Here is a 72089-nt window from a genome sequence, read left to right on the forward strand (position 1 = left end):
TTGCCCTCAAAAGTGGTAAATATCTCCTTATCAAAGGCTCCTTACTTTCGATCTATAAAATGAAGGCTGCCACTACATATAGGACAGACGACAGAGAACCTCAGAGGTCGAGTCCACTAACAGCTTTAAATGAGGCATAACACCCAAGTTTGATCTCAGAGGACTGACAGCCACAACTAATTCCATATATAGTGCTCTGTGTGCTTGACGTCCAGAAAGTCCAGGCTCTGCACATTTCAACAGGCTTTTTAAACTTAATAGGCAGCACGTGACATTTCATTAAGGTTTTGGTGCTACTGCCATTCTCATCTGTTAGGAGGTTTATGAGGTATTACAGAACAGAAGCACATACATACATTTTGAAACTCAGCAGACCTAATCTGAGCCATGAATATGGATTTTCTTCTGCCTTATCTCCCTCCCCCACCAAAGGAAGTGAAATCACAAAGTTAATGTCACTGATACAGTGAATTAAAAAAAAAAATCAAACAGAAAAAAACTAAAAAAGGGCTGCTAGTGAATGGTCTTATCTTAAAATTCAGACTGTGGAAATAATTTCTATTCTCTGAGCTGTTGTGTATTGCTTTGTTGGGTTTTTTTTTAATTAAAAAAGTATTTGGGTTATAGTAAAGAAACAATAATTCAAAATACTTATTTAGAGAGGATCTACGATAGTAGCAAACAAAGAGGTATTTCAAACCTTCAGGGAAGCAGGATGGCCAAACAACGGGCTAAACAGGAGAAAACAGGAGGCAGCATGCTCGTAAGGAAGCAGTGCAAAATGCTTCTTAAGCTTCTTGTTATAAAAGACAAAAGAAAGAACCCAAACCCAAAGAGGCCAGGCATCAGCACAGAAAATATCTGGGGTATTAAAAAAATCTTCATTTATCTAGGGCTCCAGACAACACTTTTTTCGATCCCAAAGGTTTGCTGGAGTGGCTGTGTGCTGGTTCTGCCTGGATGGCTGCTGAAAGACCTTCAGTGTTGCAATTCATTGTTTATCACAAAACCTCGCTACTTGCTGGTAACATTTTACAACTCTTATCACACTGTTCAGTCCAGCTACAACTGTCCAAATCTTGTCTTTCCTAAACCAGAGGAGGTCAGAAAGGGAAAGAACACTCTGTGTTTCTGTTGCAGTTAACCAGTTTTAGCAAACACAATCGTGAGGCTGGGTTGTATCAACCTGTAGGTTTAGCAAATACCTCAGCATTTCAGCACAGCAGGGAAATTTAAAAAAGTGATTAGAATTGAATTTATTTCCTCCTCATTTTTTAAAATCATCATTCCTAGGGTGATTTTTGGTGTGGGTTTGAACTGCAAGCTTTTTTTCTTTTTCACTGTGAGTTAAGAATTCTCAGCTATATGCAATGAGCAATTAAAACCAGGAGTTATGGAATACAGGTTTTTGCACTCATGTGCTTGAAAACAGCTGCCTTGGGGTATTGCAGTCTCTCCTAGTCAATATGCTTCCAAATTTAAAAAGAAAACCTTCCCCAAAGCAAAGCTTATTACTTCACATATTCTTTAAGAATCATGCACCCTAGCCAACTATGAAGAAACAAGTCCCTAAGGGAAAGTCCACCTCTATTCAGGAAAGTATTTAATCATGTGTGCCCGAATCCCTTCATCTTCCTTAGATTTAACGCTTTAGTGCTTTCTCAGCATATTTTCCTAAATCACATCTGAAATATTTCAACACATTCTGTAAGCAAAAAATCTTTTGAGAAACATCTACAACCATTATTCCAAATAATTTAAGCAAGAAATTATCCAGTTGCAGTTCAGTCAGCAAACTGGCCATGCTTGGGAACTGAGCTCCCTCCCCTTTATGCTCACATCCAGCCACACGTGCCTACACGCCGCTCAGAAAGCATCGTCTAAGACCCATCACTGCTCTTAAATTCCTCAGAGTGAGGTCACAGACTTTACAGTGACAACTGGAATTCAAACCATCTTGCAGGAGAAGGCTGTTTGAGATCTGGAGGCAGATCCAGAACTCTCTCAAGCAGATGGGAATCCCGGTGACTCAGACCTGGTCAGTACACACAGGCACTTGTTGGGCAATGCTTCCAAAGCAGATCATCACAGTGACACTACACAAACATCTTTTTTCAGTTCTCTAGACAGACAACTAAATAACCATCAGCATGAAACTACTCAGGTTTGTTACTTTATGTATTCCATCCTGAAAACCAAGCCAGACACCTTCAGACTCCTAACCTAATCCTACTGTTTCTTCTGAGTGCCATAGATGTACCAAAGAACCACTTCTTTACTTTTCAGCTTCTCAGACCCAATATTCAATAAATCTTGCCTTACCAACATTGCCAACATTGTAAACTTTGGTATTTATCCAGCTTTGGTACATTCAGTCAACACACATGTAAACAAAACAAGTTTTTATTTCAAACAATGTGACCCATCTGCACACAAAGAGAACTCAAGACTTTGCTTTTTTATTCCTGTTCAGCTTGTGTCTGAGTCCTGAGCTTCACTGATGATTCAGCACTGTAAAAATTTCTGCACACCCATCAAGTTTTTCAGTTACATGTAAAACTGCTTTTTTGAAATAGGCAGCTTCTCAGCTCAAAGGTGTTGAAGGAAATGCAAGATCTGCACTTTCACAGCCATACTCGAGATATAATTTGACAGAAATGACATATGCAGGCCACTGCAAAACATGCCCAGTGGTTGTATTTTTACATATACAGATCTCACTTTCCAGGCTACTGTCTAATTGTTTGCTCATTTTCAGGTGTCCTTCTCCTTCACTCTTTCAAACCAGTTCAGGCCAAGTCTACGTGTTGACTTTAAAGCTTTAAGCAGCTCTGTTTTGAAAGACCTCTACTTGAAATTACAGGCCTCTGATAAAACTAAAAGCCCAGGCATGTGGCTATTCCCTTTTAGGTGGACATCCCAGCCTGGAGACACAGAACAATGACATGGCTCCTCACCTGAACCCCTGAGATGACGTTACCTGTAGAGCCGCAGAGTTAGTTTGAGGGGACAGCTCAGAGGAGGTGGACAACTCATCCCACAGGAAATCCAGGTAGCCATACCTAGGTTCCATGCTACCAAGCTACTTCACCCCAGCACCATAAACTACACAATCTTCATGAGATGTAAGAGCCTGAGGCCCTTTTAGTTGTCCTCTTGGCTTCTCTCTACTACATGTGAGAGTGTGCAGTGCACACAGCCCAGCCACCAACAAGCATGAAAATTCCTCCCTGTGCTCAAGTGTGTAGGGGTTCCACGAGTCCCCATTTCATCCTCATGCTTAGGTGCCTCAATAGATGAGAGAGAACAATAGATCTGTAGATCTGAAGAGGACTGTGGGTTGGATACTGGGGGTCAGGGAATATTTTCCTCTGGCTGTGGATGTTAGCTAATCCTTCAGAAATACCTCTGATGTTTAGGAACATTCTTAGCACAAAAATTACAGGAATCATTCAGAACAAAATAAATTATATAGAAATAAAAACATATTAAAGCACAAGAAAATGCTTGAAAAATGTATTTTCCAAACATTTATTAAGCATTATATTTCACTGAACCTGAAAGGTAATTTTTTCCATTAGAGATGCCCAGGACAACTTAAGAAATGCCTGTAAAATCGTTCAACTTGAGGATGAAACAAGCGGCTTTGCTTGAGACACAGGCATGCAAGAGGTGAAGTGACAATGTACAGCCCCAGAAAGGTCACCAACGTGCTGTGAATACGTTGCATCATTTCCAGACAATCTTGTCCTACTGAAGCTCTTGCACAAAAACCTTTGCCTTCAGGGCTAGCAGATCCTTCCACAGCCTCCAAGACAATACCGAGACTCCGTTTGTTACCGTGTACCTTCTTCCCTCCCTCCTCCTCCCATCCACCCATAGAAAAGGTCTGGAAAAAACAAATCTGAAGGCACACTTTTTTTGCAACTAGGATAAGGAAGCTTTTCAACCCCAACATTTATTTGAGACATGTTCACTCTGTGCCTCTCACCAGCAGGCCACATTCTCTGAGGGCAGTTTAGCTGTGGATGGTGGGTACAGCCCCTTTCATAAAATCATTACAGTTGCAAAAGAGCTTTAAGATCGTCGAGTCCAACCACTAACCTCACACTGCCAGACCCATCACTAATTGGCAGGAAGAAACATCCTCCTCTACCTGGCCTTTCTGTGAAAAGATCCAAGGAACATTAAGGCTTGGACCAGTTTATGTAGTAGGCTGGTGACTGGAGCTTTTGGTACCAGGAGCTCAAATCATTTATGAACTGTTTGGTTTTGGTTTCACCCTGTTGTGAGTGTAACAAAATCAGTGCAATATCAGCCATCTCTACACCAGAAAAGCATTTGCAGTATTAGGAAGGTTGGCTGTCCAAGGTTCCAGCAATATTAATGTGAATGGGAAGGGAGGCTCAGGTGGAAGGGGAAGCCAGTGTGACAGTCTGCACAATACATGCTTAAGTCAAGGCCAGTAATCTCACTTCCATAAGTTTTAAGTAAACATTTTCCTTACCTGATTAAAACAAACAAATAAGAGACAGAAAATGTTGTGTGGCTCAGCAGTCATCAGTTCTAATTCTGTATTCCAAGGCAACAAAATAAAATATAAACAACCTTTTACTATTTACCACCATCCACACTCAACACTTTGCCTTAAAACAGTCAACTTTCAGCCACTCCCCCAGAAAATACGGAGCAATTTTGCCAAATTCCCTTCCATGCTCTTCATTTGATGGCAAAGTAAGAGAGATACCACCAGTTCACTTGACAGCATTCTGTTCCCGCTAATGTTTTTATTCAGACCGAGCTTCATTAATAAAGATGAAACTTTGGACTCATGACTGCTCCATGTTTACAAAACATCCAGGCTCCTTTACATCTTGGTTAAGCATGAACAATCACTGAACGCACAATTTCCTAAAAAAATCCCGCATACCAAAATTGCATATTTTGAATTTTTAAAATTCACTAAACAAAATTTCACAGAGTGAACCCTAAAGTTTGTTTGCCAGGAAAGCACAAGCCAAAAATGGAATTGGGACCCTCCAGGAAAAAAAAAATCAACCAACCAAATAAGCTGAACCCCAACACACACACCCTTCCCATTAAACAAGCAAATAAATACACATTCATACGGAATAATTTCCTCTAAAAATGCAGGTGCTTGAGTAACTACCCACAAGTTGTAACATAAATTTTGGTTGCTCAAACAGTACTGTGTCACAGTAAGGTTTTTTTTGGTGGAACTGGGCAGTGATTTCTTACTGGACAACAGAGAACGAAAACTAGCCCAGAATCTGATGACTTTGATGCAAGTCCAAATTTCTTGGCAAAGGAAAATTACAAAGAGATGTGTCTGTTTAACACAATAAAAAGATTAAATTGAAGTCAGGTGTATATATAGCAGTATCACTTTTCAATGCCAGGTATTGAACCAAGGAATGGGACAGACTGCACTGCATTTTTAAAGTAGTATGACTATCAACGTACTCGAGAAACATTTAAACGCTGTACATTACAACAAACTATTTAGTTCACTTCTACACAAGTCAGCAAAAAGAGAAAAAAAGCCAGGTGATCCAACATGATATGTTGGCTGCAAATTTAAAATCATTGTCACAGTCTAAAGCCAGAAGAAAAAAACCAGACATTTTCCAGAACATGTATTTATAAAAAGGAATGAACGTACACACCATGCGCGCACACGCAGGCAAAAACCTTGAGGTTTTACTTATTGCTCTTACACCAGGCTGTGAGCAGGCAAATGTCTGGATCAGAAATTAGGTCAAACATGCATTTTGGCAGGCACAAAAAGTACAGGAAGTTCGTATTAACGAAACAATGCACCGTGTTCCGTAACACAGGATGGTATTCTGCTAATGCAACACGTCATTAATACCGAATAAACTCCATGGTCTGCCTGTTGCACAGTGTGTTATGCAGGGTGGTATTTTAACCTAATTTCTGATTTCCCTTTCATCCTGCAAAGGGGACAAAGAGGGCGGTTTTCAAGCCAGCCGTTCTTTGCAACACCAGTGAAATCTCAGCCTCGAGAGCTTCGGTCGGGCAGGTATGGCTGGAAGAAGATTGAAGTTATCAGCACTGTATCTCCAGGGCCTGCTCTTTGACTGCCTTGTGGTTTTGAGCAGCCATTGACAACTCAGATAAACACAGAAGCTGGTGCGAAACACATCAGCGCTCTTCTGGGAGCATCTTCCAGCTATGCTACACGCTCCTGGGACATCCAGCAATTGCTACAGGGAATAAGGCAGTAGAGGGTCGAGTCCTGTATCTGGTCACTTCCTCAAGAGTCTTATAAAGGCAAGATATTTATATTTTTTTTGTGTGAACTGGCTTTCCTTGACACAACAAGCAGCGTAGCATGGATGTCAGTAGAAATCTGGCTACCTACTGGCAACAAGAGACTAGCACGTTCACAAGACACGTTTTGGAATACCTGCTGTTCCCTACTGCAGCCCAATTAAAACATGCTGTGGAGAGGCGTCCATGTAATTACAACACTCATAAGCCAGGTTCAAGGCATACTGCACACAGGCCTTGCACAAAAAAAGGCATTTAATGTGTTATGTGAGCATTTTTTACTTTTTTTTTCCTTTTTTTGCTGTGCTATGCATACATGTGACAGTAGATAAAAATCAGCACAATGGTTCCTCTCTGTACGTGACCCAAAACACATAACAATTAAGCACCATATAGGCTATTCTTCAGTTAACTGGAATCAGGGAAGGGAAAGGTGGCTTGGGAACAGGGAGAGGAAGAAATCCAGCATGAAGTTAGAGGTATGTTCCCAACTGAGCAGAGAATGTCAGTTGTGAACCAGCAACTGGATTTTGTGACACAACCAGAAGAAACAATGGTATCTACAGGGCCAATGTGGGCACCACCTAGCCAAAATTATGTTCTCTGGACTTGTAATATGGCATAGAGCATCTCTAATTAATTATCAGAAAGAGTAGCAGATAGATGACAAGAAGTCACACTTCAGGGAGGTTGCACTTTGTATGTGCAAGAAGAAACAGCGCAATCAGTAAATGTTACTGTCTCGTTAAGTGTGTCATGTGCCCTCAAACCAATCCTTAAACCTCACACAAATTTCAGCTGCAACTTGCCAAGCATCCTCTGAGCTCTGTTTCAATTACGAGCAGTACTACTAAAGCCCGTGGGACTGCTCAGAGCAAGGTACTACTGCAGCAAAGGCTCAGGAATTTGGCTTTCCAAGAAGTGAACTGTAAATGACTGGGGTTTGATGGCACTCAGATGTGGAGGGGGACACTTCTTGAGGGTTTGTTGTTTTTTCAAATCTGTTCTTACAAACACCAGCATTTATAAGCCTGAAACGCAGGAAAAGGCTCGGTTATGCTCCCACACACATTTTGACACAAGGACCACCACAGTGGATTAGGAGGGGTATCCCACTCAGAATAGTATGAAGGTTGGCCTGGGTTCTCCTCCCAGCTACATCACTACCTTTTACTAGATGATTGCATATTAAGGTATCAGGATGGCAAGGCTTCCTTAGAGCAACTCCTCAATAACAGCACCCATGGGTGCCCAGGTGCATCTCCTAAGAAGATGGAGGCAAAATAGGTCTAAACCTTTTAAAAACAATTTAATAAAACACAGTCTCTAGAAAAAAAAAAGAGCAATTTGCCATCACATCCTCGCAGGAGTCATCCTAGGACTCCTGAATGACCCATTTCTTCAGTATTGCCTATGAAGGACAAGTCATTGGGAAGCCCTCGTGCTAGATTGGAGGCAAAACAGTATGTCCAATGTTTACCATTCAAAGCCATCCTTTGTGTGAAGCCAGTTATGCAGAAGTGTTTTGGGTGCACTTTTAGGTATTCCTCCTAGCCCATTTTGCTTCCCTGCATGGAAGCTCCTTCAACCAAAAGATGTTTGAAGTGCCACTTCCCTGTAGTAAAAAAAAGACAAATGAGGGAAAACAGAGAGGCAAGACATACATCACAGAACGAAACGTTTGTAAAACATTTCCTTTTAAAAACTATTGTACAACTGCCTAAATTGGTTTAATTGATGCACAGTTTAAAACATATAAAATGCCTTACCAGCTAAATGATTTCTTGGTTTTATAAGTCTCCCTCCCCCCAGTAAAAAATAATGCATGTGTGGACTGGTATTCAACACCTTGTACAGAGTTGCACGCCAATTCTCCTTTAATTCTACATGGAGCACGGATTGATTTTAGTCTACTGTGTTTAGAGAAGAGCTCATACCCTACACTTTACAGTATAACCAGCTACATAGATGTCTTTAATCTCGTAACACGATAAAAAAAAGGAAAAAAAAATCACTCTAAGTTGCAGTCTTTCTGATAAATGATTATGGTGATGGATGCATGCAGTCCTCCTCAGTGTCCTTGCTGCCAGACGCGGGACGTGGTTTTCTCCTCGCGCTGCCAAGAGGCCCGACGTCACAGCGCCGGGGGCTGCGGCCGGGCCGGCACACACACCCCACTGCAGCCCTGCACAGCATTCTGCAGTCATTGGGCAAAGCTGAGGTGAATTGTCTCGCTCCATACCACTACCTCCAGCACCGACCCAACCCAAGCAACCCCCAGGGAGGCACACTCCCTCTCCCCGCCTCAGCCGCAGGAGATCACCGTGAAGCGCTTGGAAATGCACGACATGTTGTGGAGAACAATGCCCAAGAGAAAGACCAGGACGCAAGCCACCAGGATCACAGTGCAAACCCCCGACCAAGTGGAACTTTTCACAACGCCTCTCCGGTCCGGCTCCTCCGCTCCTGCCTCGGCGGGCAGGCCACCCTGCAGCGGCTGCTGCTCTGCCGGGATCGTCACCACTGCCAGGGACTTCTGCTGGCCACCTGGCAGGAGGCGGCAGCCAATGTCTCCCGGCAGTAGCGCCCGCTCCTTGGAGAGAGGCAAGGGCAGCATATAGCACCCATTGCTGGGGAGTTTGATGAAGACAGGAGTGTGCTCCGAGGTGTGGGGGATTGCGATGACAGCGATCACCTCGGGGTCATCGGGCAGCTGTGACACAGAGTACCCCGGCGGCAGCTTGGTGATTCCACGGCACCAGGGGCAGCGCAGGTCCTTCTGGCTGGTCCTCATCTGCTGCAGGCACACCGAGCAGCACGTGTGCTTGCAGTCCAGGAGCTTCGGCCGCCGGCGGGGGCTGTAGTAGTTGAAGCAAATTTGGCACTCCAGCAGAGAGTCCTGGGATAGGGTCTCCATGGCGGCCAGTGCAGGGAGGCACGGTCAGCCTCACGATGAGCTGCAGGCTGGCACCCCACAGCAAAGAGGCAGCACCTGCCTTTCCAACACTTCTCAGGGTAGCACTTACTTCACTGCTTCTTCTCCTCAGGGCAGAGCCCACCTTCCCACCGCTGTTTCTCCTCAGGGCAGCACCCGCCTTCCCACTGCTGCTTCTCCTCAGGGCAGTGCCCACCTTCCCAATGCTGCTTCTCCTCAGGGCAGTGCCTGCCTTCCCGCCGCTGCTTCTCCTCCTCAAGGCAACACCAGGCAGTAGCTATGGAGAGCACAGGGAAACCACCGGCCTGAACCTTTCAGTACCTGAGACAAACAGAAAAATGTGAAGGAACAGGTTACTACAGGAACCCTGGGAACAAAAAAGTCCAGCTAAAGAGAACAAAAGCTAGTGTTGGCCTTGTAATCTGCAGGAGAAACAAATCTGTGACCCTTAACACAAAAGCATCTTCCCACTGGCTTCACCAAACTTCCCAGAGACAAATCTTCAGGTCAGCCACCACTAGATGTCTTTTTTAACTAATTTCTGCAGCTATAAAATCCTTACCAATCCACCAGTCCACAACCTAGCTATACCCATAACAGGAGAGGCTGTAGTTCACTAAGCAGGTCCCTCAGCATCCACCTCTTGTTATATTTTTAGGACTTTTCAGCCCTTCCTGCACCTTAACAATTGTTCACAGTTAATCCTTTAACCTCCTGAGGATTTTGAGCTATTTGGCTCAAACTACTAAGTCTGCCTGAAAGGTGAGGGGTAAAAAATATGTTTAAACGGATGCACTTCCACAGGCTCATGAACTCATGTTTGTGCATGAATGAGCAAGTACACCCACATTTGCCCACAACAAAAAAAAATGCCATTGTTTTCAGTCAAATTAACTGTCTGCAGCTTGTTGAATGTGGTCCTCTGAAACACAAGCCTTCTCATTTATGAAACCTCCACCTGAGACAAGAGGTTCTGTTTAGACCCAGGACCACCAAATGACATGGAGAACAATCCGTTACTGCACTGAATTAAAGGAAAACTGTTACTTATCTTGTTCTAAACTACTCATTATAAAGCGATTCTTTGCATTTCCCCCCTTATTTCTTATCTCTATGTAAAAAAAAAAAAGGCCAGCTGTGTTTACTTTCACAGCAAGCTGTTTAGCTTTCCTTAATTTTGGTCACTCCAACACATGATAAATAGGAAGGGTGACATTTAACAACTTTTTACATTCCCTTCCTTGTTGTATTTGAGGAAGTATCAGCCTCAATTTGCATCCAAAGAACACAATAAAAAATAACCCCAAATATTTGCATGGTGACCTTTGATTTTTCTCTTACTGCAATGTTATTCCCAAAATATGAGTTAACATTTGAAGGCCACAGCTGTCGGAGGATTTGTTCCTTTCCGTTTCTTGCTCTGCCCTCCAGAACTGAGCAACTTAGGTTGCAACATGCTAGTTGATGGGTGACCTCAGTAAAACCAAAATAATGTGGTTGAAGAGAAAGCAGGCAGGGATGTGGGGTTTGCAATGCAGGACAGCCCTCTGGACCACCCTGCACCTGGCAGTTACTAGTATTTGGACAGGGAAAACAAAATACACGTAATCTCTTCAGATGCTAAGGACTGATATCACCAACATTAGCCAGAACTGACCCTACTGCTGATTTTGTAACAGCAACGGATTTTGGCTCACAAGGCACTTCAACAAACACGTAGTGACAATCCTGACTCAGGAGGGGCTGCAGTTATGAAAGGCAGGTGCTTGTGAAACACAGCCAAGGGCTGTGGGGGCAATGGCATACGTCAGCCACTCAAACAGAACTTTTGGGACGCTTTGCCTGAACTGAGGCACCGAGGCCAGCGCTAGGAGAGACTAGCATGAAGCCAGCACAGGTATTCCATGTGGCATTAACAGATAACTTCATGTGCAGAGGGAGCCTAATGCTGCTGCAGAAGGGGCTGGGCATTCACCACTCGCAAACAGGTCACACCGAGGGAAAGTAAAAGAAAATGAGTAGAGGTTTTATCTTCTTTATCCTCTGCTTCCCATTACTATCTCCACATCCCGACAGTAGAGGCAGGCACAGAGGAAGACTGTCAGAAAAGGTCATTAAAAGGCTAGTACGGAGCTGAGAGAGAAAAATGGAAGAGAGCTGTCCAACTGCTAGGCAATCACTGGCTGAAAAACATTACCAGCTGAAAAACATTAAGAGACAAAGGACAGATTAGAAATTAGTTAGAGGAACTCAGGAAGGAATCACTGAAGCCATCAGGTCCAGTTTTAAGCCACAAGCAAGCCAGTAGTTTTACATTTTGCACAGAAGTACCCATACAAAATCTTCAGTTACCCACTGCCCCAGCCAAACTTGAGCTTGGACACTACAAGACCCAACTCTGCAGTTTATCTGCAAATGCTAAGAGAATGAGATGTGGTATTCAGAACTGAAGAATAATAAAACAAGAGTCACCTCCAGGCAAAAAGAGCCCTAAAGAAAAAGAAGAAAATCCATCCCAAAAAGATATATCTCAGCTGGTTTGAATGCTCAGTAATGCTGTGAACTTCAGGAGGCCAAAGTTTATAGATTGTAAATATAGTGACAACCCCACTTTGACCTAGTGCAGAATCAAAGCAATGTCACTTCCAACTGTGTCTCTTAAAGTCACACTTTTTTCCTTTCCTTCCCCCTGAAAGAACAACTACAAACATTATTTCAAGTAACACAGCTGCATCATGCAAATACCTATACCAAATTATGAGATTTCTTATTTTCCCCAAAATGTCTCAAATAACGGGTGCATTTTGACAGAACAGTGGTAACAACCAGTAAGCAGAGAGGTTAGTATGATTCAAGTATGTCTTGTAAGACAAGTTAATGAGTAGCCACAGCCTCCTTGGCCTTTGCTGATGCTGCCTTGTTCCAAGGTTGGACATGTAGTTTCATGGGTACAATGTAACTTTATTCTCAACCACCAACCAACCAGCTTAAAGCCCCACAACCCTCCTGCATTCTGTCACAGCTCAGTTTGGAGATAAGAGAGTCAAGTCATCATCTACAGTTAGAATTAAACTGCATATCTCTTTGATTCACTTTGCAGTATGCAGTTAGGACCGGGGAGAAGAAAACAGGGGCTGAGGGGGAACCAGAAAAGGCTTTGGGAATATCTGTAGGTCTCCACAAAAGAGACAGCATCTATGTATGTGTAGACAGGGACACATATGGAAGAGAGGCCTGGAGACTATGACAGTGAAACCATACACACAGACAGAAGTAACTGCAAGTAGTAACTCTGCCTGGTATAAACCTGACAGCAATTGGAAGCTCTTCAGGGCTGAGATCTAACTAGTAACACAAATAAACACCAACTGGGTATGAAAATCCACAAGCTCCAAAATGTCAGAAGGGTGCAGCAGAAGCAAGGGAAGCAAGAAGAGACAGGCTCTGCAAAGAAGTATCAGGAAAACTCTCTGCTTCCCCTGTATCCTCTTCCCCTTGCTGTGGGTCTGCCCAGCATCCACGGGGCTGGTGAGATGAGAGATTCTCAAGCAGTTACAGAGGCCCAGGGAGGAACCAGCAAAGCTGGTGACCCCTGCAGCAAAGCACAGTCAGGTGTCAGAGGGCACAGCACAAAGGACCTCTGTGCAGATTTGGGCTGACCTCTGCACAAGCCAAGAGTTTTTAAGATTTGAGAAATGATTGTGTGACTCAAGAACAATAAAGGCTGGAGAACAAAACAGGTATTTCAGCTGTTTGTCAGTCACGCTATCTGTTCTGCTGGTAACTTGTCAGAGGCCACAGCAGAGCCCAAATCTTAGTGGCTGAGCAGGAGGCCAGGAATGCCAAGGCATCAGCTTCCTGCTCCCTGAGGAAGAAAAGGGGAAAGGGGCATTTGTTGCTGCCCTTGCAACGCTACCTTCCCAGCACAATGGAAGGAGGTGCTGCAGGAGGTGAACAGATGAAGGTTGCTGCAGCTTGTAACAGCACAGCTACAGCCAGCAACGGGAAGAAGAAAGCACAGGTCTGCCGCAGAGAAAGCTCTGCACAATCCCCAGCTATAAAGGGATCCCCAACTGGCCAGGTCAGAAAAGACAGCTCTTTTTTAAGCAAAGAAAGACGTGGAATATCAGTGATGAAAGTTGGACAAGTCAGAGAACAGAGTAATGGCAAATCCTTGCCTAATGACCTCATTCTTTTTTTCTGTGGAGAGACAGTGATACTAAGCAAACGAAACCACAGCCTTGAAGGAGTGTTGCCTCCACTGGAGATCAGAATTCTCTTGACACATACTTAGGGCCCAAAATTATGTTAACTTGAAAGCCTCAAAAAAATACCCAATTAACAGAGAATTAAACACATCACATTTAAAGGACTGGCTTCAGAGCATGCTGATGTAGTTAGCTGATCACTGAAAAAAGGCCTCAAAAACTTTGCAGAGACTTTTGTATTTAGGCATGCTCTACTTGCTGTATGGCAAGGTTAATAACAGACTCTCAGCAAGGCAGTGCATTGATGATATTTCACCTTTCTCAAGGAAAGTTCATTACATAAACTCCCCAAACACATTAAGAATTCTTTGACAGTCTTACTGAGTATGTATGATTTATGATGAAGAAAGATCCATTCATTTCAAGTGTCCTTAGGCTGGAAAGGAGATGAGGGCGAGATGGGAGTACTGTTCTCAATAGGTGAAATAATGCAAGCATCATCTGCCCACAGATATGGAAGGAAATGTGTGCTAGAGTAGCTTCAAACGGGTAGTGAGGAGGAAGGAACATTTGCAGTATTTGGAAGTATTTCTGCTACAAAATTCAAGTTTTCAACAAATTCATGTTTGGACAAAACACACTGGGGCTGTTGCAATGCTCAGGATGTACTACCTGATTTCCCTTGAATATCCTTCACTAAATGATCCTATTTATTTTTAGGCTGTTCTGTAGCACTAATTACCATAGTAACTGAGACCAGCACAACGATTAATTAATTTATTCATCACAACACCCTTGTTAAGAGAGTATTATCATCATTATATCTTTTCATCATCTAAGAAAGGTAAGCGCTGCGAGGCAAAGCAGTTCTCCAAGGTCATGCAAGCACCATTCAGATTGCCTCAAAAGTTCCTGCACAACTTCATCACAGTTCCACTTTTCACTTCATGAGCCATTGGGCAGATGTAGGAGACTCCAGACATATTCTTTTTTGCAACAGAGAATCAACAAAGCTCAGAAAACTGCCCATTTCCCCCCACCTCTTCCAGCTGTTGGCATCTCCATGGTATGCCCAATATTATTTTTGTGGCTTTCATGAAACATATCAGCTTTTTCACGGATCGTGAAAATCATGAGAGCCTGTTATCTGGAAGTTAAAATGTCTCTATGGACACAGTTCATCCACCATATAGATTACAACACAGAGACTACGTACATGTTGAGGGACATATAACTAAAAACAAGATGACAAAGTTAATACATTTTTCTCTCCAGAATTCCCCATTTTCCAGATATCTTCCTCTAAGACATACAGTCTACACCTTTCCATTTAGTTATTCACAACTGCACAGAAATATTGCAGAACAAAAGTGTTTTTAACTTGGCCAAATCCTTAGCCAGCACAATCTGGCACTATTCCTTCAGCTTTAGTCCAGCCCTTGCCAAGATGAAAATCAGGCATACACACTCTCAGATGCATAAAGACAGAAAACATAAAGCTGAGTGAAACTGTGATAGATGAGCCTACAACATCCTATGAACCAGTGCCAGGTGATCCATGCTGATGGAGACAGAATCTGCTCTGGATGATTGTGGTGGCACAGATCATACAGGCCAGCAGTTGTCCTGCCCTTCTGGCAGATGAGCAATCGGAGGTGGATCACGAAAAAGAAGCCTAGTTGCAAAGTATCATCCCACAGCATTTACCTTAGAAATTTCACCAGCCAGCCATAGGAACAGGAGAGAGAGGCAGAGAGGTCACCCCGCAGGAATGTAACTAGATGTAGAACTTTACAGTTCTGGGGCAAAAGCAGATCAGGTGAAAACACCAGCCTTTGGTGTTCACAGAAAACAGAGAGAGACTCACATGCTGCTCGTGGTTCCATCTCACGTCAACAGCTGCGCTGCTCCCTCCTTTTATCTGCAAACTTTGACACATCCCCATTCCCCGGCTCCAAAGACCTTCTTTTGGTCAAATATGACCAGGATAAACTGCACTTTGTTCCAACAGCAAATACTACTAATCACCGGCAACATGCTAGGTCAGCAAATGACAGGTACAGTTCCTTACTCCTGAGTCAAAACAGCACAGCTACATTCACCAGACAGTTTCACGAGAGCTGCTTTACCAATGAGAAACACTATTTGAAATCAAAACACTCCCCAGAAGTGTGCCCATTTCAGGCAGGCAGAGACAGAAGGCAGACAGTTTTCCTGATCACCCAGCCCCTCAGCAGCCCTCCACATCAGTGGTCCTGAAGCACAGGCAGTGTGAGCCTGACCTGCTCCTCACCAGCCCAACTCTGACACAGATGCAGGTTTTTATCATGTCACTTGCCAAGCTACTCCAGAACCGTGGTTCTCTAAATCCCTCAGGCTCCCACCAGCCTGGCAGAGCACAAAGGATCCCCAGCTCTGTCCTGATAGAAGGAATGAGCAGCTTCTCCTCACCATTTCCATTGTCCCTACATTCTAGTGTTTCTCTTCCTCCCTGAGGGGTGCACTAATAGGAGGAAAGACCTCACTATGGTTCTAAGACATCCCAGCACTGAACATTTCCCAGCACAGTATATTAAAAGGTTCCTCCCAATTTGCAAATAAACAGAATCTCCAGCATGCACAGGATCCCAAGGGAGAGAGCTCATTTCTACAGCCCACAACACTTGCAGGGCTATTAGTACTTCTTCAGTTTTGTTGGCTGCTCTTAATCAAGCCTGACTCACTCCTAAACCCCAGGGTGAGAGGAATTAAAAGCCAGGTTTTTCCAATACCAAGTGAGAGGACCATTTGCCATTCAGACTCCTATCAAGAGGAATGGGGGTGGGCAGGGTGGCATGAAAATAAATCTACCCCTCACCCACTGAATAAAAGCATCACCAGTAATTATTTGTCACTGGGACATAAGGAGCAAGTACCTGGCAAAAAGAGATTTAGAAGTTGTTTCCCTAACTTAAAGTAAGGTCACAATTAAAGTTGCTATGGCCAAAATCCCACAACCTTACAGGAGAATCTATGGATGTTAAACTCACTCTCGTTAACAGCTTCTAAAAGCAGTGCAACTTCTTCTTTCTAAAAGACCTTCATTAATGGCAAAATGACCAAATTCTGTGGCATTCAAAATGCTGAGTAAGGTGTGAAGCACCTGATCACTTAAATGACAACTTTTCCTCTCCCATCACATTTGCCATTGATAGAACTTATCCAATACCTGAACAGAAATTTAATGAAGAGATCCTTCCTTCCCTCCTCTGAGGATCTGGTATTAAGACTTACAAGATATATCATCCTCCCCCAAAAAAGAGTAATTTTAAAATAAAGCTCAAATGCAGATATTCCTCCCTGATACAGGCGACTGAGTAGGGATCAGTTTGAATTAGTGTATTAAAACACCAATCTATAATTACAGAAGAGTGCTACAGCTCCCTGAGGTCACTGAGTGAGTTTTGATAAAATTAGGTCAAAATCCACCTGCCTGTGGGCCCAACAGAGGAGGAGAGAAAGGAATCAATACTCGCACGTTCCTACACTGTCCATACAATGCAACAACTGAAAACTCAATTTCACACTTACCTCAGGAAACAAAAGTCCTTCAAATGAGAGTTTTAATTGTTGCAACTCTGCTCTGAGCTCCCTTCCCCATACACCCCACCTGCTTCACACGCCCCGCACTCCCCCAGCATGGCCTCCTAAGGACTGGATTCTGCGATGGTGTGGGGTTTGTTTTGTTTGCACGTGGGAAGGAGTTGTTTCTTTTCTTGCTTCAGAAAAACGAGGAAAAAGCAAGAAGTGTAACAGACCTAGGGGAATCAAAAGAATACATCTTTTTACATTGAAACAGATGAGAATAAGAAATTGGAAAATAATTTCTTAGATGCCACACAGCAAGTAAGGAAATTCCTTTCTTTCATAGACCATAAAGAAGTAGCATAAGGTTTGAAGGATGGGATGGGGGGAGCTTTTTCAATCTTTTTACCCTTTTAAGTGGGAAGACAAGGGAGTAAAGCCCCCTCTTTATCAAGAGTGTAACAGATGTCCTAACACAGAAAAACCATTTCCAAGAGCTTATCTTCACAAGACAGTGGAAGATGGCCAACTAATATGCCTCCTCAAGGTCAACTGCTATGTCATTTGCTAATGCAGACAGATCGTGATCTTCATACATTTTTGGTCTCCGATAAGCACTACAGCTACTCCAGGTCATGGCACCGGTCATTCTGGTTTGGAGACTACACCAAAAGGAACTGGAAATGATCCAAAAGCTCCTTTCTTATTGGAAACTAATCATTCACCCTGTAACGTTCTGTCAGCTAGTAATATTAATACCACACTCACTTCCTGAATTTTGGGAACAGTCCAACTCTCACTGCAAATATGGATCACAAGCAGAGTTAGACCAAGCCTGAACTGCATACATATTGATGATTTCTGTCTTTACACCAGTAAAATCCTCCACAACAGATTTAGCAGCCTATCACACAGAATCACAGACAAATAATTCCTTCAGTACTCCTCCAAACCACGTTTCTACCCATGACCATAAACACTCCCCAGGCTCCAATTCAGATAAGTTATGAAGCTGGGGTGACACACACTCTTAAGGTTAGTGGCACCTTTACATACTTGCACACTATCAATCAATACAGCTGATACATAATCTGGTGTCAGCAGCCAGAAGTAGGTCAAAGTAATCTTGATGTGCAGATTGCTTCCCTTCCCGGGTGTTGCCCTGAAAACATGTGACCCAAAGAAAACCAACACAATCTTCCCCAACCAAATGGTTGCACATCACCTAACCCGACCAGCTCTACATCATGACCCGAAGCCCCTGTACCACCAGGGAAAATTTCAGACTCATGGTGAGACAACAAACTAGACTCCAGGAAAGGCTCTCAGCTCTCTCCTTCCTCCCCATGGACATGGGAATGCCCATGACAGAAACGAGAAGACTCCCATGGATGGACTTCTGGAATGAAGTCTAAAACAGCATGAGGGGATTTGCTTGAGTCTCTCCCTCATACCAGCACTGTTTGCAGACAAAAGTAGTGTTGCGGTTAAGCAATGCAGTGTTCTGGAGGGCAATGACCAGTCAGATTAGTACCACCACAGCTTTATCTGGTGGGCTGAGCTAAATTAAAGCTCCAGGAGACTTGAGTTCTAAGCTGCAGAGCTGCCAGCCTCTCTGCTTTGGCAGCCACGCTGGGATGGGGGCTGGCAAGTGGCTGCTCACGTGCTCAGGCACAAGACGATAAAACCATTCTGGCCCATATTATGTAAAATCTACTGTTGCTTTCCTTCACTGAGATCGTATTCAGTTCCAAAAGCCATGCACCTTCTGTAGCTGCAAGAAGTTTATTAGACCTGCCAAGCTTTGTCAGGTTTTATTTCATTCTTCACAATGAGTTTCAAAGTTTGGGCCAGACGTCACCCATCATACTTCTGCCAGTCAAAGTCTGGCTGCTTTTGAAACATCCTGGTGTAAAAATAACCTCCATTTAGCAGCACTTAACTAATAGTATACAGTATTTTTGTCACATGAAGGAGTGCAAATGCTCAGAAAAGACTGTCATGCTACCTTAGAGCAAAACAATCAAAATGAAGCACACTGCTTTACCTCTTATTTTTGCTCCTAGTTCTGCAGTCCTTGCAATGGAATAGCAAAACAAACATGGAAAGAGTAACTTGGATATTTTTGCTAATGCACAATCCTGATAGTATACGGCCATGGTAAATCCTAGGCTCACAGGACTATGGATGATCAATTCAGTACTCAGTAAAAGGAAAGCTGCTAGCCCCATTTTTCTGAAGAAAAACCTGAAAACATGACCTTCAGAAGCTCGAAATCACACTTAGGGAGAATCTGCAAACTTCACTCTCTGTCTTGCATGCCAGCCTCATGATTTCTGCATGTCAGTTAGAGCTAGGTAAAGGAATGCAGTCTTGAGGTGAACAAATTAATTGGCAGTTTCAGATCAAATTAAGCAAATACTTTCTCCTCAGGCAAAAATGGTAATTTCCATTAAAATGTCAGCTCATTTCAACTTGACTGTTTTCTTTCAGAAGAAGAAATGTGTAAAAAAAGTAACACAAAGGAAAAACAAAGCTTTTTGTCCTGATTCTGGAACATTTTTTTATTCTGATGTGGTCAGCCACTGAGTGAGCCCAAAGTATCTCTCACTCCCATCACTCTACTGCTGAATGTGGAATGCTGAAGTCTAACAATACTCCATGATTTCTTCTTCTTCCTTCCCAGTCTAACAAAAGCAAATGAGACAAACACACTACAGCTATCAGCAGTTTTACAGCAGCATGTTTTCAAAGACATTGAGGTTCTCTTGGTTGATCAGAACATGGGGCACTTTCAACAGACACGTCATGTTCCACCATGTGATCAATGCCTGAAGGGGAATACATAGTTGATAGGACTGCTGGTTTTCACAGCTGTTTCTTGCTAAGGATCTAAAGGATCTTTTTGAAAGGGCAGATGTTTCAGGGCTTTCTAAAAAAAGTTACACTCATACCAATAGTCTCAAGAATACATTCCAAGATCATTGTTGCTTTTGAAGACTTACATCAAATAAGCTTTACTGCTTACTTCCAGGATGTACTTCGCCTGTGTTCAGTCTTGGGCCTCTCACTACAAGAGGGATGATGAGCCTGTCCAGAGAATGGCAATGAAGCTGGTGAAGGGTCTAGTGCTCCTATGAGAAGCAGCTGAAGGAACTGGGGTTGTCTAGCCTAGGGAAAAGGTGGCTGAGGCAAGACCTTATAACTCTCCATAACTACCTGAAAAAACATTGAAAGGTGAAGGCTGGTTTCTTCTCTTAAGAAACAAGTAATAGGGCAAGAGGAAACATCCTTAGACTGTGCCAGAGGAGGTTTAGATTGGATATTAGGAAAAATTTATTCACTGAAAGAGTTGCCAAGCGTTAGAACAGGCTACTCCAGGAAGTGTTTGAGTCACCTTCCCTGGAGGTATTCAAAAGACATGATGTAGTACTTGTAGTACAGTTGGACTCGATGTTAATGGTCTTTTCCAACCTAAATGATTCTATGGTTTTATTTAATGTGGCATCACACAGAATGGCAGTTGGGAACCAAAGAGGTGACTTTAGGGACTCCTAAAAGAAAGGGGGGAAAGCCCAAAGTCCGTGTTGCTACTCTAGAAAGAGTTGCATTGGAAAAGATGACCTAAGAAGATACGGTGTGGATGTGCACAGCTTTATGCATCTATGCAAGATTCAACAAGACTGCACTCAGTTGAGGTCCTTGTTCCACTCTTGTACTCTGTGTGCCCTATGGTGGTGCACTGAACGCTGGACACGTCACAATGCACACAACCAAACCCATGCCAAAGGAACCACACTGACTCACACCCACTGAGGATTTGGCCCATAGACAAAATCAATGTAACAAAACAGATTCCAAAACCACCTCTTTTCTACTGCCAAAAGAAGTTTTCATCCAAAAGGATGAAAAAAAAAAAAAAAAGCCAGTTCTGGACGCAGATTTGCATCATGCCACCAACGACAACACCCCCTGCTTTCCAGCCAAAATGTTTGCAGAATTTTTTAGCTTACTGACATCATCTTTTTAGAGTTGAGTCAGTGTTTTCCTAACTTTTGCTTAAGTGACTTCACTGTCAGGTGTCTTTCACTTTAATGATTATGTGGTTTTGCCAACCACAAAAACTAGCAAAAACATTTTACTAAATTAAGACCTAAGTAAAAAAAGTACTTCCCATTTTGATTGATAACAGCACGGAATGCAAAAGCTGTTTTCCATGCTTTTAGTCACAGCTTCATGCTGTGCTCTGTGGTTTTTAGGCACTGAAGCCTCTGCCAGCTTCTTTCACACTGGATTTGCAAAACACCTGCCAGAGAGAGGTCTTGGCCAATATCCTTAATTGCTACAATGATTTAAGAACTAATGATCAATACAAATAATTAGTATGAATATTACTACTATCATCCAAGCTCTTTGGTCTGAGCTATCATCTTTCTAGAGCAGCTGCCTCTAGAAAAGGTCGAGCAAAGAGAGCAAGTGCCAGCAGGTGGCACTCCAGAATATAAAGCATTAAGCAGAAAGGCTTGCAGGACCACAAAAAAGGAAAGGCAGTTCTGCTTGACGACCCCACTACCTTGCCTTTTCACTCTTCAGAAGGTGTGGTTTAGGATGACTATCTCTACTTTCCCACTCTCAAAGAGTAGCAACAAATGCTGCCAGTCCCAGCTTTTAGCACCATAAGAGTATCTTGGTGCTGGATGGGATGCATCAGCAAGGTGAGAGAGATGCACCTTGTTCAGTAATTTCTAAAAGAATAGAGTACCAGCACATCCAAAGCACTGAGCTCATTACTTGCATCCCAACTGAGGGGGGGTGCCTGCCCACAAGGCAGGTAGAGTTGCTTTCCCATGTTGTGCATGGAAAGGTTGCAGCATCTTACTGCCTCTCACCACTCTCCCACACTCCTCCAAACAAGCAGCAAGCTGGGATACAGCTGCAATAATGCTGGCTTTTATTGCTTTAAGACAGCATCATCAACAAAAAACAGATCCCAATGATTAGGAAACCACTTTCCTTTCTGTTTATTTTAGCTATGCCCTTCACATCCTGCTACAGTGTTTACCTGTGTGATTCTGCAGCGTCACTACAGATGGTTGCTCCAGGCTCAGTGAGGAGTCCCACCCTTCTTCAAGCCTTCTGCTTTGCCTCAATGCTCACACTCCTCCCGCAGCAAAGTCAGTCAAACCAGCGCTCCTTCCAACCAAATACTGTCAGAAAAGCCTCCTACTAGTAGTCTTGTCAGCCAGAGAAATAAATCCACCTCAAAGAGCCATGGCTCACCTGGTTTTTGGAACTCTGACCCAATTTTAAGAGTAATTGCTTGTTTTGCTCTCTTGCTGGTAACCCTCCCAGTCCTTAAAAATGAGGCCCATTAAAACACGGTGCAGTTTGGGGGAGACAGGAGAAGGTACTCTTAAACCTATGAAGGTTGTGCTGTTCTCTCAGAAGATGAATTTTTGAAAGAAAAACTGTGGAAGCCAATTGTTTTGTTCAATTCCAGGCGCCAATATTTAGAGAGGTAATGAATCCCCTCAGATGACAAAGATGCAATTCCCACATCATTCTTCCCTGAAGAGTTTAGAGTTTAAAACACTGAATGGATGAAACACAACTGGATGAAAAAAAATTAAAGCCTGCATTTTTTTGAAAAGTCTTTATGAATTACCTAAAAGCTATACAAACACACAAAATAGCCAGCCTTCTTGCAAAGAGCTTAAACTTTCCTTAAAGGCAAACCTGTACCATGGGATCCATCTGCTCATGTGAAATAGCAGAAAAGATCTGTCAGAGAGTAATTTCCTTTCCGATCTTGTATATGTCAGTGGATCACTGGCATTCCCCCCCCTTCAAAAAAAAAACCTGACCCAAATATAGATACAAAACTGGAAATGTTTATGGTCATCTCTGTGGTTATGAGCAAGACACAAACCAAACAAAACCAGGCAAAACCTTCCCTTGAAGAAGTGGATCCACAATCAACGCTGCATGGTATCCACTGCATTTCAGGCTAGTCATTTCAATCTAGAATTCCAAACTCATTTCCTCACAAGCAACAAGCACATACCTTTTTTTTCGTGATGGTTCATAAACTTAATCCACTGAAAGAGGTACAATTCAGCTGAAGGTTTATGTACTGTATGCACTACACAAAAGTTTGCTCAACATGTGTTTTTAGAGCAAATGTCTTGTAATACACAAAGATGGGCTGATGGCATGGACAGAAGAGTTGGACAACTGCTTTTGCTTACTCATCCTTCCTAGCTGCTATCCTGATGTGGATTTGGTTCATAAAATATTCACCTGTGGAAAAGCAAGTCATGAAGCGTAACTGCAACCCAAATCAACCCACCAAGCAGCAATGAAGTATGTAACTGTCTGGTGATTATCATGAGACGTCAGAAATATTTCCAACTTAGCAAGCAGAGCAGTTGCTGCTGTAAAAACTTATTTGGATCTCTTGTTTCCACAGATCTCCCTGAACAGATGCATGGACAGTCTCCTTGATATTCCACTCACCTGATCAGGAAGCAGAACTAGGGGTGCCCAGGCTTTGGTTTTCTCACTATCAGGTACAACAAAGTGCCTTCTCTAACGAGCAACCTCTCATCACAGAGGAGACTACAATTAATGGGGAACGTCAGGAGCTTGAATGTTCCCAAGCTGCAAAATGTCAGCAAGGGCACTGTAGGCAGGTTCAGAAAGGCACTCAAAATTCTCCAGTGCTGACTAGTCAATAGTTATCAACAGGATCAATCCCTCTGCAAGCTCTGAATTCAAATTTAGCAGAAAATATCATATAGAGGTGGGAGACCAAAGAGGGAAGAAACTCTTTGCAACTACCTGAAAGGGGGTTGTAGTTAGGTGGGGGCTGGTCTCTACTCTACAGTAATGAGTGATAGGACAAGAGCAAATGGCCTCAAGTTGTGCCAGGGAAGGTCTAGATAAGAGATGAGGGAAAACTTCACTAAGAGGACTGTTAAAACACTGGCACAGGCTGAGCAGGGAGGTGGTGGAGTCCCCATCCCTGGAGATATTTAAAAGAGACGTAGCTCAAGTGCTGAGGGACGTAGTTTAGCATTGGGCTTGCCAGTGTCAGGTGAGTGAGTGGACCTGATGATCTTTAAGGTCTTTTCCAACTGAAATGATTCTATGATTCTATGAATATTAGACCAATGTTTTCTTGCTTTAAAGACCTATCCACCTATATTCCTTTTTTAGCTTGATTTTTGCAAATGAGCTCAGATTTTGCAAGTAGACTTTCAGGCTCCTCAAAATAAGTGTGCAGGTGCAAAACACAGATGCCTAAGATCTTTTTTAAAGTGGAAAAACCATTAAATATTTTCACTCTCTTATGTCTGATTGCACTATCTCTCTTCTTTACAGAAGAAATCAGTAAAGGTCATTGAAATCCATAGGCCTTTCTTTGCTCATGGAAAAATGCTGTTGTATATTGATTAGAATTATACAAAGGAATGAACGTAAGTGCTAGAAAATTAGACCTTTAAAGTGGTGAACTGAGAAATTCCAACTCAGCAGCTTACAGCCACCTCCATATCTTTCTCCATTTGATAAAGCAACAGTTTTTTAATCTTATTAGAGGACAAACTTGTAGATTCATATCACTGCATTAAATTGCTAGTGCATGATCTTTAATATTTTTGTTCTTGCTCTACAACCACCCATTAACATAAGAAGATAAAGAGTTTCTCCAGCTGACCACAGAGAAGAGTTTCAGCCAGCAGAGGAAGGAGTAGCACAGGAATGTAACCCTGTAACATTAAAAAAAAAAAGAGTCAGGTTCCTGAAAATATGAAGGGGTTTTGGGTTTGTTTTTTTTGCTGTAGCTTCTCCATGAGTTACGACAGCAAAGTTGTTATAGTTGTGGGGTCTTGTTTCCATTGCCCTTCACCAAAAACCACCACTCATTTTTGGCTCACACTGACTCCAAACAAGTTGACACAAGGAAGAAAGTAAACATGACACAAAACTGTAATCTCTCTTTAAGCAACTCATGACCAAAGTGAGACCACAAGCAGTCCTCTAGCTCATGCCTTCTTATGTCAGGGATGTGGCTGCATCAGGAGACAACCTGGACTGTAAACCAGGACTCCAAGCCAGTGTGAGGTTTCTTTCCTTAACTATTTTTGAAAAAGGGCATAGTATCCTCTTAAAACACACATTTCCTTAGCAGCTTACATCTTGCTCTTTTGCAAGGATGTTGAGGAGCACCACTATGAGAGCACAAATTCATTTACTTTATGTAGAGAATTACACATTTTTATGCGAGTTAAAAAAAATTATCTATCACAAGGGCTTTGCAAGTGGATAAACAATTTCTTTAAAACTACAAAAACCAGCCTGGGTCCAGTCCTGCTAGGATTCCTTTGTGATAGTCAACCCACCACAAGAAGTAGTTCCACTGCACTGGGTGAAGCTTCTTTCACAATGACTGTTGTCAAGGGCAGATTTGGGCCAGACTTGCCCAGAAATCCTTTCAGTGGAGAACAGGTCATCCATCCCACAAGCAGTCCTGCTTCCCCCAAACGCCAATGTACATGACATACTCTGTTGGACAAAAGCCTCACTCTTCCTGACCTGTAGATAAAGAAAAGGGAGGCTAAATCTCATTCAGCAAAAGCTTCCAAAAAGGCGATTGCTGGATTTTTAAGACCACCACAGAATCATCCTGACATGCCCTAGATTTCCTGATCTATTTTAAAATTCCCTTTCAACTGCTATTACTTGTGTTTTCCATGGAAGTCCCACAAACAGGGAGAGTGGCAGCTTGCAAGAGAAGCTGAAAGCTGAAAGGCAGAAGACAATGTGAAATTGAGAGAATAAGAACAAGTTTCTGTTTTCTTGAAGACTTTCAGTAGGGTCAGGTTGTTTTTTCTGATGTGGGCTGTCAATTAGCCAACTCTAACAGTAGCAACAGCGTCCTTGTAAAAAACAGCTCACTGCTTATTAACAGTAAATTTGGGAGCAATACAATCTCACTGAATTCTCACCAGTTTGCCATTACTGACCAGCTTCTGTCTTCTAGACATGCTTATACTTCATACAATGGCACATCTCTTACTCCACAGAATGACTATATATCAGCCTGTTCAGTCAACACAACTCCAGTATTTCTGTTGATTTCTATTTTGAAGATGGGAATTTACTTGAGAATGTAAAATCTGAAGACTGAGGAGTACTTTATTCCTGTTCCCAGTCTAGCTCCACTCTGCCCTTCAGAAATATTTATGCTAGACCAGCAAAAGAAGCCTCCTCAGGCAAATCAAATCACCATCTGCTACCTGCTGTACTTTGATCTTACAACAAATTCCAGTATCTTAGTACCACACTTATTACTGCAGGGCAAGCCCCTAAAAAAAATTGGTATTTTCACTTGCAAATTAAGCCAAGATGCTGATTTAAAATAAAATTAGAGAAGAGTGAGTTTTAATGGAAATTTGAGGTTTCAAATGAATACCTTAGGAATGAAGTGAAATGAACAGCTATTGTCACCTGTACTAAGGGAAGTGTTGCATTTCTGTTGGTAATTTGGCAACCCATTTTCAGTCCCATGAAATGCTGATCTGAGGTACATATGGGATGACCCATGTTCCCATTCTCAAAAGATATTAGGTTTTCCAGTTAGATTACATCTCCCATAACCACAATGGGAACTCAACATGAAAGCCCTGAGGGAAGAATGGGAAAACAAAGTATGCTCATTACAATTCCCATGGGAGGTGGTGCTAGCATTCCTAAACCTAACCCTTCAGTCCTGGGGCTTTTTTCAATGAAATGAGATTTGGGGCTTTTTTTCCCCCTCAATAAAATAAACCAATGAAGTTTTACAAAAATAGGATGCAGACAAAACTTTCAGAAGGCAATGCAGGTCGAATCTTCAAACCAGCTGTAAAACCAACTGAAGAGGCAAACAGCTTTGGGCTTTTACTGCTTGGGAGAGGGCCTCTTCAGCTCCAGGAACACTCTTGAGGCTTTGCAGCAAAATATATCCCCAACTCAATCCTTTGCCACACAATTCCTCCCATTTTTAGTTTAAAAGAAAACTATTACACAGGAACGGATCTCTAAACCCTTATTCAACAACACCCCCCAAGGGTTTAGCTAGGTTGCACCAGCCTGATAGAAAGACCTTGACCTACAGCCTTCACAGTGATGCCCCCATGCTTGATACTGAAGTGAAAAGGAATTAGAGGGGCTTCTGCATGCTGTAAGCAACCATTTCCTCAGGCTGCTAACATCTCCTCCTCAAACCAGAATATAAACAGATCTGGGCATAGCAATGGCACAAGAGAGACAGAACCCAGTATCCTGTTAAAGATGAGGAGAAGCAATCCCCTTCATAAGCTACATATCCCTGTAAAAGCTACTGCCACAAAAAAAAAAAGGATTCAGAGAATGAGGTACAAACAATATAGACTGGTGGGAAAAAACCTCCTTATTTCAACACAGTTCAATAATCTGGAATATCAGTAGTGCTGATTACCTGCTCTCTTCAATGGCCCCTTGTTCTGCTCCTCACTTTGAAAAAAAAAAGGTATTCTGAGCTGCAATACAACTGAAAGAGCAATGAATGTGTTGAGAATGGGTGTATCACAGGGCTGTAACAGGGCCAGGACTTCCCCAAACTACATGTCAGTGTCAGAGTCAGTGAATCCACACAAGAACCACAACCTCAGTATGCTCACGACAGAAGGAAACTTTCAATCACCATGGGCAAATCTGACAAAATGATAATATTCTTTCCCCTTCTCCCAGATGGAAGTTTTCAGTACCAGCTATTTCAGTAGCTCTGCAAGCTCCAACAATACCTCCTGCTGACCCCATTCCACTTTAAAGTGCATAATTCAATTATTCAGGTCAGAAAGGAAAAGTGAGTATGAGGGGAAGGCAGAGACCTGGGTTCCTGTCCCTGCTCCAATGAATGTTTAATTATTTTATATCAAAAATTCATTTGAAGAAGCGCTAGAATCCAGGCAGTCTAATGGGTTTACCTATGAAGAGAAAAAGATGCACAATCAAATGCTGCCATGACACAGGTGGGAGCTTCAGGCTGAGTATCAAACCTAACTTACAGAGAGCTACCACTAGCTCATTCACTGCTTACATCTCAACAGAACGTACCTAACTCCAGAAAGGAATAAAACAGTGTAGTTCAGTGTGTTTTCCTGGAACATTAAGAGGCCTGCAGGCTTAAAAGACCTCCTTTTGACTCTCCCTTGCTGTAACCAGCTCATGTGCCTCATTATTTGTGATGCCAGATTTTGCAAGCCCCACTCTTGGGCCAAATTTTCTCTCAGCATTGCACAAGAAGCCTCGTTGTGTCCATTCCATAGAATATGGTGCCTGGAAGTCTGATACTTAAGTATTTAAGGTCTTTTGTGGATCCACTCCATTGAAAAAGTTCTTGAGTTGCTTTGATGCTTTGAAAACTTTGAGCTGTGTGACTTTCGTTGCAAATGACAGCCAATCCAACGCTGAACATCAAATGCTGCATCCTCCCATTCACTTTTTCCCATCACAGAATCACAGAATGGTTGGGGTTGGGAGGGACCTCTAGAGATCATCCAGTCCAACCCCCTGCTAGACCAGATTCACCCAGATCAGGTCACACAGGAACACATCCAGACGGGTTTGGAAACCTCCAGAGAAAGAGATTCCACACCTTCTCTGCGCAGCCTGTGCCAGGGCTCCCTCACCCTTACAGTACAATAGTTTTTCCTCATGTTGAGTGGAACTTTTGTGTTCCAGCTTTTGTCAATTACCCTTTGTTCTGTCACCTGAGACTACAGGAAAAAAGTGCCACCCATCCTCTTGACGTACACCTTTTAAATACTTTTAAGTATTAACGAGACCCCCCCCCCCTCAATCCTCCTTCAATATTCTCTTCTCCAGGCTGAACAGTCAACTCGACTGAAAAAAGGCAAGGGCATGCAAGGGTTCAAATACTCAACAGTCACATCAGAAGAGTCAGTCAATATAAAGAAAAATATCGAGCTATTCCAAGGCATTTCACAAGCAGAAGAAAAAAGTCAGCAAGTAAATTACCTGTAGCAAACAGCTCACATGCAGGTAGTTTTTTATTTAATACCTCTCAAAACCAGAGCAACCGAGCAAATTTTGTTGCCAGTGACATTATGCCCTCCGAAGAATCACAACACCATTCAAAAGTTTAAAAGGGTGGGTAGAAAGAAGCGTTTTCTTTGCAGAAATCAGGAGCTACATCTCCTGTACTAACAGGCAGCCACCACCTGGGCTGGGGAGGCGGGATGGGGACTTGCCCGTCCAGCCAGGCATCACATCAGTCAGTGGCAAGTGAGATGCTGCAAAACTCTGCTAAAAAACTGCCCTAAATGAGGATGTCTGTGTGACACTGGAGCAGGGCTTTTAAAATCAAAGCATTTGTGACCGTACCTTCATCTCAATCACAAACACGTGTCTGTCCATAGCGGACTTAACAAAAATTCATTTCAAAACAAGATGTGCGACTTCATGGGTTTTGTTATTTTTTTCCATAATGCCTCGTTCAGCAACTGGCACCAGCCCTGACTTCAGCAAAAGTCACATGTAAAGGACAACATCCCCGGAAGCTTTTTGCTGCGTGACATAAGAGTAGAAAGGAGGGGCATTTGCTTGACTTTCTTGAAGCAGATGAACTCTCATTGAATATTTAACTCAGCCCCCAAGCTGTCACCAGTCACCTGAAAGTTAAATAATTATCCCGTTTAAAGAAACCTGGCAATTATATCTTGCATCCCTCCCCCTTCAAGCAGCTATTGCTGTTGTGACAATATTCATCTTGTCCATGATGACTATTATCTGCTGTATAAATATTGATGATCTGAGTAATTGCTGTTCTGTACATATGCTTCTCACAGATATAAATTTGTCTGTCTGAAGTAGGCTGCTGACAAAGTGCCTTCCTCCTCTTACTAGTCAATGAAACATTACTGGAGGTGCCACTGAGAGCTGTTAGTCCCGGGGAGAAGGAAAAAAAAAAGGAACAAGTTACAACAGCCTTTGGAGAAGGGAAATGCCTGGACTGGGAAGAGTGACTAGTCCCAGTGAACAATAAGTTAGCTCAGCTGGTATTCAGGCAGCTTAAGTTTAGCTTAGGCTGTGCCAACACAAGACTGATGGCAGACGTCATCAATGCTTACAAATACTTAAAGGCCAGATGTCGAGAGGATGGGCCCAGTCTTTTTTCTGTAGCTCACAGTGACAGGACAAGGGGTAATGGGCACAAGCTGGAACACAAAAAGTTCCACTTAAACGTGAGGTAAAACTTATTTCCTGTTCAGGTGAGGGAGCCCTGGCACAGGCTGCCCAGAGAGGCTGTGAAATCTCTTTCTCTGGAGGTCTCCAAACCCACCTGGACACATTCTGGTGTGACCTGATCTGGGTGAACCTGCTTTAGCAGGGGGTTGGACTGGATGGTTTCTAGAGGTCCCTTCCAACCCCAACCTTTCTGTGATGGGAAAAAATGAATGAGCTCTAAGGGAAAGAGCTGCTCTGGACTCAGTGCTGGCCAGCACTGCCCAGATGGGCATGCCGTGCTTGAGACACGTCATGTATGACGTGCACACTGTACCCACCCAGTCGTTCACTGACCACAGAGGTTACCTTTTCTGCATCAAAACCCAACCAGAAAAACAAGTCAATCTTGTACTGGAGGAAGAACACCAATCTGAATGTTATGTTAGGCCAGACTCCCAATGCTGCTCTGTAGCCTTTGCCAACACGTGGTCAACGTGTCACAAAAGCAAATCTAGTGTTGAGGCATCTGACGTCCATTCATAGATACAACATAGCATCACTTCAAATTCTTTTTGCTGGTTCAATGCATTTGCCCAGCCGACTTCATGATCCATCAGGCAGTTCTCTGTCTTCCTGCAACTGGCAAAAATCAATGAAAATGCCCCATTGCAGATCCTGGCTAACTAGATCATATTGCCCTACAGTCTGGCAGTACAAAGACTTGGTTTTGATAAACAGAGCCCTCCCACAGGCACATGGCTTCACATTTCCAGACTTGAATTTTGTCTCTGGACTTTGAACAGTGAAAAGTAAATGGGAGAGAAAGGATTTTCTTTAGTGGACACACACTTTCTACAATAGAAAAGCAAAGAGTCTGGACTCTGATAAAATTACCCCTCTGGAATTACAGGTCAAGAGATGAAGATTTTTTCAGCCATGGAAAGTTTGGCAACATTTATAATGAGACAGTTTCCTTGTATAAAGACTCATTTTCTAAGCTATGCACCCACCTATCACAGTATCTGGAAATAAACAGTGGACAAAGACCTTAATTTAAAGAAGACATTTCCTGTTAACTTCCTACAGAAATTACAAGGAAACTAAATATCTGCCTGATACACATCTGTGTTGCTGAAGATTAAGGAAGGTACTGAGAGGATGCAGAAAGCAGCAGCAGAAAAGACACCAGAGTCCCTCCAGGTGCTGGAGGCCAAGGGACAGAGAGTAAGCAGGAAGCAAGGGCAAATACAGGCAAGGGAAAGCCACACTTTTGGAGTACCCTGAGGTGGAAAGGGAGGAACTGAACATTTGTAATGAGCAAAAGAAATTAAAAGTCTGGAAGTCTTGCTTTCTCTGTTGCCTTGTTCAAACAACTACATAATAAGCACTAATTTTATATATATATAAATTATATGGACATGAACAGTGAAAGCAGTTACTAAACACTAATAGGGCAAATCTTCTCCCTGCGACACTGAGTGTTAAGCCATCCGCTTGGCTCTCATCATAATTAACTCCCCTCCTACTTTCTACAGCTTCTTTCCTTCCCCCATATTATACAGTGCTTAGGGGTTTAATATGTTACAATCTCTAATGACAACTGCTGAACATCTTTGAATCTTGAAGGGAAATTGCTTCCAGCAGAAAATTAAAGGTTGAACTCTTACCAGTAACTCTGGACATGCTTAACTAAAACTAAGCCACATAACATATCCTAATTAGTCCAACAGGTCCTTTAAAAAAAACAATCCACATGACCTTGCTGTCAGTTCTTACCCTGAGTCATTTTGGAGACCAGTTGAAACAGAGCCCTGCATAATTCTCAGATATTAAGAGCATGCTGCACTGATTAAAGCAGATTGGACCCTAACTATAATAACCAGGTAACCCCCACCCCCTCCATTCCCATTTGTTTTATCCCCTTCTGTTTTTAAGACAAGGCACAAATTTGCAGCCTCCAGCAAGTGTAGAGTCTTACCTCCATGGCCTCCTACATCTCCCAGACTTGCTTTGTCTGCATACGGATTGGTTATAACACATGCTATATGCACATGGAATGCTCTATGCCTACTGCAAATTATTTTGCATGTAAAAACAAAAATACAGGTGGCCAAGCCTCCAAATGCCCCTTTCACAAGCACAGGCTTGGTGCTGTCAAGCTTTTACATGAATGTTAATCTGAATGCAGTGAAATGTACCCATAACTTTGAAAGTCTTGTTAAAACACCTTTAAAAAATATGACTCAAATCTTCAGTGTTCACTTTTCTGAGTCACTAAACAGTGCAACAAAATTTCCATCAAATATTACTGTATTTTCTAGGCAGCTATTAATCCTGTGCTTTACTCTGAAATCACAGTCACATAACTTGACTAAAGCTACGCCTGACTGTCCTATCTTTTCCTGCACAGCAGTGTAATTCTGGAGAGTAAAAAGAAATGACCTCCACCCACTGCATCGACGAATTTCCTTAGAAAGGATGCAAGAAAGGATGTATTACCCACTGAGTGTATTTTCATCAAGAGCAGCTAGCTTCATCACATCTGTGCCAAAATCACTGTCCACAAAAATAAATGCTTTGCTGGGTTTGCATGTCACTGAAGTATCTCTCGCTGAGATGTGAAAATGCAATTTCACTATAAAAATACATACAGTGTAGTTGATTTATTGCGCTAGGCCCATGGCCATCTGTTTTCACTGCTTCCCAACATCCATCGCATTCTTAAGACCTAAGGAGCTGACAATGGGTGGACTGCAGTACTCTGCTTCTCTGGCTCTGATTTGCATCAGCTTTCCTGGGGAAAGCAAGGGTTGTTTGTGACTTCCAGATGCCAAGAACTCTTTCTTAAGGGGTAAGGGTAGGTAGATCCAACATTTGCCACTTTCTACTGGTGCAAGATCTGTAGGCTGACCACACAGTTGCATACTGAAACAGGGACTCTTGTACTGTGACAAAGGAATGGCTAAATCACGTGCCTGCAATCCCCAAAGTGACACAAAGACCTGTAGGGATCTGAGAGGTGCAGCACACCCTACTAGGCTTTCTTTTTGCTAGAACAGTTGCACCAGCTTTTAACAATAAAGGTGTTCAGAGAAAGAGATTTTGCCAATATCTGGAGTTTTGTGCTTTGCCAAGCCAGAAAATCCAGCCAAAAGACTGATGGAAAGTGTAGGAGCACTATTCTAATAACATTTATTTACATTATGTATTTGTGAAACAAAATACCAGGTACCAAACACATCACTCAATAATTCAAAGAAACCTAACAAGCAGTTTGAGATTCCAAGCAATCTCCTGAAATTGCTACTCCCACAAACCTCTTTCTTCCAGCTTTTTAGTTGCAAGAGGTAAGGTGCCAGCAATCTATCTTAGAACTGGAGCTGATGAAGTGGGGACATTTATAAAAAAAAAGTAATGAAATACAGTTCACAAACTGGTTTGCTTACCAAGGAAACATGTTTAGCAGTTTCTTTTCATGTAGCACAAAAAGAACTGCAACTTGTATTTCTTCTGTTCATGATTTCTGCAGTGGCCTAAGACACTTTCAGCTAATGACTAAGTGACTCAGTTTTCACTTCAAGCATATTCCAAGAATATTCAAGCTTCACAGAGTCTACAGGCATGTATTCTGACACATGACAATAACCCCCATTTCTTAGGTGCACTACAACCAAATCATGATTCTCTTTTCAGAGGAAGTTGAACATGTAAAATGTCTTAAGGCCAGCAATCAATGCAGGAGCATCCCAAGGAAGAACAGAAGTGTTCAATTCTCTTTGCAGTCATCTCCAAGCACTGAAAGTTTGGTGGTGTTTGGTTTGGTTTGTTGGGTTTTTTTTTCTTTTGCAGGAAAGCTCAGCTGGTTTATACAATTCCCCTCAATGTTTACCAACATGGGAGAAAAGATGAAGAGCTGATGCAAGATGTTATTCCTTTTTGGCAGTTCAGGGCTTTCAGCACTTTGGCTTGTAGGTTTCTGCCTGCTTGGGGGTTCCAAATGGAGAACACTGATGGGAACTACTGAAGGTCACAATTACTGTCAGGAATCAGATGCAGGCAAGAAAGATGCACTAAAGAAGTAAAACAAACAAAACCCCACTGTTCCCTTACTTTTTTATTTTTATTTTTTCCATCTTGCCTGCAATCATAAAAGTAGGAAGAAAAGGTTAATGTGGTCACAGAGGTAGTTATTTAACCCACAAAATCCCCTATTAGCTTCTAAAGGATTTTCCTCTCTTGGAAAAGGCACGTTTATTTCACAAAGAATTTCTATCATGTATGACATTACTGAAACACTCAAAGATGTTTTTTTCATCCACCTAGATAACTGCACGTGTTTCTCGCATCCTCTCTACTAAGTGAGACATTCTGAAATAAAACAGCATCTGCGTATCACCCTCTTTGATTTGATTTGCAAAAGGGGGAAGCTGATACATCTCAAGAGTCTGCAGCACGTCACACCAGCAACTTCAGACCCTCTAAAAGCAGTTGCTGGCTTTTGCTCAGACCCATGTGTCAGGTACAAAACGGAGAAGAGAGGTTCCCAAACTGCAACACAGGGACAAGCTAAGCAGCAAGCAGGTCAGGAAACTCAAAGAAACTTGAGAGCTAGGAGTTGCGACCTTGTAACTGGTATTTTAAAAAACAAAACAAAACAACAAAGTCTACTGAACTAACAGAAAAACAATTGCCATTGGACATGGCTATTGAATGCCTTTGAATAGTTTCAAATCAATGCAACCATGCTGTAGATATAAAAGGATAAGCAAGAAAGTGGAGACTCAAATCTATGTTTATGTGCAATCAGAACACAAAGTGCAATCACTTGCAGAGTTACTGCAAGTTGCTAAATGCATCTTTGTCATAACAGTAAATTGACACAAATCACTGATTTTCACTTTTTTTGGTAAGTGAAAAATACCCATAGCTTTTGGGATTTCCTCTATGCACACCTATGTGAGTGTCCATACAAAACTTTCCTCAACCTTTCACTTTTCCAATTTTGCCACTAAGAGAAACATAGTAGGAAGAGGGTAAGATAAGGCAGCAGAGAAGAGAGATCTTTTTGTATTTTGCCTCTAAATTAAAACATAGGGGGAATACCATTTTTGGTGGAAGTTTCTTGGTTTGAGAAAAAGACATTTTCCACTTGAACTAATTCAGTCAGCTGAGCGTGCAACAAGTACTCAAGAATTAACAGCTTTGGTCCAAAGATTTAAGCTCTAAAATTAAGGATATTTCTGTGAAAATGAAGTCAGTTGTCATTTCTAAAATGACATTCAGTGGATGTGAAAATCAGATCTCCCCCTGAACTCTTCCTACGCTGGCCCCGCAGTACGCTACTGATCCACAGTGGCACCAGCACCAAGGTGCATCCCAGCCTCTGTGGAAAGCCTGCAACTGCCACTTTTGTTTCCATTTGAGAGCACACAACACAATTAGCATTTTCCAGCTCTCCTTCCCCACCATCAGTGTGGAAGGCACCAAATGAAAGAGTATTAATGGAGGTTTGAGCAGCAGGCCTCATAAATTACACACACGTATAAATCCTTTGTTTGATTCCAATCTTCCACAAGTCTCTCACGAGAACCATGAACACCATCTACTAATCATCTCATTAGTAATGCAAATAACCATCTCAGCCTCTCACTGAGTGTCTCCAGCTTAAATAATGTGCCCTTAAGAGCGAAGAGGCCTGGGTGCAAAAGCTGCTGTGCCCCTCTGAAATAACCTCAGCGTGACATCACTAGGTACGTGGCACATGGCAGCAGCGGGCAGCAGCCTGCTGAGCATGGCCTAAGTGATCCTTCAGCTACACTGAGCACAGAAGCCTAAGTGATCCTTCAGCTACTCTAACAGCTCATGAGCACTTCTGCCCCTAGCTCTGCACACACCAAACAGACAGATATTGCAGATGCAGAGATCTCACAGAGGTGGTGGTGTTCAGCTACAGCAATATACCTTCAGGCCTCCTAAAATGAAATGCTGGGTAAGCAACACAGCAGCATGGCTACACCACTGGATTGGCACTTAAAAAAATAGAAACAAGACCTTGTTTTAGTTCCCCCAAGGCCATCACTGCCTGCTCCAGGAAGGCCACAGCAGTGCTGTTCTCCAGTTCTGTCTCTGGATGTGCCTCAGGCTCACACTTTGCAGCCATGTCCCTAGTCTTGTCTCTGTCCCTGTGTCCTGCTGCTGGATGGACCCTTGTTCCCTGGTTCAACCCCTTCCATGCCTTGGGCTGTGGACAGACCCTATTAGAGCACTTGGAAATGAAATTATGAGAAAGGTATTCTTCTGTGAAACAACATTACAGCCCTGCTTGCGAAGTATACTCACAAGAGTTCACAAAATAAAAAGAAATTTATATGTATTAGCCCCTTACCCTTGGCATCAAGACCATACTGCCATTTACAGTGAAATTGGCATACAGAACAGTGCAGCAAACAGAAGGAAATCCTGTGAGAATCACATAAAAAAAAAATACTGAACAGGCCTTGATCCTACAAAAGCAAAGACAAGTGCCACCTGGACAACCAACTTGTAGCTGCAGTCACTGATGTTAACAGATCTATGGTGGTGGAAGGAAGAAAACATGCTCCCAAGCACCTGCAAGATATTGTAACTCAGGTTTACTTTTAAGTAATTATATTTAGAAAGTATTGCTAGGCAAGAAAAAGCTGAAGGAATTGAAATATTCAAAACAACCAAGCCAGCACTTCAGCACCCCTGGTCCTGCTGTGGCCACACATGCGTGCACTGCCGAGCACAGCTCGGCTGCCAGCACTTCCCTTCCTTGCTAAAGGGAGAATTGGTGGGCTTCCAGTGCCACGCTCAGCAAATTTCCACCTTCTAAGCAGCAAGTGTTTGTACACTAGAAATCCTCCTATCAGCATTAACAGCTGTGCCCAAAGCACAAAAAACACAGCACGTACACTGCAAAACCTCAACGCTTGTGCCTGTGTAAACAGTGCACTCTGGAAAGGCAGACAGAATACTTTCAGAGTAAACACCACAAAGACTGCGGGTCCTTTAGGATGTCAGAAAGCTGTCATGATCTGCTGCCCACCTTCATTATTTACTGCCTGCTCAGTCAAGGGGGCTCTGTAACTCACAGGGATTGCAACCACATCTCTCAAGCCTGTTCTACCACCTGTGAGGACACCAGCTTTGAGAATGGAAAAAACTTTTCCCCTCGCAATGGTTCAGGTTTTTGGTGCATTACCCTCTTTAATATTAGCTTCAAGCCTTTAACATACCAGCCAACACCACCGCAGGAAAAGCAGCAAGAGGAACTAATTTCTAAACCTCACCACTCAGACTGCAGCCGCTGCCCCAGGAAAATGGGGGAGCTCCTCATAGCCCAGTTGGACACCAGAAATCCTTCCCGAGGTATGACAGGTGAAAAAAACTGGCATACTAAAGCATTCAGGCAGAAGACCACCTCCACCCCAAATTACTCACCTTTAGAAACAGAGCAGCCCCTCAAGCCTCTGAGCATTACATGACTTCACCTGCAGTTGATGTGAGCAGAAGGCTCATCTGCTGAAGATGCCAGGACTTCGTAAGACTGGGGCTTTAATTAAAAGCCTACTCCTGAAAAGGAAAATCTTGAAAAGCATCTCCTTCTCAGCTTTTGACTTGGGAGAAAGAAAGAGGAGGCAAGAGAAAAGGCTGACTCTCCTCTTAACTAAACCACCTACACATGTACTTTTCCAAACTGCACAATTAGGGCAAGTTATGTTTGGGTTAAGGAAACTGAAAGAAAGAGGAAAGGAAGGCTTGGGAAAAATACTACAAAGAAAACTGCTTTTGTTAAAGCCTGAAGAAAACCTAAAATGGATGGAGAGTGTTTTGGTCCAATCCTGGATGAAGCATATTCAAGGAAAACAGCTGTCCAGGAGAAAACATCATGCAGCATGCAAGCATTTGGGCCACATTTTCAAGCAAGCACTCATTACAAGCTAGCTATCCACTGCTTCCAGTTCCCCAACATTCATTATGCCCAAAAGCATGATAATTATTTTCCTGCTGTCACAGCCTTCCCTTTTTCTTTGCAGACCACCTAAATATATTACTTCTGCTTAGAGGAAAGCGTTTGACCACAGTGGATTGCACAAAGTATGGTACAAAGACACTCTAGTCATGCAAGGCAGCCTACCAAAATTATTCAATGACATTCGGCAAAAGACATCAATTATAAAATTAACTGTTGTCTCGTGAAGAGCCTACAAGCACACACCACTGCATTTTTGCCAGACCTTCTCTGCAAACGTGGGGTTCAAAAGCCAGACCCATGAGGCAAAGGGAGCTGCAACAGTGTCAACAGCCCAGCCATGGACATAACTAGGGCAGGAGAAGCCTCCATGAGTACAGCATACATGCGGTCTCCATCCCTGCTCATGATCCACCTTGTGTCTGCACCTCCCCAGGACCAGAAGGCATTCCTCCTAGCAGTAACAGGAGTGACAACAAGGAAAATGAGAAGCATGTAGACTGAAGTGCAATAATCCTTCCATTGTAAGGGTGGCCACCCATTTAGGAGTGCTACTTGCAGACTGAGCAGGAGAGGCTTCATCAGCTGAAAAAGGATCTCCCTTTTTAGATCCTTAAACCTAAAGGTTAGATCAGAGGTTAGAGGCAAGTGGGTGTCAGTGCCAGAAGGCTGACGCGTAGTGTGGAGAAAACATGATCCCACACTGCTGATCAGCACAAGTCACACAGCTCCAGCATCCTCACCGCTGTCCCTGGGGATGAAGGGCATACAGGGGAAATTACAAGTCCAAAACCTAGGTATCCCTCACAGACCTGGGCACCTCAATGCCCCAAGTGCTTGCAATAGACTTTTTTTTTCCCCTCTAGCTGCATTGGGACAGTATTTCAGATGTGATGCACTGTCTAGACACAGCACGCTACCACACAGTACAACCGAAGAAGACCGAGAGCACCAGAGTGTGGAAAACAAACTGACCCAAGCGTTTTCTTTTTCCTTCTTTAAAAACATTACCTTGTGCAGTCTACATCAACATCCTCACAAAAATGCTTGATCTGTCCTGTGCCTCAGAAGCTGGCTGCTGAAAAAAATCCAGAATGCAATTAAAACATGGATTTCGTTAAGTTTCACTTCCCTCTGCAATTTTATAATCGTCTCATCCATCAATTTTGAAAGAATATTAATACTGGCATCAGCTGGCTCTCCACCTCCTCTGCTGAGACAGCCTTTTCAAAGCTCTGTCCCTGACTCTCAGCATCTGACCACTGATACTGTGAGGATGAGGAGAGGCAGAAGTAAATCAGGGATGGAGAGGCAGCAGCGTAGGGGCCACCCCATAGCAGAGACAATTCTTTCCCAGGGCACCTACGGCAACTTCTGGTGCCTGAAGATCTGCCCACACACGCCTACCTCAAAAGAAAAACACACACACAAAATACCAAGAACAAGATTGTATCGGAGATGAACTGAAGCTTACCCAGATCCTTGGCACGCAGGCCCACTGCCACCTTCCAGGTTAGAGATGGCTAAGCCAGTGATGTGCAGGTTCTCATTTGCAAAACCTTTTTTCTCTCCTTCAAAAGCTGTGTAGATCTCAGTTGATACAGACCACCTGCCTTTCACAGACTAGACAACCTCCTTGGCCCCCATGTACCTTCAAACCAGACCTGAAAACAAGTTCCATGCTCCTTTTACTAGTCTCTCCTTTTTGAATAGGTAAAGTTCAGTTCTCAGTACTGTCTCTTGGACTAGCTACACAGTGGAAAGGCAGGGAGAGTTGGCTGATGCCAGCTTCCAGCATATGGCTTATTAATTATTTTGTAAAGGTGTACAATCCTTTGAGTCATCCAAAACTTTTTAAGACACTCTGTTCTGTCATTAATTTATGAATCTAGGTTGTCGTGGCCATGATTTATATCACAAACCCTCAAGAACACAAGTCTGACTTGAAAATCATGCCCATCCCAACTGTTCCACTGCAGGTCAGCCTGGTCTGTTCCAAGACCAGATTTTGTTGGCAAACGTGTTTTCTTTGCTGGTATCACCCACTTCTCCTCATCTAGGTTAATGAAACAAAAAGGCCCAAAGTACATAAAGAAATCAAAGAAAGCCAATTGTTATGCTCCTTTGCACAAAATCAGAAATTTCTGCTTCATTCTCTCTTACTCCAGCATGACGTTTATGTTAACTGTCCTCTCCTCCTCTGAACAAAGCTATAGGAAGAAATTCACTGTAAATTGGTCAGAACACTGACATGTGGGCCAAAAGCACCTAATGGCTTGCTGGGGCTACAGACATCACTTCTCTGGGAAGTAGCTGAGTTGCACCAACTTGCATTTCAAGTGCGAAGCCCAGCCCCTAGAACCTGCACACTCTTGCTTGCACCATCATGTTTCTGTTCATTCCCAGCAAACAAAACAGCACAAGTGGTCAGTCTTCCTCACACCACACTTACATAACAGAAATCTCACGTTTAACCCCATAAAATGGTACATCCACCTAGGCTTAACTGTAGGTGGGATGAAGCAGGGCTGCATACAATGAAACACTGAGGAAAAAAGGGCAGAAGGCAGCATATTCTTTAGATGTAAACTATTTTCATACACTTGGCCTAAAGCAGCTCTTCACCCATCACCTCATCTCAGAGGATGTCCAGAGTAATGGCTCTGGACTAAAAGTAAGGAAGATGAAACCCTTCAAATGCTTCCTTCAAAGGTATTGGGCTGGCCCTTATCTACAGTTTTGAAGCAAAAAATGAATAGATTTAACTGTAATCAGGACTGCACACAACCCTATCAGGGTATCTAGATCTGGGACCATCTGTTATAGATGGCCCTGGTAGTAACAATGGGCACAGGCTAGAGCAATGGTACTGGAAAGCAAGGAGAGAAGTAGGTGGCATTTGTTAGGGACACAGAGGAACAGAGGGGCAGTAGGAGGAATTGGGAAGGGTGAGTTTAAGGGGAGGAGAAACTTGGCTGCCACTGAAGGAAGAGCAGGACAGACACAAGCAAGTCAGTGAGAACTTGGGAAGCACCAGAGCTCTGCCCACCCCATCCTTATATGGGATATGAGGGTATCCTGTTCTAGGTTGCAAACACCAGCAGACAACCTGTTGAACATGTCACCCCTCTCTGGCAACTACCACTATCCTCAGTCAAACAGTGCTCTTAAGCATGTCGTTCTCTCATGAGTTAGAAATTAATGCTACGGCCCAAAGGTCTATGCCCCCTGGATGACCTGGGTCACTGCAGATCCATGTGAAAGGACTAATTTTTATTCATCTCCCACTTTGCCTTTTGTATGGTCATAAAATTACATTTAAACCCAACTGTGTTACATTTTTAACACAGAGACTGTAAACCTGAGCACCCCAAAACAAAGAAGTATCATCATAATGAAAGACTGCTCACACAGCCTTCACCCAGCTCCTGTATCCATCTGCAAAGGTTCTGCCTCCAGTTCAATGACCACAAATCATCTGAGCCCTGGAAATCGACTGCTTTGGAAAGAAACCATAAGGTTGTGTGATAAAAGCCACAGCCCTGCCTCACTCAGTAGGGGTCAGCAAGATGAAAGAACAAGGCCAGGCAGGAAGAAGAGACACCCACCTTGCTTGAGGATGTGGGACATACCACCTGCAGGCAGGAATTATCCCTTTCTTGGCTCCACAGTTTTTGTAAGGTGCTCAGTAAGTCTGTGAAACCAGGGAGGTTTTTGGGTGACTGCCCTCACCCTCTGCAAAGCCAAGACATCTCTGGATAACCTGAAAGCCTGCCGAGACTTAAGGCTGAGGTCAGTCGTCTTTGTGCTTCCAGCAAATGAACTGCTACATCCTGCCAGATATTTTGGGATGAGTGAAAAATAAAATCACCCCATAGTATCATTTTGAGGCAGCCAAAATTGAAGGCATTTCAGACATTCAAACTTTATTTGCCCCCATTCCTGAGCTACAAAGAGGAAGACAATACCTGTACCTGAGATGCTGCAAGAACAACTTCCCCACCTGCAAAGCCCCCGGGAAGGAATTAGCAGCACCGCTCAGTTCAAGGTTTGGGTGGGGTGTTAAAATAAATGGATGCAGAGACACACACAGAAAGTAAATGTGGGGAAGAGAAAATAAATTATGCAGTAATTACCTATCCGCTGAAAGAAGGGACTCTGTGAAAGGGAAAAAATGATGCAATTATAGAATTAAAGATTGTATCATAATGCAGATGCAAAGGGGAGCTATGCAATGTTAGTCCTGGCACTTCCTTGCTTTTGTCCGCCCCATTTTGTAACCCTGTTCTTCTCCTAATGTCATTATTTTGTAAGTAATTTAAATGCAACATAATTATGAGCTCATAAGTTTGTATCTTTTCATCATTAATAACGTGTGGAACAACTGGCAGACTCTGCTCCCAGCGTGACCGATGCCTCCAGTAGACGGCTGCGAACAACTGTCTGCCACCTCTACCATAGGTAAAGAGCAGGGAGGAGAGAGGGAGATATCATCTTTAAGAAACTTCAATTCCATAACCAACATTTAGGTATTTGGGGGTTGTTTCAGAGGAGGAAATCGGGACCAGTATCAATCAATTGCTGTGAAACGAATGGTAATGGATCAGATTTAAAGAGCGGAGGCAGTGAGAAACTGATGTTCTTTTCCCAAGGTCAGAAGGAAAGCTCCCAAGGCCTGGATCCCAAATGACCCTGCTGACAGCTTTCTGCCCAAGCTGACGAATCCCTCTTACCTCCCACATTAAAACTTGTTTAAGTGTAATTATTGCTGTTAACTGCAGGTCAGGGAAGAAGCCGATCAGCTCCAGGCTGTGTGTGCTGGTGAAGGCAGCTGACGAGCAACTGCTGAGAGTGTGTCACAGAAGATACAACCGCAAGCAAACCTTATGGTTGGATGTGTTCATCCTGGATGATAATTGTTATATTGGGTTTTTTAAGTAAATTACCCCGTGTGTCTCGGACTTGAGGCAAATTGCCAAGGCGTTTCTCAGAGTCAGAGGAGTCTGGTTCACCCTGCTTCGTGAGGGAAAGCAGCTGCAATAGCAACAGCCTAACTTGTTTTATTTGCGGATGATATTAGCTGGCAAGAGGCACTGTGTCTGACAGCAGGCTCACTGTGGAAGCTTCATGATTTTTAAGAAGTCTGATTTCTCTTTGTACGCCCCATTTGTAAACACACACCCTCCCTTTCTTTCAAATACTATTTTTACCTTATCTAACGGGTGCTGGCACCTACTACCACAAGCTTTACACACTCTTCTGTTCCTAATGAAGCAAGCTTCGCTTCCATCTTTGCCCATCCTCAGAGAGCTGAGCCTGCAGAACACAGAGCTGCCGAATCCCTGAGGTGCAGCCAGTCAGAGCCTGCAGTGTCCCAGGCACTCGAGCCACACCAGCTCTCTCCAGTGCACAGCCTTTGTCAGAGCTACACAAATGTCCATCACAGTGGTGGAAGCATTGCAATCCTTCCTTCTTGGTGTGCAACCCGCTCAGTTTGATTTAAAACCTCATGAAGAAAGCACTACATTGTCACTGAATTTATGTAGTTAGCACAATAGTTAATAAGAAGAGGCAGAAATGGTACAGCAGCAATGTTATACCCACAACTGCCTCTTTTGGGATTTGTCATACCAAAGCTTGGGTGGCCAGTACTGTCAGAGGAAGGACCTGCACAGGATGTGGTACGAGCCTGAGTCTGTTCTCAGCTGCCTCAGTCATCTACTGTGCCATGCTGCCCACGGTATGAGCTGGTGCCCATGGAGGGGAAAGGAAGAGAAGTAAGAGTAGCTCTCCTTCACCGAGTGTTACATCTCCAGTACTGCAGGCAAGGTTTGTGTGGGAGCACAAGGAAGAGCATCCCCCTTGGGCCCTGACACATGGTTTGATGCTCCACATCCTCTGGAACCCCTGATAGGAAGCCAACTGCACGGTTCCTCCGTCTCACCTTGAAAGGTGCTTCTGATCTTAGCTGCATCACAGCCTGTCTGAAAAGGAGCAGTATGGGGGTTTAAGATCCAGCCTGGGCACCTGGAGTGACAATATTCTGACATCAGAGAGTGACACTGATGATCCCTGAAGAGCCACGCTCTCTGTTGCAGGACAACAAGCACATATGGTCTGAAAACCTGCAGCAACAGAAAGGGTAGTAAAACCCTTTGCACTGGCTGAAGAATTGCACGTGCATCCTATATATGCTCCTTGACACCCTGACGCTCCTATTTCTTATGCCACTGCCTCAACAGATGCCTGTGTTTTCCTTCAGCCCAAGTCTGGAAGTAATGCACCCACTGTGCTCCACATAGCTATATACTGAAAAGCTGCCTAGCACAGGCATGGCCTGGGTGAGGGTAGGACTGCTTTCCTAGCACAGTTTTGCCCAGATTTCCGAGGCAGATCACCCAAGACACCCACACCAGGCCAGAGTGCTTAGTGATACAGAAGCATGTCCCTGATACACCATAGACCAACTACACACCTGCCCAAAGAAGCTGTGGGGATGGGGCTGAGTGGCAACAAGAGGCTGTGTTCACTCACAGAAGCTATTTTGGCAGAAATGTACAGCTCTGAATGTCATCTTTTCATCAGTGTCAAGTTATTGACTTCAATGGGATGAGGCTGGTGAACGCCCAGATAATCACACGCTGCCACTGCACATGTGAAGCTTTGTGTGCACACACACCCCCCCTTCTGCATAAGTCCTGCCCAGGCTGCTCTGATGCTCACCTCCATTCAACCCAAGGTGTCCTGGAGGTCAAGGAAAGCAGACTCCAAGCTATGGCTGTCAGCCTGCCTAAATCTCCAGTGGCTTTAGCTTGATAAACACAAGGGTAACCACACTGAGAGGAGGTGTAACACACACAAACAGCCCTATCTGCTGGGGATCTGTGTCCTCTACCCTCTTGCCCCTCTGTTGCAGCCACTGCAGCTCCTTCCAGCATTACCTCACACCCACTCCTGCCCTGGAGACCATTCACACCTCAACAAGGTGGACAGGGCTACAAAGGTACTGCGTGTTTGACCACCATACATACATGCAATGTCTGGCCAGGCAAGCTGCTACTAGGCAAAATGGAGAGCAGTTGAAAACAGTCTCCTTTTCTTCAGACAGAGTGCTGCTTCAAAGATTTCCCAGCCAGACATCAATCCTAACAAGTAGGAAATTAATGATCTTCAAGACTGCCAACCATTGGGGCAATCTGGTTGAAACTGGCCAAACGCAAAGGGCAGGAGACAGACAGGGCACTCGTTTCCTGGGGAAACAAAGTTAAAATGAAATCAAATAAAACCAGAGGAAAACTATGGCACGTTTGATTAGTGGCCTTTCCACGTTCTCCTACGTCCCTGGAAAAGTTGCCTTGCTCAGTCAAGCCTGTGAGCTGCAACAGCACACGCTGCAGTGAAGCTATGTAACTGCCCAGCCTTCATGCACCTGGAGCAGGACTGGGCAAATTATACACATCCATTTACACCTGAAGGTTACTCTGAAAGGGGGAATTTCTGCAGCAGGACAGGGAGGGCAAGTTCATTCCTATCGACAAGGGGTGAAATCCCTTGTCAGGGCTGAAGGATTATTACTCAGCTTTAAGTGTAGAAGCTGCTGGGGGGCTCCTGTCTTCTTCACAAGCCCCCAAGCCTGGAGATGATCTCAGTCCAGAGATTTTAGCACCTCTCTGCTCATCATCCCCAGCATCCCTCAGCCCACGCTACTGGTGCGTGGCCCCCTGCAGCGAGATCGTGCCTTTGAGGCAGGGGTCAACTCTGCAGCCGTCATAGAATCAGAGAATCACACAATCTTATGGGTTGGAAGGGACCTTGAAAGATCAGCTAGTCTAACCCCCCTGCCCGAGCTGGATCACCTAGAGCAGGTCATACGGGAACCCATCCAAGTGGGTTTTGAATGTCCCCAGAAAAGGAGACTCAACAACCCATCTGGGCAGCCTGTTCCAGTGCTCCCTCACTCTTACAGTGAAGAAATCCTCCCTGTATTTCTTTGTTAACTCTTATGTTCCAGCTTATACCCACTGCCCCTTGTCCTGTCATTGGACAGCACTGAGAACAGCCTGACTCCATCTTCCTGACACTCACCCTTTACATATTTGTAAACATTACTGAGGTCACCCCTCAGTCTCCTCCAAGCTAAAGAGTCCCAGCAAGCTCTGAGTCTTTGCCAGTCTAAGACATGGAGAGATATGCTCAGTTAGCTTGCACTGACAAGGGCTGGAAGGGTTTCCTCTAATTGCCACTCGGTGTGACTGTGACATACCTTGCTACGGGGCTACATGGGTTCCAAGGGTTCATACCCTCCCTTTGCAGAGCACAATGTAGGGGCTCAAACCCCTTTGTGTAGAAAACAGCATGAGCAAAGCAAGCAGGCAACTCTGAACAGACTCAGTAACAGCTGTGGAATTTCTCTGGAAGGGCTGATTAACGTAGAGGGGAGGAAAGTCCTGCCTCTCATCTCACTTCCAGCCCAGCACACCCACCCACCCACCGGATGGAGGCAATGTGTAAGAATGGGAGAGAATGTAAGGCATGCCAGGATTCCAGGCTCTAGGAATTAAGTTTCCCACATTCTCCACCAAAAAAAAAGGAAAAAAAAAAAAGCCACTCACACCCAAAATCTGCTGCCTGGAACTCAGATTGCACACCATTTACTGAGCTGAATAACCATGCCCAGGGCAGTGGAATTACTTGCCTGGGTTACCGCTACTCAATGTACAGAACCAGCTGACGACTAAGTACAGGTAGAAAGCAATGTGAGACCACCTTTCTGAAAGGCTGGTGCCTTAGGCCAGGTCCCAAAGTCAACAGCCATGTGGTCAAAACCACAAGCCACCGAGTCTTTGGTTTGAGTTATGCCAACTTATTAGGGCATCACCTAGATCACATGCATCCCTCTAGACCTGTATCCTCCAGGTACCATCAACTGTGGGGGGTCACAGTCTGAAAAATATTTCACTGCCTTAGAAAACTCAATTTTGCTCGAAAGGATAGCTTGAACATTTAGGAACATAAGCCTCATTAGCTTCCAGCAAGACTTCAGGTCCCAAGCACAAATTAATCCTCCATAAAACTCCAACAGAGAAGCGTGGCTGCTCCAGCTCCCTGGGTACTGGTCCGAAGTAAGGTCAGCTCTTCCCTACCGAACCTAAACACAACATGCCATTTGTTCTCAGCACCCTATAAGTCAAAAAGATGTGCAGTTCACACCTTGTAATCCTTAAGAGAGGCAGCCCTGAGCTCAAAACCTTGGCACACAAGCTTGCATGTGAGTAGCCCTCTTTCATTTCACTGAGAAAATATGCATGACTAAAGTTAACACGCTGAAGCTTCTTTCAAGACTGTGGCTTATGGAGCTCCTGCTCCAGTTCATCGAGGGGTCAAGGTGAGAATCCTGAACTGGAGGCAGGAACAAGTATGACAAAAACAACCCCCGGGATTCTGGCAAAGCTGAAGGCCAAAGTGAATCACTTGGGTAAGGGTGACCAGTGGCCAGGAGCATCTACCTGCCCATTCCCTGCGCACTCTGCTAAGCAGTGTCTTCAGATGAGCAGCTCGTTCTGAGTTATTGCACTTGCATGTATAATTTAAACACACTACATTAAAGCCAAACTAACATCTATTGTCCTGCTGGCATTTCTAATCTACATCCTCCACCACGCTGCCAGTGCTCCCAAAGAGACTTCATAACATGCGTATAAAACTTCCATCAGGTGTGGCACAACCAACCTTCCTCTCCCCAGACAAGCAGCAGAAAACAAACATCTTATTCTTTTGTCTTCACATACCTGGCAGGCTGTCCAAATCTTCTGACAGACCTTACAGGTTTGAACCAGAGCTATGGGCTTTTTTTAACTATACTTGCCAACAAAAGCATGTGCGTGGCGGGGATTTTCCACAGAGTCCCATCCCTGACACCAGTGTCACAAGGAGAGCAGTAGCCCGAGGCTGTCCCAGCTCCTCAGTCCTCGGCCAGGGCTACTTTTGCATTTCACCTTCCATGCGATTCCTTCAAACCTGAAATCCAGTCGTGCACACTCACATAGCCAAGAATAGCGTTTCCAGCAGAAGGTTTTTCCCTAAATTTGTGCGTTACTTCAGACTCAATGGGCATTTCAAAAAGGCCTGTGACCCCAGCCTAGGCACAGAAAGGCTAAAAATGGGACCTTCACATACATCAGAAGTTGAAAGGTTACAAATGCTTTCTAGTGGCCTCAATAAGAGCCAAAACCTTACAAATCTGTATCATAAGATCTCTTAAACGTACGATAAAAGAAGAAAATAAATCAACAAATACACAGATACAAACCCCAAAACAAACAAACCGTATAGATGAGGAGGAGAAAAGTGTCTTAGCGAGGAAACATGAACAGAGGAATTGCCAGGTTTAGAGTTCAATTAATGGGACCTTATCAAACGTCTGTTTGCTTTCTTCTTTTCTTGTAACACCTATCACACAAACACACCCCCATCCGTGCCTCCCCCCGCGGCTACCAGCCCGTTGCACACATCTGAACCGTATCCACCTTTCAGAGGAGGCAGAGAGCTGCTCCCGACGGAGTCCCTCCACCGGCCGGCATGTCGGGACAGAGCGCTCGGGCGATGGATGTCGGCAGGGTTCCTAAATCACATTTTTGCAGCTCGACCTCAGCCGGGAGGCAGCAGCTCCAGGCTTAAGACACTCGGACCGCCGCCGCTCTGCCGAGCAGGGGTCCTGCCCGGGCGGGGAGCGGCGCGAGAGGGCTTCAAGCCTCTCCTCAACGCTCAGGGAGCAAAAACCAAAAGCTGCTTTTTAAAACCCTACCGAGATGTCTAGCACTTCGTGACAACACCCGAGTTACCGCATATCTTCTCCGCTAACTGCCAGCGAAAGGAGAGGAAATCACCGCACCGCCCCTAAACAAACACACACACAAAAAGCAACCCAAACCCAACACCGTGAAACAAAGGACCCCCCACCAAAGCCCCGTCTGTAAGTTATCCGGATTTACTTGCTCGGGAGGCACCAGGATAACCCTCCTCCGCCCGGAACGCCGCCGATGCGATGCGGGCGCGACCCTCCCGGCTTCTAAAGTACCGAGCGCACGGGCAGCGGCGGGCAGCGATCGCGCCCGGCTTCGCCCTCCCCGCGGGGGCACGGCGGGCAGCGGCGGCGCGGAACAGCGGAGCGCCGGAGCCCGGCCCTGCCCGCAGCCAGGCCAGGCACGGCGGCCGGTTACGAAACCCGCGGCTCCCCTTCGCCCGGGCGGGAGGCGGGGCGGGGGGCATCCGCGGCCCCCGCTGCTTACCGGGAAGGGGAGGAGGGAAAGGGAGAGCGTGTGTGTATGTATGTATGTATGTGTGTGTGTGTGTGTGTGTGTGTGTGTGTCCCCGCCGCTGGATGCACGCTCGCCAGCATCGCCCCCCGCCCCGAGGGGCCGGGCCGGACCGGGTGGCGAGCGGGCGCCCACTGACCTTGCCGCCATCCGCCGCGGCCGCCGTCCCCGCCGCCGGGTGGCAGCTCCGCGCCCGCCGCCGCAGCCCGCGCCCGGCGCCGCCCCCCGGCCCCCGCCCCGGCCACGGCCTCCCACTCCCCTTGGCGGAGCGCCGCAGCCAGCCCGAGCTCACCCCGAGTGTGCCCCGTCTCACCCGGGCCCAGAGCGAGGGACCTCCCCCCCCGACCCTGCCCTGGCCGTGGTCCCCCGCCACTGGCGCGGAGGGGAGGAGAAGAACGGGGATGCTGCGCTTTTTTGGGGGGTGGGGGGGTCTTCAGCACTCTGCGGTGTTAAGAGGCAGCCCGTTTCTGCCTCGGGGTGCGGGATCATCGCACCTGAGCGCGTCCTCCGCGGTGCGGTGGCGGAGCCGCGTGTCCTGCTCACCCGTGACGGTAGGCAAGGAAGCTGAAGACCCTGTGCGAGGCAGAGGCTCAGGCTCGAGGAACTGGTGCCTTGAGCTTGGAAGACCTCCAATCCCAGCTGGAGGCTTAGGGGTGCATTACTGGTGCACACTAAAGTCAGTCATAGGTAGATGTGGCATGTTGGCTTTCTGTAGCAGACCCCAGGCTGGGCTTAGGGAATAAGGCCTCTGCCTGCTACGGATGACAAGACCACGGACTTGATTGTGTGCCGCCTGCAGAGAAAACTATCCTATTTACATCAGCAGTAAAAGACAAAATGCATATGTACCTCCTAGTGCCTCACACGGGATCGGTAATGGCAAGCAGCACGAGCTACAAACAGCAAGGGCTGGTCAAACAGCAAGGGCAGACGAGCGTCATTCCGCTCTTCATTGCCTCATCTCTTTGCAAAGCCAGTGTTGCTTTGGGGAGAACAGTTGTAAGCGATGTGAAAGCAAACCTGCAGGTTACCCAGGTGCTGGTTTTGGTTAGAACAGCTCTCTACTCCTCAGCTTCTGCAGCTCCACACTGAAAACATTGCCTGTGGAGGAATAAGACCTCTGTTATCAGCCAAACAAATCATTGTCACAAAAGTCTACTTGATTTCCTCCCCTTCTCTGCAATGGAGCTATTTGCAGAGCAAGGTCCCCAGCACGCCGGGCTTACCACTGGGGTGAGTCCATAGTGCATTCACCAATACAGCTCCAGGTTGTGCCATAAATATTTAAAACGCAATTACCACTCTTCAAAGGAATGTTCAAAGCAGATTTTCACATCCCACAGTGTTTCTTGGTTCAAACCTTCTTAATGAAATAACCGAGGTAAGACAGGAAAAGTCAAACAAGCCAAATTTCAGTCACCGATTTGAGCCTGGCACCCCCCATATTTCTGCCACCAAAGCGTTAGTCACTACCATCCCTGACCTCTCACGATGTATTTCACACCACAGGCCTCATTTTAGCACATGCAGCTGAATTTCACTTCTCTGCTCATCAGCTAGAAGGACTGTGCCGCAGATTTTGCTGCTCTCCCCTTGCCTCCCCCCCTCCCCTCGGCTGACTAATCTGAGGAGTAAACACCAGAGTTGCTTCTCCTGAGGATTCCTTTTTTTAGGCAAGGGGACAGGGGACACCTGTCACCCCTTGCTGCACTCTCAGGGATGGGGCATTACCCATGGCACCTACTGTGACCCACATCTTCCCACCTTGTCCACTCAAGGTTCTCCAGAAAAGCCTTTTGAGATGTTGGGAAGGGGGGGCCATAAAGTTGTTTTTACAATTTAGGGAGATCATGAGGCCAAATTCACATCGGGTATTTGTGTAACATCCTGTTTTTGAAGAGACACGCCAAGCTTGGGAGGCACAACTCCTCGCTTGCCTCTCTGTGCCAAGTCCCTGCCATTCCCTAGAACATTTCCTCCTTTCCTCCTTAGAAAACAAATGGCAGCTAATGCTCACTGGCAGTTCTATGGTACCAGTCCCCATGGCCACAGTGAGGGAAGTTCATTACACAATGGAAACACATGTCCCTCCGACTCCTGCAAACGATGTCCACGACACGGGCCAGGGACTACACAGGTGTAGAAAAAGATAACCCGCTTGCTAAGATGGGTCCTGCAAGGCAGCAGTGAAGAGCACTGGCACTGCAACACAGTTTGTTATATTGCTGTTATTGCTGCTGTGGTTTTATCATTACAGCAGAGTGTAGGCAGCTCAGTTGAGAACAAGACCCCTCCCCATACCCCGCATTGGGACAGCAAAGAATCGACTATTTCTGCTCCTGCACACAAATGCGAGGTGCCAGTCCTGGAAGGGGCTAGCCCACACACTTAGATTCTAGCATCTGACTCCCTCTACTGAATGGATTACAGTTAACGTATGCACACAGCTCCTGGCAGGAGCACTGCCAGATAGAGCCAGCTGACAAGGGGAAGGGAAGTGGAATTACTCCCAGGAGGATTCCTGCATCGCTGCCACTGCACCTGTTATGGGAAGAAGAGTCTTAAAATCTCTAGGGAACAAATCTTGAAAAGCTCCCTTCGAAGGGCTTGAAATAAAGGAAGGGAAATAGATTTCGGCTTCAGATTACCTCACATGGTTTATTATGATAAAACTCAGGACTGGGGTTTGTAAAAGGCTGTGAGTTCTTTGTTCCACACTGCTCTTTTCAGCCCCTACCTGATAACGATGTGAAAGGGCTCATCCAGCACCAGGGGCATGGATAGGAGGGACAGAGGGAAGGACAGCTCAGTGCTGAGCATGGGCATGGATAGGAGGGACAGAGGGAAGGACAGCCCGGTGCTGAGCATGGGCATGGATAGGAGGGACAGAGGGAAGGACAGCTCAGTGCTGAGCATGGGCATGGATAGGAGGGGCAGAGGGAAGGACAGCCCTGTGCTGTGCTCAGCTGCCCTTTGCTACTCTCTCACTGGCATTCACAACAAAGGTAACTAAAACCTGGTTTCTCCATTATGATCACCTCTAATAGGCAAAATATTTACAAGACCTCAGTGTCTAACTTCCATCTCCAGCAGTGAGTCACCAAATAACCATAAAACCAAACTGGAGCTTGCAAGCGTTTTAAAAATAATCAGCACATGGGGGATCCATTCTTTTTCATTTCTAAGCCCATGTTGGAGACTTAAATCACATTCCCAAGGTTTATGTTGTTACTAGGAGGCCTAGGAACTTTTGGGCTTTTTTAGCCTGCTTTCCTAAAGAAAGTTTATGTCATCATGCTGTCTGTGTATCTTCCTGGCTTCCTGTTTTCCTTCAGCTGCTTTTGAAACCAGGGGCCAAGCTGTCAGAGGAGGAGAAATCAGTAATGTCGCTACTTGGGGAGGGTTGTTTGTTTTTAATGGTACAGAGGAAAGAAACTTCTTTGAAAATCACTAATGTTGCAGAGGAAAGAAACTTCTCTGACACCTCTCCCCAAGCAAGAGGCAGGGAGAGCTCAGAGCTTCTCCATTCCATCCTGACACGTGCATGAAATGGTGGTACTTACCCAAAACGTACATAATATCCCCTGCTCAAGTCACATCTTTCAGTGGGGAAAAAAAACAACAAACCAACCAACTTCTACAGTCTCAGGCCTCTGGGATTAATGTGAAAAAATTCTATTAACCATTAAAAATGCTACTGAATCAGGGTCTGTCGAACCTCACGCCGTGCACAAAAGCTTCACAGAAGGCTGTTGTCTCAAACTGTGAGGCAAAAGCACAGCTTGTAGAGATTAAAAAGGTATCTATCAGTGGAAACAGGCTCAGGCCCTACTGATCAGAGGTAATTGTCACTCCTCTTATTGATACCCTGTGACAAAATTGCAATGAACATTTAGTCTCATTGAAATCTGACAGGCTCGTATACCTTCCCACATTCTCTTCCATAAAACACTGCTTTATTGCTTGATTTAAAATACTCAGCAGAGGAAGTATTTTTACAGATTGCTAACCTGAAAATGGACATGTAAAAAAGGTCACATATTTGTGGTAACTCAGTTTAATAAATTGCTTTGAAACCCCAGTCTCTCTCAAAAAGAAAACCCCTCTAGTTAGGAGGAAAGCCTTTGCTAACATGAAAGGCTTCAGAAGCAGGATAAGGTGCTCAGTGTGCTTACCATAGAAAACCAACAAGATCTGTATTCACCTGTGTGCCATTCAACCCACTTTTTGTCCTTGGTTTGGGTACAGAAACTTCACCAATAATTTTCTCCTGTGCTAGTTTGTAAATGTTCATCTATTAACTATAACCTTAAAAATGAAGGTGTGCTGACATTTTTAGGTACAAAATGTAGGGAAGTTGCTCCTTCAGTGTTGGCTGGCTGCCTTTACAACCAAAGGGAAGGTGTCACAGGAGGTGATTCAGAGCAGGAGTCTGTCCTGGATACTCTTGAGTCACCTGCCTGGGCTAATCTCCCTCCAAAGACAAGATAGGTGAAAAAGCTTCCTGCACTGAAGTTTAGTGCCCAAAGATAGGCAGTGCAAATACTCCCCTGAGGCTCCAAATCCAGGAAAGCATTTGGGCTTGATGATACATCCCTTTGCCTCCCTCAAAGTGGTAGCCTGGCCTAAATAATTTTCAGGGAACCACCTTGGAGGAGCCACTGCGGGTTTCCTGCGGGGATGTGTGTGAGACGTGCCAACCTGGTGCCCTACCCTAGCCACCAACCCAGCTTGGCAAGTCACAGCTGAGGTGGGAAGGGACCTCTGGAGACCCTCCTGCTCAAGGCAGGGTCAGCAACAGTAGAGTGCTCAGGGCTGTCTCCTGAAGGGTTTTGGATATTTACTGCCAGTGCAGAGAGAGGGAGAAACATGGCAGAGGTGCTGCCACAGTGGTTACTCTCAGTACAGTCCTGGATATTGTCTCTGCTGCTGCATGTGTCAAGAAATGAAAGGGGGGGTGAAAGTGTTTATGAGCTCTGGCAATTATCTGCAGAGCTGCACTTTTATCTCCCCTTACCACATCACAAGGTGACGCTTAGAAAAAAATACACTAATAGAAACTGAATCTTGATCCTTGATCCTTTGGTTTTTTTACTGTACGTCAGAACAGAGCCATGCCCATATCTCCCCAATAATTAGTAGTTCACTGTGTATTAAACAAAAGACTGAACATCTATGTGAAAAATATTCTTACATCAGTGAATTTCAATTACCAAAACTTGATTATTGTAAAAAAAACACACTCTTCTGTTACCCAAAGCAACTCTGAATTTGTTGCTGGGCATTGGCTGTGTTGAAAGTCCTTTAGTCAGGCAGCTCCTCGTTCATCCATGTTAATTCACTCTCCTCCTCTTAGCTAGCCAAGGTTTAAGAATTACAGCCCTCCTATCACAAACACAACACAAATAAATGACATGGAGATATTTCATCATCATTTACTAAGTGCAAGGACTACTTCACTCACTGTTTAGGACTTGCATACTAGAGCACCGTGATGGCCCTTTGGCACCAGTTCACTGCAGAGTAACTGCAGGTAGCCCTATCGCTGACAGGAAAAAAAGATAAAAGCTCCATTAAAACCAAAGTTAAGGTTGCAAACACAAGCATTCAAAAGTAGAAAACATGCAAATGAAGGCTGATGGTGCAAGACCCTGCTGACATAATCATATGCTTCCATTACATGAAGGCATGGTGTTTTTCACAGCATCCTGGCAGGCTACTTTCCACTCTTCAGCACAATCTCCCCCATTTTCCTTGACAAGCTGTTACCACTTCACCCCGGCAGTTTCCAGCCCCTCAGTTTCCCACCTTAATTCCCAGATGAGGTTTCTCACAGCAGGGTCCAGCTATCTTTTGCAATCCAATTCCTCATCCTTAATCTTTTTCTCTAGGCTGCTTTAGTCCACTTATTTATGCCACTTCCACAAATACAAGCCAGGACCTTTTCTCCTCACCATTTGGGGTCCAGGAGGTGAATGACAGAGAGAACAAGTCTCTGTGGCTGTGCCAGGAAGCACCAATAAAAGCATTGCCGTAAACCTCCTGTTCTGTCCCTGAATCCATGGACCAGAGCACAGGCTGCAGAGACAGAAACATCAGCCAAACATGCCTCTCCCAGGTGTGTGCAAACTCAGATTTTCCAAGGGCTGAACCTGGGTATTTTCTTTTCCCACAAGAGCTACAAAAAACACATGCACTAAACCAGGTTTTCCACCTAAGGTTATCACTGCCTGATGTTTTCCCTTTCCAAAGTGCAATGGTGTTGCACCTTCCACAAGAAGCTGTTCTCAAGGGTGGGGGGGAAGTAAAAAAGAAAAAATTCCTAAAAAGACCAAAAGAGCCAGAAACATCCCTCCAGAATCAGTATGAGGCAGTCATCTGGCACAGAAAATGTTAGCCCAAAAGGTTAAAGTTTCAATGAGTTACAGAATATTGGGGGGGGGGGGGGGGTAAGTGGTGCAATTCAACTCTGACATTAATTAAAGCAAACCGAGTATTTTCTCTAGCCTAGCACAAGTACCACATATATCACCCTTAGGGTAGTATGAGTCCACAGTTCACATTAAAGGCCTTGAGAAAAGATGAAATCGTGCTGTGTAAACACTCTAAACATAGTTCATTAGGACCAAGCAACTCAGCTGGTTCAGGGTGTTTTACACCCTTTGATTGGTGTTATAAAACCTATGGTTACCTCTGGCAGAACACCCAACCAGTGGCCAACAATGAAAGTCCAAATCAAGTCAGGTCCCACCCTGTGCTTTAGGCAGAGAAAATAAAGCCAGGTGTGAAAGTCTCTATATTTATGCAGACTTGTTTGCTTGACTTGTTTATACTACACATTTCCAACCCATTGGCTGATCTTATCAGCCCTTTAGTTGCACAAGAAGCTAGCTGAAGCATCCTCAGCTGAGTAACTTTACTCACATAGTTTACAAGATTAGGAAGGAAGGCTGGAATTTCGGTGTGAGATCTGAAGCACACATAGGAAAACCAGCAAGCTGGGGCATTTATGTGCTCAGCACTCAGCAAACATGCCTCATCCTGAAACTTCCTGGAAATTACATCAGTTATAATTAACACTACAGCTGCAGGTTCATTGCCATTTAAAACGAATGAAGTAGCAAAGCTCTTTAGAATTTCCTGAGATAGACAGTATGGCTAGCTAAGTACATGAATCTGAAGTAAATATGTTGTTGGGTTTTTTTTTTTTATTGGGGCTCCTGAAAATGAGAGCACCCTGCCTATGCCTCAGCAGAGGGGATGGCATTGCTGGTGTCTGGGAAGTATATCAGAAACAACGCTGTCCCTGCAAACAATACCTGATCAGGCAGCCCTGATGGAAGCTATCCTTGCACAGCAGCGTTGCATTCAGGGCCTCATCCTGCAGCCCTCACTCTCCTGGAAGAAGCTCAAGGGATTTCAGCAGTGTCTAATTGGAAGATAAATGCCTTCAGGACCAGACCCACTAAGGCAAAGGCATTCAGACCTACAGCTGCGTGTATAGAGTACGGCAGACTGCAGTTGTCCTAAGCCCTTTTGGGCTGGTCACCTCCTGTCCTGCTGAAAACCAAATGATGCTGAGAGCATTTTGGATCTCACCAGCTAGAAAGCCATTGCAGCTGTAGCAGCGCAGACACCCTTGCTTGTAGACGTCCCACTGCTAAGACTCTCACTAACACAGTGAAGCCATATCTGTTCTACCACAGCAGTGGTAGAGCTCTCTAAACCACTGCCTGTCTTTTCCTAGCCCTGCTCAGTTAGTATGTGTTTTTCCAAACAAACTGCTTATGGTCCAAGAGGGAATAAGCTTCTAATAAGAAGCTGATAGATCCATCTCATTAGTGCTCACTCTGCTAGAGCTCCAGTCAAGTGTGTTCATGTTTTCCAGCACAGTGCCACTTACATCACATTTAAGGCTGCTGCCAGAAAATATGTGCAGAAGTTCCCAGTTCAGATCTCTCCAGGCTGAGAGACTTGCCTGATCCATGTGTCTAATGCCAGTCCTATGATACGACAGCTCTTATGCATTCCTCTGATTTAAAGAGAGTTGCTTAAAACCCCTCGTCCAGTCCATATCCCCCTTAAAGAAGCACAAGCCTCCTTAGAGATCTGGCTGAAGGGCAGGAACACGTGGCTGAAGGGTAAAAAAAAAGTGCACAAGCCCAATTTCTGAAGTCAGATGGGACTTAAACCACCAGGAAGCTTTCAAAAAATATACTGTCACTGTTTGTACTGATGATAATTACCTGTGAGAAAGGCTTTTCTTTTAAACACCTTTTTAAGCTTGGCCTCCCCATACTTAGGGGAAGAAAGAAAAGGAATAAAGGCCTTATCCTGCCTTTCTCAGCTTTCCCACTGACTAGATTGCTCAGCAAATCAAATTCTCTGAAGAAGCCAAAGTTTATGGCTGGCTGTGAGTCTCAGGAGTGTGAGACTTGTAAGACCACACCAGTTCCCATTAGAAATGAGTAGAGGTGTCTCTGTTGACCTCAATATGATTTGGATGGTTCCACAAAGAAGTTGCTAAATATCTGTTAGAGCTGAGGTCCCAGCCTATCTGTCTGCAAAGAGCATGGAGGCACTCAGCACACCAAGAGGGTGTGTAGGAGGGAGCTGATCAGGTGTCTCCTTTTTGCAAGGCAGTTTAGCCTGATTCTCAGTTATTTCTTCCCAACTTCAGCATTAATAATGAACCAGCCTGCCAAAGGAGCTTATGGGAGCTTACATAGGGGTTGTAACAAAGCTGCCAGGTTCCCGCCAGGGAGGCTGAGGGGAAGCTCTGCCCAAGGCAGGAGAAGGCTTTGGAGAGCGCTTTGTTTAAAGTTGAAGGGCTCAAAACTGTTCTGTACATTCATCATCCTCAAAGATGAGTGCTTGGCTGCCCTCCATGGAGGGAGGGGAGTTCACGGCAATTGGCCCCTTAGCAGCTGCCAGGGAAAAATAATCCAGAAGGAACATGAATAAATAAAATACATTTTGCTAGTTCTAATATCGCACACCTTTCTTCATTCTCTCCTCCTAATATTTTCATTCCCTTCCAACCATTTTCTGCTTCTCTGTCAGCCTCTATCATTCTCCATGTTTCTTTTTTTTTTCTTCTTCCTATTTCTTTCCACATTTTCTCCTTGAAAAGCAGCATCCTCTGCCCTCTCATTCTCTTTCCCATAGCGTCCTCCCCATATTCTGTATCACCTTGTACATTTCTTGGTTTTTCTCAAGGGTTGTCCTCTCCCTATCTCTCTCTCCTTTTAAATGCTAAACTGCTTTTTCACTTTATCTGCATGTCTTTCCCCTCCACTGCTTAATTTTCCACTCATTTCTCTCTTTTGGCCTTCTTTTAAAGCCATTCTAATATAGCTCCACAATACTTTGCACATTTTGGGGCCTCTTTATCTTGATTATTTTATTTGCAAATGCTTTCTTTCATCATTGCCTTCACAACTTTTTGCAAGGAAAACCTTGACTCCAAACCACTGCTTGTGCTTGAATGGCAGAGCTAAAACCACTCTCTTCCAGAAGACCCTCCCCAGCTGTTTGCCAGTGACCCAAGGACAGGAACCCAGCTAAGGAGACATAGATCCATGCAAGGAAAGGTCCTCTATGGGAGAAGTGACAGCAACATACCTCCATGCTTAGATCACATGTGCCCAACCCCTACAGTGAATTAGGGTATTACTGGGTAAGTTACAACTATCAGCAGAAATTCATTGCTAAAGGACTACGAGTTTGTCTGAAAGCTGCAGACTTCAGCTCTTTTGAATTACATGATGCTGCTGCCTAAAGAAAAATGTGGCAAATGAACATTAAGAAAATATTTCTAGGCAGAGCTTTCCAAAGCAGGGTTCACTTATGTGTGGCAGAACTCAATTGCTTCTTGAAGTGCAAAGGGCTTTGCTTTCCCCGAGTGTGTTTTTACACTGATTTTTGTGTTGCTAGTGACAGATGACAGAAGACAGATTTTCGACTCCATGTGACAGACTATAGCAGAAGTGGAAAAATCCAGCAGTCTGTTGGCCCTGAACCCAGGGTCAGCATCTTTTAGGCAAATACACAAACACAATCCTGAGAGAAAGACCAAGTTTACCAGACCTTTCCCCTGCTTGGGATTTCAGCTTCCTACCCATCATAGCTGTCTTAAGCAAACAGGCTGCTCTCCACGGCAGGACTACCTGGCCCAGGTAGTTTTGATGTTCACTGTGGCTTCATTGAAGTTAGATCAAGCAGCAGCATCCTTGATGCTACGATTATATGATTTTTTCTTTTCACCTCATACCCCATAATTCCTTCTCTGCTGCTATGAAGTATATTGTTTGCCATGAATTCTCATAACCACCTTCCTCATCTTTGACATGTTATAAATACATCACTCTGCTCCAGCCAGATCCAGCCCCAGCTGACTTGCTCTGCCCTTTATTTTACGAGGAAAACTTCTCTGCCGTGCAACAGTGGCTTCAGGAGACTGGCCAAGTGGCTTTGGGGGAAACACTTAAATGAAGGAGGCAGATCAAGCTGTAATTCTGAGGTGAGGTGGGAGCCTGCTTCTGGTCCCTTGCTCCTGCTGCTCTCAGTGCAGCCAATCCTTGCCTCGCATTGAATTATTTTTGAGCTGTTAAAACAGCTGCAGTTGCAAGTTGCTGCTTGCCAGAGCCTAATATTTCTCCTACCTGTCCAGACATCTCATATAACACAAAAATGCTGATGGCAGCATGACAAACCTCTCTCTGGAGCTGATGCTACGTAGTCACGTCAGCAGCTGAAGCACCATCGCAGCCTCACCAGCAGGTTGGATCTTGTTGGCACTGTGTTTTAAGGCATTGGGGGTGCAATGGAGTTGCCACAGCATGAAAAATGAAAATACAAATATTGAATATTTAAAGAGGGAGGTTATTCGGGCTGTCAGTAAATTTTGCCCATGTTCTGCTGAGCACACGTAGTGCATCGTCTCATTTCATTCACCACCTGTAGCTTAAGAGGTAAGAAAAGTGTGCTATGACATAGGGCTCTGTGTAGAACCACCAGTGTTTTCTACTGCTCACACACACTATCACAACTGCTTCTGGGATGTAGGGTTTTTTGGGTTGAATGATATTAGAGGGAGAGTCTCTGTTTACAGGCCCAGTGATGAGAGCCATTGCTGCCATTCATCCACACAGGCTTCTGTATACTTATCAAGATTGATAGACTGTGACAGTCACTCTGCAGTGATGCACACATGCCTGCAGTGATTGCTCAGGATGTGGAGGTTGACAAAGCTCCATTTATCTGCTGATGGCTTAACTACCCTTATCCTGAGTGTGCCTCTTTTAGGAGATACCAGCAGTGTAGTCACACTGGCTAGAGATTTAATTGCTTCTAAACTTTCATCTTTAATGTTGCAATACTGTAGTAGTCACAGGTGATTTTATTAAAACAGAAAAAATCATTTGCTGTCATGACCATTGCAGGTCCTGTCCCAGAAGCCTTGCCAGGTTTCCCTGTGACCACAAGCTTCATATGCTAACCAGTCTCTCCTCACCTCTTCCCTGAGAGCAAGCACGTGATAGCCTGGGATGTGGCTGAGATGTTCTTTCTAGGGAGCTGATAGCAATCACTGTCTTTGTCTCCCCATCCTCTCGGTCCTCTGTGAGTCATTAAGATCTTTTGTCTCCTTTCTTGGGTGTCATTTGATTGTAATCCTCTTCCTTGTCTTTCTGCTGTCAACTCCTAATGGCCTAGATCTTTGTTGGGGCCTTTGTCCTTTGTTCGCTCAGCCTGTCTCCCCGAGGGGCATGCAGATGTAGGATGGTGACGACCTGCTAAGATGAGCTTTTTCTCTGGTTTTAGAAATGGGAAGCAATGCAGCAAAGATAATCTCTCTCCATTGCCATACTGCCCTATTTCTCACCTTCCCTCCACCTGGGAATTTCCCTAACCAAGGAAGCTGGTCCTGGGCCAGAATAGATGATTTTTGTCAAAACTGAAGCCAAGCCCACCTACCTTGGGAGGGCAAACATCATAACAGAAATCTTACTAGCTCACACTCCCATTTCCACCAGAACTGAAAAATTTGGATGCAAGGAAGAAAAAACAAGAAGAAACAAACAGTGCTATGTTCTGCACACAAAGGGCACACTAAGCCACTGCCTTCCTATAACACAAGAGGTTTTTTGCAGGGAACAGTTTGGTACCAGCATTGGCTTCCACTGGCAAAACTGCAGAGAGATGCACAATTCATCACTCTAATTTTATACAGCTGCATTATTTTCACAGTTTATGGTGGCACCATCTCATTTATGAAGTACACACAGCCGTTATGCATATGGCTGTATTATTTTCAGCACTTCAAGTGCAATTAGGAATTTCACTAAGCTAACACTGTCAAAACTACAGCAGGAGTACACACCATATTGCAGTTGTCCAAAATTTAGAGAGCCCTATATATGTTCATGCAATAAGTACATAGCAGTTTTGTGTGCTTGAATTTGGGTCACTGCTTCTACAATTTTATCATATACGTCATGTGAATTTCCTTGTCACTGACTCCTTTTTAGTGGCTGTAGCTCTAGCTCTTCATTTCTACCTGGGATGGTTAGAGCATAATCACAGGTCAAAGAAACACTGCTTCTTCCCTGCCCAGAGCCACAACACAACCAGGTCTCCTATTCACAGATCAGGGGATGAAATCGGCCTTTTGAGACATCTCTGTCCATAATGTTTCTTGCTAGTACTCTAAAAGTCCAGCTAGTACACTAAATGACCCTCCCAATTAAGGATCGGTTTTCTAGAGAAAGAAGAACACTGCTAGGTGGACAGGCTGGGCAGAAGGGAAGAAAAATGACACAAATTTCATCGGTGATTGTGCTTGCCAAAAAACGTGCCAGTTTGCATTTCCCTGATTTATTCCTAGTGCAGTAGTCATTAGGGAGGGTAAAACCACAGTGATAATGAGAGGCATTATCTTAGTGCTGAGAGAACAGATTCAAAACTCTGCTGCAGTCAGCTTCAGTGCTGACTTTCACCAGCATTTGCATGCTAGCAAATGTAGCAAAAAAAGTGGCTGCTATTCGAAGTTATGAGAAAGAGCAGTTGGTTCCTTGGTTCCTCTTGAGCGCCCAAAGCACTTCTGAAACAGCAGCTTTTCATGCAGGTGTCTAGCGGTGGGAAACACTGAAAATCAACTTTTCAGTGCTCCAGTTTCAAAATATGCAAACTAGAGAGAATAAAAGCTACCCCCTGATGCATTCAAAAAACCTTGTTTATAGTCATCTAAGCTTTCTTCAACCCCTGTGTGGAAGGTACTGCTGGAGCACAAAGCACTGTGAGGTTTCCCTCAGCTCCCATGGCTGGTTCTGGGACTAGAAGATGAAATGGCCTCCAGGTCCCAAATCCAAGTTAACAGATATTTCTAGTAGCCCTGACTTCTTCTTTGCTCCACAAAAGAATTAATCTATCCTTATCACCGGCCTCCTGCGCTCAGCCAAATATAAATGTGGTAAAATACTAAGAGCAGGAAATGAAGCCCTGTTGGGGAACCTGCGGTCTTTGGGCACAGTTCCCTTCACATCCTAACAGAGCTTGGCACAGAGTGAGCCTCTAACACATAAGAAGAAAGTATACCTCTTCTTGATCAACTTTTTTTGGCAGTTGTCGTTACTTTGGCTCGCTTTCCCCTGCAGTAATGTTGACAAACACATTGCTCATGGTGCTCAGGCAGTAGCACTTCAGACAGCCCATTCAGGCAATTTATGTTTCCGTATTTACAGGCAGCACCAGATCACTTGGGCAATGGACTGAGCGGGAATTTGTATTTCAAACCTTCCAGGACACACTATCCCCTTTTTATTTTTCCTCATGTGGAAAATTCCAGCACAGGGCTAAACTCCCCCATGCTCCTCCAGCCACGTGGTCTCTGCCTGGGATTGACATTTCACTAAATCCTGATTTCATCTTCCCTTCGCCTGTCCTCTCCAGCCTTTCACCACAGTTTTCACAAGGCTTTCTTTCTGCAGTGTTTTGACATTTGTCTTACCTCATCAGGAGAAATTGCTTTGTGCCAATTTATTTTTTTTGTTGTAATTAAAATATTTTGCTTTGAAATACAGCGTAGGAACATTGCCCCCCTCAGACATTGCACCTGAAAGTTCATGTCCCTAGTTTCACGGTAAAAAGAAAGGTATTAAACCCCTGCACTACACCAATGGTACGTGGTTTTCTAGGCTTAAATTGGTGTGTTTCCTTCCTGTTCTGCTCATTGACTCATTTCCTTAAATCTAATTTGAGCCTGTTATTGAGTTTTTGCCTCAGACAGGACATCAGTAGTGTCCCTAATACCCATTGATCCAGCAAGAAAAGAGGTTGCAGCAAAAGTGGAAAGATTTTCATTACTTTCACAAGAGAGTACAAATTCTTTTTTTCTGATGGGAGACAAAGAGGAACAACAGCAGGTAGTAAAGGCGTGGAAAAGACCAGATATTTCTTCCAGGGGAAACATTACCTGTCCCTCTTTGTCTTGTAAACCCCATAGAAGTAATGGCCTAGATTCACAGAGTTTTCATCAATTGTCTCTTCTTAGTTGAGCATATTTAAAGATCCTTTATGAAAGAACAGAAGTTGAGACTGCCTTTGTGGGTTTTTTTTTAAGGAGTTGAGAAAATTAGCAGCTACTTTACTTCTCTACCTTAACAAACATTTGAGGAAGTTTCTGATATTCATCTTGCCTGGATCCTACTGGACATGTTACTTAAGTGAAGTTCCTCTACCTTTTTTATTTTATTTTTTTAAGAGTGGATTGAACATTTCTGTTTCTAATCCATTAGAGCACAGATTTCAAAGGCCAGTGTGATCTTGCTTTTCCTTGCTCAGAGAGAAGCCTTTGAGTGTAAATACCAAGGATACTGCAAATGTTCGTGATTTAAAACCACTTTAAAGCCAGCAGCTGTCTGGTTCCCTTCTATCTGGTCCACAATTAAAGACTTTTTGTTATTGTTGTTGAGTCCATGACCCTGTCTCACTTTTCACAAGTTAAGAGACTTAAGTCCAATGAAAAACATGGCTACAGGAGTGGCTGGGTGTTCAGTGGTAGCTGGGCTTATCCCACGCCTCCAACGACTGAAGCACAATTTTCTGCCTGCAATTGCACCCATTTAGACGTCCAACTACATGATCTGGAAAAAGGTGCTGCAGCTCTAATTTTATGCCCACACTTGAGGATAGATTTAATATTAAACTGCAGGCTGCCTACTTGATACATTTAATTGCACCTGAACTGTCAAAATGCAGCCTTTGATCATGGGCAAGTTTCAAGTCCTGGCTTGCAATTAAGGAAGATGTTAGAGGAAGCATCAGGTTGCATTTGGAGTGGGAGTAAAGGAAGTCAAAGAATGCAGCTGCTCTAGCAGCAAAAAACATCTGGGCTCCACCCTTCCAACTTCAAACTGTGATACATACCCACTGCCATGAAATAATGCTGGTTCAGTGTAGCCTACACTCAGATGCAGTGCATTATAGAATACAACCTCATCCAGTACCAGACTCATACAAACACTGGTCAGATGAAGCCTCTCCCTTAGATGCAATTTATAAGCAACACTTCACAATTCATGTGGCAGTTTAGCATTGAACAAGCTTTTCTTCTCTCTAGCTATTGCAGCCCTTCATTATCATCAAAATACCCCATAAGGGGAGGTGAGGCCTGCCTTCCTGCTGGCAGGGGGTTTCTTCCTTCCCCTTGCCTTGCCTGACTCAGTGACACTCTCCCCAAAACCAGAGACAGGACAACCTCAAAGGCCAAGCCTCCTCAACCTGCTGAAAGTCTCCCATTTCTTTATCTCTTGTGGGGCTGCCCTGGCCATCACAAACAGCTTACCTGCACCTCAATTCATATAGTGGGCCATTACAATATGATTACTACAGTAGCCAGCCCAGGTTGCCCCAGCCTCACAGATAGTTTCTCTGGGTCATGTTTCCACATGCTGGTACTGCATTATCTGAGGAGTTTGGATTAGATGCAGGTGGCTTCCAGCCACTTTTGTATCACCTGCCCCAAGGTAATGCTTGATGCACCCCAGAACCTAAGGAATGAGTTGCCTCCATCTGCAATACCACACAGCCGACCCAAGCCAAATCCCTCTGGCTTGCTGGAGGAACTGCCTGGAGGAGCTTCGCACAGACAGATCAATCACAGTACTTTACACCTAGAGCCAAATCTTCCTCAGGTTTTCCCTGGCCCTGCCTCAATTCACTTTAATAGCTGCTGGGCTGCTATAAATGAGAATTTGGCCTTTGCTGTCAATTGCATTTTTCATCTACAAGGTATTTTACAGACGCTAAATAATGAGGTCACACAGAAGCCTGTGAGAGAAGCAAGTTGTTACCAACAACTTTAGAGGAGCCAAAAAGGCTAAATGACTTGCCCAAGGCCAAAGACAGTCAAGGCCTGAGTACCTCTGAGTCCTGGGCTCATAATGTCTTGTCCCAATGACTGGGTCCCAGCTGATTCTTATATTGACTTTACTGACAAATTCTGCATGAAGAAACAGCATTTCCACTGTTACTTGGCCCTATTTTCTGTGCATGGTACTTTCTGGAATATTCTGAACTCATGGCTCTAGGTCCAAATAACTGGTAGGAAAAAGCTTTTTAAAAAGATCAAAGCCAATCATTGCATCTTTTAAAGTCAGAGTTTGCTGAGAGAGCAATAAAAATGTCCCACAATATCAAAACTATTTATAATAATATTATTAATAATATATATGTAATATTATAATATTGTCATTACAATTAATTATACTATATTATAATTAATTATAATAAGAGACAGCGTTATCTCAGGGCCTTGGTAAGATGATCAGGAAAACGTACATAGCGGTTTTGTCTAGCCTAGACTGTGCTACATGAAGATACAACTTACCATCCCTTCTGCCTGTTTAGCAAGAAAAGTATGTCCTCCTACTTTGTTCTTTGGAGGAAACAAAAAATTTAAATCATTCTTGATACTTTTTATTATTCTTTGGCCTAGCTTGCTCATACCTCAGGACACTGAGGGAGACAGCAGTAAGGAACATAAGCTTGCCATACACCCAACTGTGAATTTACTAGTGAGGTAAAGAGCTGTTTCCCTGCCTCTTTCCTACCTTTAAAGTCCTCATCTTGCTGGTTCCTGCCTCAAGCTGGCAATAAACATCTTCCTAGACCCAATGGACGCCCTGGGATTTATCAGCTTCCCCAAAACTGGCAAGATGGCCCAGCTGTCTGTTCTTTCCCACAGGAGCTTCAAAGCATAAAATACACCTACAAGCAAAGGCATAGTGTGTATATCATACCAAAACACGTTCAGACTTGGGTGTCTTCCCAAGTCATGCGGATGCACATGACTTTTGTGGTCACGGGGCCTCATCCTTGGGACGTGCCTCCCAGGCCATGCACCCACCATTACACAAGTCATGCAGCAGTCAAGAAACAAAAGGCCAGCAGCAGTCAGCAGCAGCATTATTAGCTTATAAATCTTGATAAATCATAGAATCACAGAATGGTAGGGGTTGGAAGGGACTTTTAAAGATCATCTAGTCCAACCCCTCTGCTAAAGCAGGTCCACGTAGATCACGTTACACAGGAATGCATCCAGGTGGGTTTTGAAAACCTCCAGAAAAGCAGACTTCACATGCTCCCTGGGCAGCCTGTGCCAGGGCTCCCTCACCTCAATGGTAAAATAGGGTTTTTTCTGATGTTTAAATGGAACTTTTTGTGTTCCAGCTTCTTTCCATTACCCCTTGTTCTGTCATTAGATACAACAGAAAAAAGGGATGCCCCAACCTTCTGACATCCACCATTTAGATATTTGTAAATATTAATGAGATCTCCCTGCAGTCTCCTTTTCTCCAGACTAAACAACCCCAGTTCCCACAGCCCATCCTCATAAGGAGATGCTTCAGTCCGCTGATTCTCTTGGTGGCCCTGTGCTGGACCCTCTCCAGCAGCTCCCTGTCCCTCTTTAGCTGGGAAGCCAAAAAGAACACAGGACTCCAGATGAGGCCTCACGAGGGCACAGTAGAGATAAATGGAGATTAACAGTTTTTTATGGCAGGTAAAATACGTAATAGCAGCCATCTCATGCTTTGTGCTGATAAATGGTATCTCTGATATCAATGTTATGGTTTTCCAGGGGCATCACAGAATCTGAGCATGGTTGGGGTTGGAAGAGACCTCTAGAAATCATCCAGTCCAACCCCCTGCTAAAGCAGGTTCACCCAGATCAGGTCACACAGGAACCAAGGGTCCACACAGATTTTGCAAACCTCCAGAGAAGGAGACTCCACACCCTCCCTGGGCAGCCTGTGCCAGGGCTCCCTCACCTGAACAGCAAAGAAGTTTTTCCTCATGTTTAAGTGGAACTTTTTGTGTACCAGCTTTGTCCATGTTATCTCTTGTCCTGTCACTTGGCACTACAGAAAAAAGACTGGCCCCATCCTCTGCACACCTGCCTTTAGGTATTTATAAGTGTTGATAAAATCTCCCCTCATTCTTCTTAAGGCTAACAAGGACCAGATCTCCCAGCCTTTCCTCATCAGAGAGGTGTTCCAGTCTCCTAATCATCTTAGTGGTCTTGTGCTGGACTCTCTCTAGAAGTTCCCTGTCTCGAATTGGGGAGTCCAGAACTAGACACAGGACTCCAGATGAGGCCTCACCAAGGCAGAGCAGAGCGGGAGAAGAACTTGACCTCCTGGCCACACTCTTCTTAAAGCACCCTAGGAAGCCACTGGCTGCCTTGGCCACGAAGTCAATGTCTCTGGCTCATGTTTAGTTTGCTGTCCACCAGAACCCCCAGGTCATTCTCCATCAAGATGCTCTCCAGCAGGTCAATCCCCAGCCTGTACTGGTGCATGGGGTTGTTCCTCCCCAGGTGCAGGACTTTGTACTTGCCCTTGTTGAACCTGATGAGATTCCTCTCTGCCCAACTCTCAAGTTGGTCAAGGTCTCAACTGATGCAGGGTAATCTGCACCAATCAAGAATGGATGTGCCTTTCTGCTGTGGCAGGGTCAGTCTTCTTCCAGGAACAGAATCTGCTTGGCTGTGCCAGTAGGGCTGCCCCCAGCACCCCATTCCCTCCCACCAGCCCTTTTGCACACTAGCAATCAGCATGATAGCAGCAATTCACCTCCAGCCTGAGATCCAAGTGCATGAAAGTCACGAGTAGTATTGTCATCACCTAGAGTGCCTTGGTGGAGGAGAGGGGAGCAGAGCTGAGGTCACATTGAGAAAAGCAGGGAGGGATACGTGAGGAGAGGAGCGGTTGAAGGTGGTATCCATGGCTGCTGGCATCAGCCCCACTCCAGGGAGAATCAGCATCTCAACTGCTTTGCTTTCTAGGTTACTTTCCAGGAAGCTATTGAGCAGGTTAAAAATCTGCTGGCTGGGGCAGTGGGACAAGAGTTTCCTCCTACTGGTCTCAAGAAACTCTTCTCCTTTGGGAAAGCTGAAGGATGGTGCTCTCAGGAGCCACTGTGTCCTAGTGATGAAGGGTTTCCCATAGTGGATTTGGTCAAAGGCCCTTGCAATCTGCTGCTACCCCAATGGAGAAACATTATCTAGAAGCCTGTTGCTTTGTACACAGAATCTCAGAATCACAGGGTATACATCAAAGGCAGCCAGGGGATTTTCTTTTCTTTAAATTGCTCCAAGTAAAATTAAGCTAGACATTTTCATAAAATAGTATCAATTTACAATGCACTTCAGAGCTGTTGAGTGAAGAAGCCAGGATCCAAAGAGAGGCTTAAATAAAAGCTCCACTGGGGAAAAAAAAAACCACAACAAAACAAACACAATATTTGTTCCTCAGGGCATTTGTTTTTCCCTTTTGAGATCCTTCATGAGCTACTCTGGTGTTCAGCTTCTGACTCATATGGTCATTATCAGGAAACTAAACATTATATCCCCCAAATTTTTCTTTACATGAACATAAGGCATGCTTGCAAATCTAAGCTGTCTTCATAATTCTTAGTGAGCATATTGCATCTCCTACAATTATCTAAATAAAATGTGCATATCTGTAAGCTAAATTGGCTCTTCCACCATCAACATGGGTTTTATCTGCCTGTCCTTAGGGACGACCACATGTCACAGACAGAAAACTAAAGAGCTGTACAGCGGGAAGGATTCATTAGTTCCTGAGCATCTGATCTGCTCCATCTTTAAATAAATGATTGGTTTTTCAAAGGGAGGATCCTCAGCACTTCCTAAAATTGCTCAAGCCTCCTTTACACTGTCTTAGGCTGAGCCTATCAATGCAGAACAAACCATGGCTGTGTGAAATCATGGTATATGTGTCTAGCTAAAGGACTAATCTTTTTTCAAATATCAGACCACAGACACATGTACAACTACAAGAGGAATCCAGAAAAAAAACTAAACCTGGTATGACTGAATAGGATGAAAGAAACACCAGAAAGCAAACTTGAAGCTACAAATATTAAACAAACACTAAATGCATACACAAATACACATAAAAGCAAAAATACCTCTAATGCTCATGGTTCTTTTATCAAAGTCAAGGAACTATATAGGAAAATATGTTAAAATTTGCCTTTTTGTCTTAAGGCCTGGAAGTAAAACTAGTGGGTAGAAAACAATGCCAAATTTCATTTAATAATCCCCAAATGCATTAAAAGCAAAGATGCAATAATATCAGTGAATACATAGGCATCAAATTCAACTCTTCTGCATTTCCCTCGTTTGCACTATGTCGTTACTGTAAACACTGGAAGAAGAGGTTTTAAAAAAATACCCTTTTCAGACAGTGGTGCCTGCTCAAAAATAATTTGTACTGTGTTGTTTACATCATGGCTGCACAAGGCGGTTTCCTGAGAGAATGGCTTTGAGCTGCCTCTTGTCCCCAGCAAGACAGGATGCAGCCTGTTAATGTCAGGATGCACCAGGCAATATACAACAGGTCAAAACTGTCCCCAGTTCTCTGGGTCAGCTCAGGCAGAAAATAGCTAGATTAAAGTAGCTTTAAACTAGTGGCTCCCAGGTTTTACTCCACTAGACATCAATCTGCTGGGTCTTCCTCCTCGATTCTGTCTATAATCAAGTGGGTCACTCACCTCTGATTAGTAATGATAGTCACTGTGTTACAATAACCTGGAGGGAAGTCTGGAGAGGAGAGCTTTGCAACGTGTATGGGTTTGTACACAGCATCAGTGCCCATCAGACTTCACATATACATGGTAAATTACTGCAGGTTTAACTCCTACATTTGTATCTATGCAAGGGACCTAATGTGTACGGAAGAGATGGACTGCAGAGACATGCAACCCATAAAGTGCATCTGCATCCATGCAATTTTTTACACTGCTTTCTGCACAGCCTTTTCATCCTTCACATTCGTCTCTGCCCTGCAAAAATCTTCTAACATACTGAAGACTCCAGCAGTTTCAAAGAAGCAGGTTGAGCCCCGTGGAGAAATGAGAGGGTGAGAATCAAATATGAACCTGAAACTCCCTACAGCTCAGGCTGTAGCAGGGCTTTGATCCAGAAACACCTCTGGAAAATATCCAAGCAGAAATTGTTTCAGTTCCCATATTGTTTGGAGGCCAAGGGAGTGCACTGTTTTGTGTTAGGAAATAAATCCATAGAGCCCCTCTTTTGAGACAGGATTTCTTATGTCCCACATGGTGATAAATAGCCAGTTCTCCTCTTGTACAGCTGCCCTACATCTTTCTCTGCCTAAGCCTTTCAAAATAACAATTCTTAGTTTAGGATGACATTGGGTCTGGTTCTATAATAATGTCAAATCAAGAAACCAACTCCTCCTCCACGGAGCTGGGGAAAGTTTTCTAGTACTTGGATGTTACTTAGCTCACAGTTAGTGATGGACATGTTCTTGAGCACAATTCTTCAAAGCATGTTCTTGAGCACTTCTTCAAAGCATGGTTGAATAATGCAGTGTGTACCCCCTGGGGATTCTAGATACTTCTGGAAGTCCTTTGTAACCTGAAATTGGCCTAAGACAGACATTCAACCTAATTTGGAAAGCCAAATTTAGTCTAACATCCTAAATACGACTACTTTATTCTAAGCTGTGGCTTTAGTTGACTCAAAACACATTACTATGGAAGAGAGCCGTGACAAACTAAACAGCCATTTTCTGCCCCTCCCCAAAGGGGAAATCGACCTTCAGCTGAACCTTGCCAGTCCTGGCACACTACTAACACAGGCAGTTGTAGATAATCACAGCAATTACAAATAAAACATTATCAAAGGTAATGGAAGGGGTAATTGCTACTTTTCATTTAAGAATGTCCAAGACCATGGCAAGATACGATCAAGAAGAACAGCACTGCAGTAATTCCCAGCTCCCTTCCTTATATGACGGTGCCCCTTGGGAGACCCCACAACTACGGCTCAGGAAGAGAAGATGCAGAGGTGTGTCAATCCTCTTCCCTGCAAGAGGCTTTCAGGGAGAGACTGGGAACACAGCTGCAGTAAAAAGTACCAATAAATTTGCAAA

At 44.4% G+C, this 72089-nt stretch overlaps 1 protein-coding gene across 5 annotated transcripts; it reads right to left on the reverse strand.

Moving 5' to 3' along the window:
- Positions 1-3517: 3517 nt before the first annotated feature.
- Positions 3518-49800, reverse strand: RNF152 (ring finger protein 152). 5 transcript variants are annotated; one of them, XM_061995933.1, is made up of 4 exons: positions 49745-49786; positions 39302-39368; positions 37759-37884; positions 3518-9571 (listed from the first exon to the last, which is right to left on the reverse strand). In XM_061995933.1, the coding sequence occupies exon 4, from the start codon at positions 9230-9232 to the stop codon at positions 8621-8623; it is 612 nt and encodes a 203-aa protein (XP_061851917.1). In that variant the 5' UTR covers positions 9233-9571; positions 37759-37884; positions 39302-39368; positions 49745-49786; the 3' UTR covers positions 3518-8620. The 5 variants fall into 5 exon arrangements, with proteins under 5 accessions (XP_061851917.1, XP_061851918.1, XP_061851916.1 ...); XM_061995934.1 differs by having other exon boundaries at positions 39302-39365; positions 49745-49766; XM_061995932.1 differs by lacking the exons at positions 37759-37884; positions 39302-39368 and having other exon boundaries at positions 49745-49800.
- Between the last annotated feature and the right edge of the window lie 22289 nt (positions 49801-72089).

The sequence above is a fragment of the Colius striatus genome, chromosome 4, assembly GCF_028858725.1.
Source record: "Colius striatus isolate bColStr4 chromosome 4, bColStr4.1.hap1, whole genome shotgun sequence".
NCBI lineage: Eukaryota > Metazoa > Chordata > Aves > Coliiformes > Coliidae > Colius > Colius striatus.

Coding starts and splice junctions, on each gene's coding strand:
- RNF152 (XM_061995932.1), bottom strand. CDS start 9,232: ATGGAGACCCTATCCCAGGACTCTCTGCTGGAGTGCCAAATTTGCTTC.